General features: G+C 44.6%; 1 protein-coding gene and 1 long non-coding RNA gene across 2 annotated transcripts; one reads left to right on the top strand and one right to left on the bottom strand.

The window, feature by feature from the left end:
* Window positions 1-36,441: 36,441 nt before the first annotated feature.
* On the bottom strand, window positions 36,442-60,359 carry LOC142906391 (anoctamin-5-like). The gene is made up of 15 exons (XM_076054048.1): window positions 60,336-60,359; window positions 55,128-55,243; window positions 54,550-54,684; window positions 49,727-49,832; window positions 48,909-48,969; window positions 47,734-47,879; window positions 46,993-47,067; window positions 45,471-45,696; window positions 44,088-44,254; window positions 42,620-42,717; window positions 41,628-41,758; window positions 40,449-40,654; window positions 39,541-39,746; window positions 38,187-38,292; window positions 36,442-36,935 (listed from the first exon to the last, which is right to left on the bottom strand). The coding sequence occupies exons 1-15, from the start codon at window positions 60,357-60,359 to the stop codon at window positions 36,555-36,557; spliced, it is 2,184 nt and encodes a 727-aa protein (XP_075910163.1). The 3' UTR covers window positions 36,442-36,554.
* A 7,188-nt stretch (window positions 60,360-67,547) lies between these two features.
* Window positions 67,548-69,535, top strand: LOC142906361 (uncharacterized). The gene is made up of 2 exons (XR_012930207.1): window positions 67,548-67,796; window positions 68,405-69,535. It is a non-coding gene; the product is annotated as an uncharacterized LOC142906361 (long non-coding RNA).
* Window positions 69,536-72,089: the final 2,554 nt, after the last annotated feature.

Raw genomic sequence — 72,089 nt, 5'->3', positions numbered from 1 at the left:
GTGATTCATATTATTGGTTCTTTCAGTAAAGTCACGTAGAAGGGAAACAATAAAATAAAATAAATATTTTTTAAAATATTTAAATTTTTACTTTTCTTTTATTATTTATATTTTCTATCTACGTCACTTTACCCAAATAACTAAGAATGTAGCGTGTAGATTCTACCAATTTAAAAATACAAAAAAATAAATGGAAAATAATAAAAGCTTTTATTATTTTCAATGTATTATTTTAAAATCAAAATTTTGTTTCATTTTTTTTTTCTCTGTGACTTTACCGAAAGAACCAAGAATATGAATGTGGGTTTTTTGCTTTTATTATTTTCCATTTCACACTTTTAATTTGATTTGATTTGATTATTTTTTTATTTTCTATCGACGTGACTTTACCGATAGAACCAGGAATATGGCGTGTAGATGCTGCCAATTTAAAAATTAAAATAGATTGAAAATAATAATCAAAATCCAGATTCATATTCTTGGTTCTTTCGGTAAAGCCATGTAGGTTGAAAATAAAAACAATAAAATTAAATAAAAAATACAAAAGATAAATGGAAAATAATGAAAGCTTTTATTATTTAAATTTATTATTTTAATTTGTAATTTTTTTTTAATTGGCAGAATCTACACGCCATATTCTTGGTTCTTTCGGTAGAGTAACGTAGATTTGAAAATGAAAATAATAGAATTAAATGAAAAAATACTAAATCATGAATTATTATTTTTTTACTTTTCTTTATTATTTATATTTTACCCAAAGAACCAAGAATCTGGCGTGTAGATGCTGCCACCTGCCAACGTTGTTGGCCACCAGATGGCAGCATCTACACGCCATATTATTGCTTCCTTCGGTAAAGTCACGTAGATAGAAAATAATAATAAAATTAAAAAATGAAAATTATGAAAGCTTTTGATTTAAAGCTTTCGTGACTGCAGTAATTCATATTCTTAGTTTTTTCGGTAAAGTCACGTTGAAGAGAAACAACAAAATAACAAAATATATATAAAACAATAAAAAATTCTCACGACGTTTCGACCATAACTCAAACGGTCATCATCAGGTGTGTCGGTTTGCATAAATTTATTTTGAAAACGGCATATTTATTTATATATATAAAAATAACGTTTGCGTCACGCGCAACGATGGCAGTTTGCCAGGACTAGTCCATCTATTTTTTGAAAAGAGGAGGGGGGAGACGAAATTTGTTTTTATGTATGCTGTCTGAAAGGCACTGTAAGCGTGAACAATCAATCAAGAACTGAAATGATTTATCAAATCTTTCCAATGATTGCTAAGATAGAATCCATCTTCTCGGTTGAAATTGTCTCTGTGTTTGTATATGTGGATAGCCTCATGAACGAATCTCTCATGGAAGCCAGATGGCTTACAAAGAACCTCCGTCTTGGAAAAGTCAATGGCATGTGAGCCTACTGAATTAGAACAATGATCTGCTACGGCCGAGGTGTTGGTCCTACCGTGTTTAAGGTCTGCTTTATGTTCACGAATGCGGTCCGAGATATGGCGTTTGGTTTCTCCAATGTAACTACTACCACAGAGGCAACTTAGTTTGTAGACACCAGGGTATTGTATGTCCGGAATCACATCTTTTACAGACGGAACCAGATCACGGATTTTATGTAATGTGTTGAAACGGACCTGGATCTTGTGTTTATTCAAGATTTTGGAGATCTTTTTTGTGATCCCAGCAATGTAGGGTAAAGTGATGGTTTTGAAAGGCTCCTCAAGAGGGTTCTTCTTCATGGTTTGAGTGATAGCTTTGCGGATTGTATAGTCGGAGTAACCATTAGCCCTAAGAGCTTGGTGTACGTGCTTGAGTTCACTGCTTATGTGTTCCTGGTCGGATATGCATTGGGCTCTATGATACAGAGTCTTGATGAGAGAATTCTTCTGTGATGGATGGTGGTGGGAATCCGGTTTCAGATAAGCATCCGTATGGGTAGCTTTCCTGTAGACAGAGTGGCTCATTGAACCAAAAGAGACCTGATGGTTCAATGAGCCACTCTGTCTACAGGAAAGCTACCCATACGGATGCTTATCTGAAACCGGATTCCCACCACCATCCATCACAGAAGAATTCTCTCATCAAGACTCTGTATCATAGAGCCCAATGCATATCCGACCAGGAACACATAAGCAGTGAACTCAAGCACGTACACCAAGCTCTTAGGGCTAATGGTTACTCCGACTATACAATCCGCAAAGCTATCACTCAAACCATGAAGAAGAACCCTCTTGAGGAGCCTTTCAAAACCATCACTTTACCCTACATTGCTGGGATCACAAAAAAGATCTCCAAAATCTTGAATAAACACAAGATCCAGGTCCGTTTCAACACATTACATAAAATCCGTGATCTGGTTCCGTCTGTAAAAGATGTGATTCCGGACATACAATACCCTGGTGTCTACAAACTAAGTTGCCTCTGTGGTAGTAGTTACATTGGAGAAACCAAACGCCATATCTCGGACCGCATTCGTGAACATAAAGCAGACCTTAAACACGGTAGGACCAACACCTCGGCCGTAGCAGATCATTGTTCTAATTCAGTAGGCTCACATGCCATTGACTTTTCCAAGACGGAGGTTCTTTGTAAGCCATCTGGCTTCCATGAGAGATTCGTTCATGAGGCTATCCACATATACAAACACAGAGACAATTTCAACCGAGAAGATGGATTCTATCTTAGCAATCATTGGAAAGATTTGATAAATCATTTCAGTTCTTGATTGATTGTTCACGCTTACAGTGCCTTTCAGACAGCATACATAAAAACAAATTTCGTCTCCCCCCTCCTCTTTTCAAAAAATAGATGGACTAGTCCTGGCAAACTGCCATCGTTGCGCGTGACGCAAACGTTATTTTTATATATATAAATAAATATGCCGTTTTCAAAATAAATTTATGCAAACCGACACACCTGATGATGACCGTTTGAGTTATGGTCGAAACGTCGTGAGAATTTTTTATTGTTTTATATATATTTTGTTATTTTGTTGTTTCTCTTCAACGTGACTTTACCGAAAAAACTAAGAATATGAATTACTGCAGTCACGAAAGCTTTAAATCAAAATTTAATCGCCTCTACGGGGAGGGTTTTCACATAACTTTAAGATCTTTCAACAAACTCCGGGATAAGAAAGCTCAGCTGATCGAGTCTCTCACCTTCCTGAAGAGATGCCGCGACTCTGGGGTAATACCAATCGCATTTACACTCACCTCTGCTACTGTAACTTCTTCTAATGCGAAACGAATTCTTTTCAAAACTAGCTTAGCTCTTATCTCAGAAAAAATCAGACTTATACGCACAGAACTAGATCAGTTAGACAAGACACTCTACAAATCACACTTATCATTGACGGCAATAATGTCCACATCGGATTGGGAACATGTAGACAATATGACTGCCTCTTCAGCTGCTACTATGTCGACCAAATGTAAGGAAAACCTGATTTCCAAATTTAACCTCCTCTTAAACAAAAGACCGGACCCACACACCAAAAAGTTAGACGTTAATAAAGTCGTAATTAATCGCAGTAACAGTTCTATTTCCGATGGTCTGAAATCCGTTTTAGCTAAAGGTCTAAACTTTGCAGTCACACCTAAACACATACCAGTTAATGATATAATTGCCCAAGTAGACGTTGCTCTCAGGGGCCTGGGTCACATCGCTGCAGACGTAGCAAGATCTGAAATCGCTGCAACCCTCAAAAACGCTAAGATGCCAGCTAGCAACCTCAGCAAAGATGAGCGTTTTGAATTATATAAATTAAAAAAGAGGAATGATATTGTAGTTCTCTCAGCTGACAAAGGCAATGCTACTGTTATCATGGATAAAATAGAATACAACAACAAAATTAAAGAATTACTCGACGATGGTAGTTATACAAAAATAAAAAGAGATCCCACCAACAGCCTCGTCACACAAACCAACAAAATAATTTCTGATTCAACCGCATTAATTGATCAATCTAAACAGTTTTCGTTGAAACCTTCTGCTGCCAGGCCACCAAGATTATACGGCTTACCAAAAATACATAAAGTTGATACACCTCTTCGTCCCATAGTCTCTACTATCAGCTCCCCCACCTACAAACTAGCTCGTTTTTTGTCTGAAATCCTGCGTCCTTTCACTGGAAAGACCACCTCTGCGGTACAAAATTCTACTCACCTGGTATCAACAATCAAGGGTATTTCCCTGTCCCCAGACGACCTGCTTGTCAGTTTTGATGTAGTTTCCTTATTCACCAAGGTTCCTGTACCTGACACCATTGCAATCATTGAAGACTTGGTTCATCAAGGACTAAACACTGAGGTACCCCCCCTGGTGAGACACTGTTTAACCAATACATACTTCACTTGGAATGGAACTTTCTACAAACAAACTGAGGGCACCCCAATGGGCTCCCCCCTTTCTCCAGTTATAGCTAACATTTTCATGGAGAAATTTGAGACTGACGCCATCCAGACTGCCACTCTGCGCCCAACCTTATGGAAGAGGTACGTGGATGACACTTTTGTCATCTGGCCACATGGCCGGCCTGCTCTAGACAAATTCTTCGACCACATCAATTCCATACACCCAGCCATCAGATTTACCATGGAAGTCGAAATAGATGGCAAGATACCTTTTTTGGATGTCCTAATTAAAAAGAGACCTGATGGTTCAATGAGCCACTCTGTCTACAGGAAAGCTACCCATACGGATGCTTATCTGAAACCGGATTCCCACCACCATCCATCACAGAAGAATTCTCTCATCAAGACTCTGTATCATAGAGCCCAATGCATATCCGACCAGGAACACATAAGCAGTGAACTCAAGCACGTACACCAAGCTCTTAGGGCTAATGGTTACTCCGACTATACAATCCGCAAAGCTATCACTCAAACCATGAAGAAGAACCCTCTTGAGGAGCCTTTCAAAACCATCACTTTACCCTACATTGCTGGGATCACAAAAAAGATCTCCAAAATCTTGAATAAACACAAGATCCAGGTCCGTTTCAACACATTACATAAAATCCGTGATCTGGTTCCGTCTGTAAAAGATGTGATTCCGGACATACAATACCCTGGTGTCTACAAACTAAGTTGCCTCTGTGGTAGTAGTTACATTGGAGAAACCAAACGCCATATCTCGGACCGCATTCGTGAACATAAAGCAGACCTTAAACACGGTAGGACCAACACCTCGGCCGTAGCAGATCATTGTTCTAATTCAGTAGGCTCACATGCCATTGACTTTTCCAAGACGGAGGTTCTTTGTAAGCCATCTGGCTTCCATGAGAGATTCGTTCATGAGGCTATCCACATATACAAACACAGAGACAATTTCAACCGAAAAGATGGATTCTATCTTAGCAATCATTGGAAAGATTTGATAAATCATTTCAGTTCTTGATTGATTGTTCACGCTTACAGTGCCTTTCAGACAGCATACATAAAAACAAATTTCGTCTCCCCCCTCCTCTTTTCAAAAAATAGATGGACTAGTCCTGGCAAACTGCCATCGTTGCGCGTGACGCAAACGTTATTTTTATATATATAAATAAATATGCCGTTTTCAAAATAAATTTATGCAAACCGACACACCTGATGATGACCGTTTGAGTTATGGTCGAAACGTCGTGAGAATTTTTTATTGTTTTATATATATTTTGTTATTTTGTTGTTTCTCTTCAACGTGACTTTACCGAAAAAACTAAGAATATTATGAAAGCTTTTATTATTTTCAATTTATTATTTGTGTTTTTAAATTAAATTATATTATTTTTATTTTAAAATCTACGTGACTTTAACGAAAAAAACAAGAATTCGGCGTGTAGATGTTGCCACCTGCCGGCCACCAACGTGGCGTGTAGATTCTGCCAATTTAAAAATTAAAATAATAAATTGAATATAACAAAAGCTTAAATAATATTAAAAGCTTTTATTCAATTGATTATTTTAAAATTGTATTTTTTTTTATCTCCGTGACTTTACCGAAAGAACCAAGAATATGAATGTGGGTTTTTTGCTTTTATTATTTAAAATTTCACATTTTTATTTGATTTGATATTTTTTTTATTTTCTATGGACGTGACTACCGAAAGAACCAAGAATATGAATTCCTGAAGTCACGAAAGTTTCAAGTCACAATCTACACCCAACAATGGTGGCCAGCAGATGGCAGCATCTACACGCCAGATTATTGCTTCCTTCGGTAAAGTCATAATACTGGTAGGAACGAAGTTGTAAACTGAGTGTACCAGCCTGCAATATATTAATGTGTCCGTCCGTCCCCTTTCAATACTTTAACGAAGTGAAATCTCGTGCTGTTGGGTGTAAAATCAGCAATAGGCAGCGCAGAGACTTGCCCTACCAGCCCACCCTGCAGGGACCTGTTGATAAAATTAAAATAATAAATTGAAAATAATAAAAGCTTTTATTTTAAATTTATTATAAAATAATAAAACCTTTATTATTTTCAATTTATTATTTGTATTTTATTTTTTTGTATTTTAAAATTTAAAATAATAACTTGAAAATAATAAAGCTTTTATTAGTTTAAATATTATAATTTATATTTTTAAATTAAATTTAATTATTTTTATTTTCAAATCTGCGTGACTTTACCTGAAGAACCAAGAATATGGCGTGTAGATTCTGCCAATTTAAAAATTAAATAATACATTTTTAATAATAAAAGCCTTCATTATTTCAAAATGTTTTGTATTTTTAATTTAAAAGCTTTTAGTATAGCTTTTATTATAATATCATAATATTATAATCAAAGCTTTTATTATAATCAAAGCTTTTATTATTTTAGGATTCTCCTCCACGGCGGCCTTTGTCTCCCCCAGTAGCGATGTTTACGACACACCGCACCAGGTACTCATCTGAGGCTGAGTCGACCTCACACTCTCTTACTGTCTCAAAACAACAACCGCCATGCGCCACTAAGTGGCGGTGACGTCACCACGACGCTTATGCCAGGCTATGTGCACCTTGAGGCTACGTGAAGTGTCGATCGCCGGCTGGCAGGAGGTCACGGGGCAGACCCAGGTGCCACTGGTCGACTGACTGAGATGACTGAGATTACTGGCTGATGCACCACCTGTGCCCCCTACTGTGCCAACTTGCTGAGCTTTAGCCACCCGACGCTCCGCTCGTTTTTCTGAGCGTCGCTCCTCCGCCCTCCGTTGTTGTTGGAGGGCGACTGCCTCCAACTGCCCAGTAGAGACACCGCTGGTACCAGTCATTGGCAAGTCCACTCAGCTCCACATCCTCCTGTACCACATCACTCATCTCTTCTCTAGTCCGTGCCACGCCCGTTTAGCTCCCTCGATCTGTTTGGGCATGCGGTGATTGGGCATGCGGGCTACATGGCCCAGCCAACGCAGCCTTGCCTGCTGGAGGAGCTCACCGATGGGACTTTGTCCAGATCTTTCGAGGATTTGTGAGCTCCTCACACAATCCAGCCTGGTTAAACCCAGGATTGATCGTAGGCAGGCCAGCCTAAATGTTTCTAACCGGTGAAGATGCTGCATTAGGGGGGGTCCACGTTTTGCAAGCGTAGAGAAGGGAGGGAATGACTGTGGCCGAGAAGAACCGAAGCTTCATGCGGAGCGACAGACCAGGTAGCTTTCACACAACGTTACACAACCGATGAAAAGATAATGCCGCTCGACTAATTCGGAGTGAGACCTCTGCTGTTAATCCGGAGCCGATCATGAGCACACTGCCCAGGTATGGAAAACTCTCCACTCTCTCCCCAACTGCCCCATCACCGATTGGGAGTTGTGGGGGTAGAGTGCCCGATGGCACAAAATACCCAGGCAGGTGCTTCGTTTTGGTGGGGCTGATGGTAAGGCCCCACCTCTTAGTGGCACACTCCAGTTTCAGCAGCAGCGCCTCCAACTCCTCCTCTGAATGAGCAGCAATTACCAGGTCGTCGCATACATAATGTGGTTGACCAATAGGGAGACATCCCTTGACCGCACCTGGGCATCGATCAGCCTCCCATTGTATCTGTACCAGACGTAAATTCCTCTGGTACAGCTACTGAAGGCTTCACGAACTATGTGGTCGAAATAGATGTTAAATAATGTTGGAGCCAGAGGACATCCCTGTCGCAGGGAATGGCTCTGACTCCCGGCTATGTAGTTTTACTCGGGTCTGCTCACCATCATGAAGGTCCTTAATGAGTGTGAGCAGAGGGTCAGGGACTCTGAAAGCACGAAGAACAACCCAGAGCCCAGGCCTACTGATGGTATCATAGGCCTTAACCAGGTCAATAAAGCAGAGATGTAGGTCTAGTTGGAATTCCCTCCACCTCTGCTGTAGCAGACGGACAGAAAATATGACATTTTTGCAGGACCGCCCTTTCTTGAAACCGCATTGGGGCTCCGCAAGCCTCTCCTTAGCGTACCTAGCAAGGCGATGTTGAATAATCCTTGCCAGGACCTTTCCCGGCACACTGAGGAGTTAGATGCCCCTGTAGTTGTTACAGTCTGTGCGGTCCCCCTTCTTAAAGTGGGGGACCGCCAGGGCATCCTTCCAATCCTGCGGAACCCGTCCAGTGGCCCAGACTGTTGTTATGATGTCATGTAGGGCAGTCTACGCACAAACGCCACCCTCCCTCAGCATTTCGCTTTGGAGATCATCTCTGCTCGGTGCCTTTCCTGTTCTCGGACTCTGGATCGCCCTCAGTACTTCCTCAATGGATGGTACCTCAGCCAGCCACTCACAGGGGGTGACTTCCTCCTCTAATATTTGAGGTACCGCATCCTCAGCAGGGTCATCCCCACTTTGTCCCATGATGTTTTCCAGGCTGAGGGATTCCCCCTCCCCCAGGACCTCACAGAAATGCTCAGCAAATCTGCAAACCTGTCCCTGGGGGTCGGAGCTTGGATCACCCTTCGTTCCCCTAATGGTGGTGTAGTGGGTATAAATTGACGAATAAAGTTCTGATGAGGTAACACGATATTTATTGTCTTCCTTACAAGTCTCTAACACAAAGGGTATATCGGTCCCTTTACCCGATACCTGGGGAGGTATGGCCTCCGGATTATGCGGGCCCTATCACTGGGTACCCCGTTACCCTTCCTCCGGCTGGGACCCTAGGAGAGGCTATTTGACCTGACCGTACCCGGTCCGTGGGTCCTGACCACTGGCCTCACTGAGCTCCGGCCCTTAGAAGGACAATGGTACTTGGGGTCCAGAGTCCTATCTTCAGCCCAGGTCTTCGTTCTTCAGCTTGCAGATGACTGAGCCAGACCTCTGAGAGGTCCGGCTTATCGTTCGTGGCTTGCTCCGCCCTAGCCACGCTTCCCTTCTAGAACGTTCTGGAAGGTGACATCATCCCCCGGTTCCCCCCTCCCGGGGCCCCGGGGAATGTGTCCCAGGATCCGTTTGCTAGGGTTTGTCGTTGGCCCCTTTTTGGGCCATGGACATTAGCCCTGGCGTGATAGCGCTTCCGCCCCCTATTGACGATAAGGGGAAGCTACCAGCCCACAGAGTGGTGAGTGACGATTACCCCTACAATGGTAATAGGTGTGGCGCTGTAGGTTACTTTTTTGATGGAGTTAAATAGGGATTTGTGATCGCGGGCCATTGAGGCAGACTCCATCTCCTCAGCAACCCGCGATCACCACCCATCCTTGCAGCGCCTCACGGCTCTCCGAACCTCCGAGCGAAGGCTGCGGTAAGCCTCCTCATTCTCTGACGTGGGATGCTGTAGACGATTAGAGTGAGCCTGTCGCTTTTTCTCAACAATCCTGAACACCTCCTCTGTCAGCCAGGGTCTCTGGGGAGGTCTGGACCGCGTACACAAAGCAGTCATTGCAGCTGCATGAGTCACAGGCTTAAACCTCGCCCATTTACCCTCGACATCAGGAGGAGTGGGGGACGATGCTGTCTCACTCACACTCACAGCGCGAGGCCGACTCATTACATCTCGCGGAGGATCGCGCTGCTGAACAAAAAAAGTTCCGCGTTTCAGTTTGCAAGCGCGAGTTCGCGTTTTAAGGCGATGGGGGCCGTCCATAAATGACGTCACACACCTAGGGAGGGGGGGTCAGACATTTGTGACGAGGAGGGGGGGTTTGAGAAATGTGACGTCACGTCAAAATGCGCAACTTTAAATAAATATAGACGACACGTTCTATTTAGTTAAATAGACTTTTTAATAAATGTTTTCTCCTACAACATCAGAGTGCAGCGCCACATTAAATACAATGACAATAGTTTAAAGCGATTTGAAGCATGTTTTATTTTCAAAATGAAAATATGGTTTGGGGGGGGGGCAGAGCTTTGTGACGTCATACGTGAGGGGGGGGTCTGACTTTTTGTGACGCCGTGTGACGAGGGGGGGGGTCAAAAATCGTCCAAAATCGCGTGACGTCATTTATGGTCGTGATATATTATTTTTTATTTTATTTTTCCTACCTACGTGACTTTACTGAAAGAACCAAAGAGTACTTAGTTGGGTGGATAAGGAGTAAAATATTAGATGATAGGATCTGCACTATTGAGGAGTTCTGTTATAATGAATCTGTTGTAATGAATCTTATGTCACCTTAAGTATGCCTTTGTGAGTACACTCGTGACACGGGTGTCATGCGCGTGACCTTTGTCTTTTGTATCAGATGTGCGAGAGCAACTCCGCTGCGAGTCATGGTGGTGCTGGGAGAATTGCCTTTACCATCGATGGCACTTCACCAGCACCCGTCTCGACCCCACCTCAATCCGGTAGAGTTACAAGAGCGAAAAAACTCATCTCTTGTGACGTCTGTGGGAAAAAATTCCAACTGGCATGGTGCCTAGAATCCCACGTAAGAACGCACAAGGAGACCCGTGATCAATGGTGCGGCATATGCGGACGAAGTTTTGATCAGCCAGGGAAATTCAAAAGGCATATGAAGACCCACGAAAAGTATTACATGATAAAGGGTGCACCAGGCTTGGTGAATAACGGCAGTTTTGCCAATGCGGTGTTGAATCTGATAGAGCCACTGGAATCCGATAGAGTCACTAGAGTGAGAAAACGAATCTCTTGCGACGTCTGCAGGAAAACATTCCAACTGGCATGGTGCCTAGAGTCCCACATGAGAATGCACAAGACCGGTGGTCAAAGCTGCCACATCTGCGATCAAAGCTTTGATCAGCCCTACAAACTCAGAAGGCATATGGAGACCCACGGAAAGAACTCAAGGGGCGCACGTGGCATGGTGAATGACGGCAATTTTGCCAATGCGGTGTTAAAGGTGTGTCAGAGCTACTCGGCTGCGAGTCATGGTGCTGAAAGAATTGCCTTTGCCATGGATGGCACCAGCAGCTCCAGCAGCAGCAGCAGCTTGTCGAGTCCTGGTGGTGAGGAGGCAGAGTTGCAGACAATGCCACCTTCTGCAAAGGGCGCACCTGCATGCAACGAAGTTATTGCTATCACAGCAACCGCGCATGGAACGAAGGCGCCTGCTGGGAAACGCCACGCTGACCAGCGCCCGTCTCGTCTCCACCTCACTCCCATAGTCACTAGAGTGAGAAAACAAATGTCTTGCCAAGTCTGTGGGAAAGCATTCCAACTGCCATCATGCCTAGAGTCCCACATGAGAACGGACAAAGAGACCCCTGACCAATGGCATCTGCGGTCGAAACTTTGATCAGCCAGGCAAATTCAGAAGGCATATGGAAACCTACGAAAAGGACTATTGGATATTTCTTTGCTGTTCTATTACTGAAGCTATCAACAGAAGGTGTGTACCGGATTAATTGCACTTGTGGAATGCTATGTTGGGCAAACAGGATGAATGATCAGCACAAGACTATAAGAACACCACAGAAATATGAAATGCTCACAAATACAACTGTCAGCAGTAGCAGAACACACGTGCCCACAAGGACACTCAATTGATTTTGATAATGTTGAAGTTCTGTGCAAAACTTGTTACTACTGGCCAAGACTAATTCCAGAATCTATCGAAATTTAAAGAAATAAAAATAATTATAATCGTTTGGATAGCTACCGACTTAGTGCTGCATGGAAGAGAATCATCAAATTACCATTTGTACGGCTATTTTAATACACACAATGGACACTAAGTACAAGATCAATGGGCTAGCATAATGCGCATGTATAATGTATGTTGATTCATTAATCCCCCCCCAGTTTGCGATCAAAGAGTGCACAAGTGTTGTCACCACATCTACGCCTCTATATAAGGAATTAAACAGGTGGACTTCTCCCAAACCTTGCTGTTGCCTGATGAAGCTAGTTGTAATTACTGAAACGCCGTACTCCGATGGTAAATGTTGTGGCTTGGCTCTCCAACACACCACACACCGGTGTGCTGTACTAGTGATGAATTGGCATGTTCTGTTTACGTGACAACCCTTACTAGTGGGCTGTCGGGTGGTGGCGGGTTTAACGACACATTTAAATTGTAATAAGTTTTTACCCTTTTATCTGGCACCAAAACTGACACCTTTATGCAAACATGATCCCTTGTATAAAGGTGTCAGTTTTGGTGCCAGATAAAAGGGTAAAAACCTATTACTATATCTTGCTACTGGCAAAGGAGGTCTCATAATGTAAATTCTTACCCCGAGCTCTCAATACTCTGATAGTGCGCTGTTTTTGAGTTGTATGCCTTTTGGCGTCATCTGGTCCAACACCAGTGGAGACTAGGCTCTAAGAAAAGCCGTCTCGGGTGTGCACCAATCAGCTTCAAGGACAGTGTATATCATTATCAGAGTTGTCTCTTTTTGTTTGCATTTTGACTGCTTGTGTTGTGGTTATTGCAAACATGATCCCTTGTATAAAGGTGTCAGTTTTGGTGCCAGATAAAAGGGTAAAAACCTATTACTATATCTTGCTACTGGCAAAGGTCTCATAATGGCACATATATTTACGCGATCCAACCCATAAAACCTGTATTATGGATATTTGTCGCGAAAGCCTACGTGTTAAACTGCCATGTATTTTTACGTCTATTGCTGTATTTTCTTACGTGCAATATATTTAATAAACGATCTTAATTTATTCATATTTTTGTTCGTAGTTATATCATTGTTGCGCGTGCGGTGTGGTCAGTGGATATTGTTCAGTGGATCAAACCGAGACAAATATTTTTGCAGCAGCTGTGGCTGCACATTGCAACAGCGCATTCCGAATGGTGTAGAACGCATCGCCCAGAATCTGTATCTGTGTGCAAACACCAGGTATGGTTGGTAAGAAACACGTTTGGTTTTAAATGAATAGAACTCGAGCTTCAGCCATATTGTTCATTATAGACCCCACTTTGTAAGCATTAATCACGCAAACCTTGCGCCTGATTCATTTGAGTCGGTGTGCTCATGAGCAACAGGGCATTTGTGGCAAGGTGTTAATGTACCACAGATTAGCACGGTTGGCTACGTACACTGCGAAAGAAGTTCAACACATATTCTTTGGGTTTTTCCGTAAAGTCACGTAGATAGAACAATAAAATAATGAAAATAAATTGAATAAAAAAGTAAAATATATCACGACGTTTCGATCGCAACACAAGCAATCGTCATCAGGAGAAAAATGATAACGATTGCTTGTGTTGTGATCAAAACGTCGTGATATTTGTATTATTATTTTGTATTCACTTTATTTTTATTATTTTATTGTTCTATCTGCGTGACTTTACCGAAAGACCCAAAGAATATGAATTCCTGCAGTCACGAAAGCTTTAAGTCAAGATTCAAGTTCAACATACATTCATACATTTTGTAAAGCGAGCATCCTTGCACGTACAATGCACTGGACCGCATGTTCGTGTTAAGTGATTCAGGGGCTTTGTCACTGCCTACCCCATGATATAAATAATCTCAGGGAATTCAATTGCAAGTGTGCAATCTCCCTTCCGGTGGGCATCGAGGATGAGTCATACCCTGGCTTGCCAGGAGGCAGTGGAACACAACTGTGGAATCCTTTCCATCTGCACGGGATAGAACGTTGCCTCCTTGCTCACATTCTTTCGTTTTCTGCGAGTGTACTGGTTTCCCCCCACATGTAAACACTCAGTAAGTGGCTGCAAATATCGGAATGTAAAGAGAACCGCAGAGCTTGGGCGATTGTTGGGAGTGCCGGCTCACCGCCTGGCTGCTGTCTCCCCGCTCGTCTGTGGGAGACATATAGAGGTACTGAATTAGATTTATATTCTCTACATAACATGATTCCTATCTACACAAAGCACTCACCGCGTGGAGTACAGCAAGTGATATTCCACGAAATAAAAAATAAACGTACATGACCATAACAGAAGCCAATGGGTACAGCTGTGCATACACATACACACATATACACGATTCCTACTGATGGTTGGAACGATTCACCACTGCCGGAGAGTCAAAGAATTGTCATGATTCAGGATCATGAATGCAAACTGTCCCCGTTCTCAAACCTGAGTACGATTTAAAAGGTCATAGAACGCCTTTGTCGGAAGCAATTACTTCCCCATGTCACTGCGATGGGCAGATTCATGCAATTGCAGTCGGCTTACACATTGTCAGTAGACCCCCCCATACGCAAGCGTACGCATTTGGGTTAACCCCTCCTCCCCCCTCCATGCATACATACTAAATGGATGCCCCCTTAACAGCCACACCACCACTCCTCACACGAGACAAGCACGTGACTCTCGGTGTAAATGGAGCCGGAGCGCGAATAAACGTGCCGATGCCCCAAGTACAGTTGCCACCATTTCTACGACAGAGCAAACCCAGGCACATTTCTCAGCGAGCCCAGGTTTATTGTTAAAACTGTGCAGTTCACGGTGATAAAATTCAACCATAGCCATACCCGGGGTACCAGATCTCGGCACAAATCAATTCCTGCTGCCACCCGAACACTGTCCGGGGGTCAAACGCGGACAGGTAGCAGCCCCAGTCGCGAGGCCACATCTGCGCCGACTCACGGTAAGTGTGTGCAGGGCCAGCAGGAAGAGCCCCGGGATCTTGGAGCGCAGCCACTGGTTCCACGCGCTGTCTTGGTCAACGTCCTCTTGTGACGACGACGACACTTCAAAATCACCTGACCGGAAGGAGGGGGGTGGGAGGGAGAGTAAGAAGGTACGAAGGGGAACCTTCTAACTCTTTCACAGGGACGCGTTCTTCGCATGCGTCACCCTGCAGCCAACCTCTCTGCTCTCGTGTGTGAACGTGGGTCAGTTTTGTTTAATCGTTCAGAATGAATGGGGCATGACCCTGGCCCTTGTGCAACTTATTATTTTCCATGAGATAATACCAAACACATCATTCATGTTTGTGAGTGTGTGTGGCCTGCAAGCAAAACCTACATGCTCTCGAGTCATATATCGGGAGCAGTCACAGGTGGGAAAGCATTGCCGAATTCCTAGAAAGGCTCAGCTCTCTCCAACTTATGTTGAAAGCGTTTATGAATTAGTTCTGCCCGTACCTCTTTGTGCCTGTGTAGTGGGCAGGCAAGTGTGGTGGAGCAGCAGGTCCAGCACACGGGGTGTCCAGCAGAGGAGAGGAACTCCTCGGGGCCGTGGCCGGGGAAGCAGAGGTCGGCGGCGCTGGGAGCGGCGTCAGTTGCGCGGCGTCTGTGGGAGAAGGCACAGGCCTCTGCTGAAGATTATCATCCGCAGACACATCACACGGCTTGCCGGACACGTCACGCACTCGGCCCTGTGATTGTGGAGGTGAGACAGGTTCACGCGTGGCAACGAATGGCTTGTCGCTGGACAAACATCGACGGCAACATCGGGAGAACGCGGCACGAACTCGTGCAGAGTTTCTGGCACCGTATGAATTTACACTCCTTGTAGGTATGTGCGTTGAACCTCTTTCGCGCCATACGTCAGCCAGCCGTGCTAATCGGAGGTGGAGATGGATGCAATTGAAGGAAGTCGAGCAGAGATTTCAAAATGAAACAAAAAAAATTGATACAGAAATGACACAAGTCCAGTGGACTTCACCAAGGCCGTGTTATCCCAGACTCTGACAGAGCACAAAGGAAGATTGGCAATGACAAAAAATGGCTTCATAACTTTCATTTTCAGATGGCACACTTGCATCTTCAGTCTTCAGTCGGCGTCAGTAATTTAAGAATGCACGCATGATGCGTGACACCAACTAAAATGGCATCGATGCTGACTAATCACATCCTCTCCAAGATGTGGAACTCAAGAGACAAGGATGCCTTATCCAAACAGGACTACCCTTGACAATTGAGTTGCCGCCTGGGTAAAAATAAAATGAACTAGGAGATTTCAACTTGAAAATCCAAACCATCGCACCAACAGTAATGGATGGAATCCTATGAGGTGCACACTGCAGAAGCTTCAGGTGGACTCTGGTACCTGCTTTAACGTCTGTGTGAGAAGCATCTTCTCCCACTGAAATTCAAACAAAGTTGACAGTTAGACAGGACATGTTTTAAAACATCCGCAGTAAAATTCAAGTATGTATACCATTAAAGTGAAATATTTTTTATTTACCAGGTAAGGCCCATTGAGAGCTATATAGCTCTTTTTCAGAAGCGACCTGGCCACAAATTATAGCTTAACGAAGTGGCTTATCACGTGGAAATTTATAGTAGCCAAATACTCTAAACGCATTACTTACAAATAGCTCACAAAGCGGTTATCCTCCCACTACCCTTGGGTTACCTCCTGTCCCGGTCCAGCCGAGACAGTCTGTGAATTGGCATCTGTGTTTGGGTGGCATGAATTAATTTGTACCGAGATCTGGTACCGGTACTGTGCTGAACTTTACTACTGCATGGTTGTTGACAGACCTAGACAGACTGAAACATAGGTCTGGGTTTGATCTCCATAGTGGAAAAGGTGGTAACCCGAAAACTAACCCAAACCCTTCCACATTCAACGATAAACACTTCTAAAACCGAGTTCGCTCGGAAATGACCCCACTAAACCGCACGTATGTAAACGTTTGACTTCAGTGGTTCCTCCGCCGCGTGCGAACGATGAAGTGCACGGCCTCTCGTGATGATGACCTCACACCCGCATGGCTGCACGAAAGGCGGTGCTGACGAGCATGAGGCAGGTGGAAGAGGCAAAACGAGGAGGCAAGATTAGAGTGCTGTAGTCGGTGGGGTATAGTGGGGCCTATTTCCAAATGATTGATTTATGTGGAAATGAAATTGGTCAAGAGCCCGTTACTTTGTAAACATTAGCATGTATCTACTTTAATACCAAGTCTGCAGGGGTGGGAAAGATGAGGTCTATTCATTCTGGTGGGCAAAGGGAATTTAGACACTCCAAGTTAAGTCTGGTGGCATACGGATAAAATGCACCTTACAAATGTAAATAATGATTAGAAATCCATCTTCTTCTTCACTCCCACGGTGTTTCCAACCAGGGTTAGGCCATGTAATGATCTGACGTGCTGTACACTTGTACAGTGTTACTGAATTATTGTATCATTATGAATTCAGTGCCCCTTCTGCGACCTTTCCCTAGATCCCCCTCTTGTGTATAACTTGGCCTGCTGACGTCAGGGCCGTAAGCCTCAGATCCCTTTCCCTGCCAGCAGCAGGCGCTATGCTGTTACATTACGATTCTATGCCACTACACAGGGACTCCTCTACTTACGAACATTCGACTTACGAACTTTCAGAGATATGATCAAACCTGTCCGTATGTCCAGTTTCCTGTTCGGACCGAGAGTCGCAAGTTCAACCACCGCACAATAGGTGGTGATGGTGGCATCTACATCTGCAGAACGTGAAGAACCAGAGGCAACTGTTAAAGCCATTCCCCGTGTTTAGTGTACAAGTCGTAAAACGTGTTTGAAATCGACGCGAGTAAAGTTGGACTCACGAACAAATCGACTTACGAACAGACCTATGGAACCGAACTCGTTTGTACGTACAGGAGTCTGTATATGGTGGTCACTCTGAACAACACAGACCCAGCCTCCTTTTTACTATTTTTGGTCCATTAGGACATTACCAGACACATCTTTCTGTGCTAACGACCACACAATACACATTAGACGTGTCACAACAGGTCACGTTTAATAGTCTAACCTTGTCTGGAGTAAGTCGCATACGGTAGACATTTCTGCACATTTGCAGAATTACATGCCTATGACAAAGGAACCATGTCTATTGCATTAGACAGGGGTGCTTGATCATGTGTGGATGCAGATTCCCGCAGCAATAGAGGGAATAGGTTGTTCGCAGCGCCACTGATTAATCAGAATCAGAATCTATTTTATATCCTGGAGGAATACGATGAGCTATGAAGATCTTTTTCACATATGTCCAGTAGGGGAGGGTCAGCGAGCTATTTCCAAAACCGATGAGAGGCAAGATGGAGAAAATGTAAGCAAATTGCTATAAATACAAAGTACATACATTCCTGCCAATTTGTCAACAAATGCAAGCTTGGGCAAGGTAGCAACACAACAACCACAGCTCCAGACCACGACAAGACTCTACAAAGTCCCTCAATTGCATTGCATTAAAATTGAACGTTTAATGAGCGATATTTGAAATAGCGTTACCAAATGACAATATTCCCTTCGAATACCTGACTAATGAATGAGGCTAAGACGCTTGCAGTAATATTCAAATATGCATCACAAGCCATTCAGAAGTGGTAGGCCTCACGTGACCACAGGGCACCACAGTGGCAATATGTTAACTACCTCGCCTGGTACGCAGGAGGCCGTGGATTCAATCCCGACCCCGTCGCCTGCTGTATATTTTGAGGTTGCATGTCTCTCTCACTACATTTAGAATAAACATCACGCGTTTAGAGTATTTGGCCTCTATAAATTTCCACGGGATAAGCCACTTCGTTGAAGATAACATTTGTGATAGCCAGGTTGCTTCTGAAAAATAGCTCCATAGCTCAGTGGGGCCTCCAACTGGTAAAATAAAAAATATAGTTTATATTCTTGGTTCTTTCGATAAAGTCACGTAGAAGGGAAACAATAAAATAATAAAAATATAAAACAATAAAATTCTCACGAGGTTTCGACTGCAACATCACCTGATGATCATCATCACCTGATGATTGCTTGTGTTGCAGTCGAAACGTCGGGATAATTTTATTGTCTTATATTTTTATTATTTTATTGTTTCCCTTCTACGTGACTTTACCGAAAGAACCAAGGATATGAATCCCTGCAGTAACGAAAGCTTTAAATCAAAATATAGTTTAGTTTAAAAGTTATAGTTTGAGAATGGCGGTCCGATGGGAGGGAGTGAAGGGGTATTGTGAGGAGGCGTCATCGGGAGTGGAAGCTGCTGGTGGGAGCATGGGAGGTATGGGGAGTGTGAGGTGCATCGGCATTGTGGAGAGGGAAGGGGTGAGAGTGTTGTAAGCGATGGGGCTGGGGGAGGAGTGGTGGATATGACGATGTGGAAGCTGTGTCGGTGATGAGGTGTGTGCTTGAAGTGAGGATTACATGGGGAGCGGTGCCGAAGTGGTTAGCGCACCGTGCGACGGGATCCGGCGACCCGAGTTCTATTCCCACTCACGGCCAACATCGGTGACGAGTATCTGAACCAATCTCGGTCCCATCCCAGGTCTATTCTGCCTGATATCTGCAATGATATCTCCTTCCACGAGCTGTTCTCTTACATGAGGTGGTTCACTGCTGTGTGAGAGTTGCACAGGGATCCTTCATCTCATGACATGGAGCCAATAGCACCATTGGAAGGAAACTGAGCAAAATGTATTGCTTGACAAATTCCAAAGAGTATCTATTTCTTAACCGGGGTAAATTTTACTTAAACAAGTGGGTAAATTTAGGGAACATTTTTGAATGTATAGATCGAGTCATTTCCACAATGGGAATTTCCTCTTCATTGTACTAACACCTAACTTCCATGTGTATTTACTCGTTCTATTGCAGGTAATTATTGTGTAATTAATGAGCTGTAATAGAATAATCTGGCTCAACCACCTCAATGTTAATTATAGTTGTTGCTCTGCATCAACATCAACCACACGAAGAAGTGCAAAATGTTGGGGCTTCAAAATAAGCCTCAAAAATGTATTATGATATTTTTCAGGAAATCAGTATCTTGCTTTTCTACTATTTGTACGTATGTTGAACTTCTTTCGTACCATACGTAGCCAACCGTGCTAATCGGAGGTATTTGTTGCTGGCCATTTGGCATTTTGGGCCTTTGGGCCTGTGGTCAGCAACCGTGATTGATAAAACGTCCCATATACATAGTAATGCTATGGCATCCACTGCATGGTGATAAATAAATTATGTATTAGCGCGTGCGTGTGCTCAACGGTGGATGTCTTGTGTTCCAGAGGAAAAGCCCTTCCCGTGCAGTGACTGCTCGTACGGAGCGACGCAGAAGTCGAAGCTCAAGAGACACGTCCTGAGCGTTCACCACGTGCCCTTCGATAGCGCGCTGGACTCCGACTGCCCCAAGAATAGAAGGCGGCTGGCTGGGTGCCGAGACCACGGCTCAACTCTAGATTTGGAGCGCGCACGATGCTCACGGAGAACTCCCTGATGATTTATTTCATCCTGAGGCTGAGGTACCACGTGTGGGGCGATGAACTCAAGCTTTTGTGCAGCGGACATTTCCATGATTAAATTTCGTCACGTTCACTGCTGCGAGGTTACATCTATTGCCGTATATTTTTAGTCAATTGCTGTATTTTCTGGTATACAATATATTTCATAAATTGTCCTAATTTCATAACAAAGGTTTTTGGGTTAGATCGTGTAAGTATAAATGTGTCATAACCCTACACCACCTGACACAGCCAATTAGTAAGGAATTTGTCACGTAAACAAAACTCCACTTTTAGTTACTACTTCAGCCCACCGGTGTTTTGGAGAGTAAATCCACAAGATGAGTACGACGTTTCACTGGTAATTACATCCAGCATCATCGGGCGATTTGCCAGAATAGTGAAGCCATCCACCTGCTTCCGGTCTTAAATAGAGAAAGGCGATGTCATCACTGAACCCATCAGGTGCAGAAATCAGAGGCGGGGAGGGGGATTATTGAAATTATATAATTGATTAGTAATCATTTAATTAGTATGTTTCCTCTATAAGTAATGATAAATGTGAGATGTCTTCTTCCTCCACGCGTTTGTTCCACTCACGTGGGGTTCGCCGTCCTTGCCACCTTCTCCACACCGCCCCGTCCCGTGCCATCTCTCCCTCCGTTCCTCGGGCCACCACGTTCGACCGCATCACCACATCGCCCCACGTCTTCTTCTTCTGCCTTCATCTCCTCATCTTACAATCACAATTACTTAATAATACGCTTCCAGGCCGCACTAAGCCTGTAGCTGTCAGAGCGGTTAAAATAATTACATTTTTCTCAGTTTCAATGGATTCTCAAATTAGTCTTGGCCAGTAATAATTATAATCTTAGTTCTTTCAGTAAAGTCACGTTGAAGGGAAACAACGAAATAATAAAATATATATAAACAATAAAAATTCTCACGACGTTTCGACCATAACACAAACGGTCGTCTTCAGGTGTGTCGGTTTGCATAAATGTATTTATTTTTAAACGGGGTATTTATTTATTTAAAAATTTTGACTCCCTCCTCTTTTCAGAACATAGATGGACTAGTCCGTCTAAATAAATTGTCAAATCGCTGCGCGTGGCGCTAGCGTTTTTAAAAAATAAATAAATAAGTAGATACACCGCTTTAAAATAAATAAATAAATGTATGCAAACCGACACACCTGAAGACGACCGTTTGTGTTATGGTCGAAACGTCGTGAGAATTTTTATTGTGTTTTATATATTTTATTATTTTGTTGATTCCCTTCAACGTGACTTTACCGAAAGAACTAAGAATATGAATTACTGCAGTCACGAAAGCTTTAAATCAACAGTAATAATTAGTTTTACACAACACTTCATCGTTATCAAAATCAATTAAGTGTCCTTGTTGGCAAGCATGTACTGCAACTTCCAACAGTTATGTTTGAGAGTGTTTAATATTTATTTGGTGTTCTTTTAGTCTTGCTCTAATGTTACATCCCGTCTGGCCAATATAACATCTGCCACGTAAGCAATTAATCCGATACATACCATCTGTTGATGACTTAAGCAATCAATCTTTAGTACGAGTTACAATTTTTTGAATTTTGTGTACCGTGCCAAATCGTACTTAGATTTTTAGCTTTTTGCTTTTCCAAAACTCGCGCTAATTTGTCAGCCACTCCCATAATATGTGGTATTTTAATTGTTTAATAACCTGTTCACTTTCAGCAGTATTACTGCTCAATCTTGGTTTGGCATTCACTGCTCTGTTAATTTGAGCATTATTGTAGACATTCAATCGTCGCATTTCTTTGACATGTTTAATCTCTCCTCAGACTTTCACAAATCTGACACTGTTTTAGCCAGATGTATGAGCATCTTGATGAGAGGTATTCTGTACGGGGTGATGATGCGAATATGCATTCAGATAGGCATCAGTATGCGTTCCCTTTTGGTAAACGCTGTGTGTGTTATTTTACAATTTAGGCCTCGTCCGATAAATCACCTCTCCTAAGGAAATAAGTATTTAGAGGCCACACGGGACCGGGGGGGGGGGGGGGAGTTTATTGTTGTGTCTGTTGCTGAGAGCAGATAGCGCAATGGAGAGCTTGCTCAGAGCGGAGCTGGGCACGGACTCGGTGAGGACGCTGGGCGCTTCGGCCGGTGGAGGCTGCATCAGCACCGGGCAGAGCTACGAGACGGGGCGCGGACACGTGTTCACCAAGATCAACGCCAAGAGCGGGGCACCCTCCTCTACGCCTCCTCTACACCTCCTCTACGCCTCCTCACTACGCAACCTCAACACCTCACCTCCTGTACCCTCCACTTTGCCTCCTCTACACCATCTTGCATCCTCGCCTCAACCTTCATTCATTCAGCCCTGTATCACTTTTTTTTCGCTGCGACTACTAGCACCACCGTGGTGAATGTTGCAGTGAACTTCCCCTCGTTGAATCCCCCCTCCACCCACGTTAAGGGACTCGGTCTACCAGACACTTTGACCGCTTCATCTCATCCACTCCGCGTTCAACCACCGCGCCTCACTGCAGGTCACAAGAACGCACTCAACTAAACAACTCGGTCACCCACTCATCCAGTCACTAACTCATCCAGTCACTAACTCAATCACCCTATCACACACTCATCCAGTCACCCACGCATCCAGTCGCCCACTCATCCAGTCACCCACGCATCCAGTCACCCACGCATCCAGTCACCCACGCAATCACCCTATCATCCAGTCACCCACTAACTCAATCACCCTATCACACACTCATCTCGTCACTAATTCAATCACACACTCAGCTAGTCACTCAGTCAATCATCCTATTACACACTCATCCAATCACCCACTCATCCAGTCACCCATTCATCCAGTCACCCACTCATCCAGTCACCCACTCATCCAGTCACCCATTCAATCACGCACTCATCCACTCACCCACTCATTCAGTCACCCACTCATTCAGTCACCCACGCAATCATCCTATCACCTACGCATCCAGTCACCCACGCATCCAGTCACTCACGCATCCGGTCACTGACTCAATCACCCTATCACTCACTCCTCCACTCGTTTACTCAAACACTCACCCATTTACTCACCCACCCGCTCACCACCATGCAGGTCACCTCACTCTTCTTTTCAGATTTATCAGTTTGCACTGCTCCACTCTGGAATCCACACCCGGTCTTCCTGTTTTCCCAAACTCTTGCAACAATAAACTTGATCAATTTAAGGAACACGTTTCTTTGATCTTAATGATCTAATTACTCATTGGACAGTTATGTATTATAATTTTTTGTTGTTGCTGGCCGCTTGCCGTTTTGTATTGTGTGGGGTTTGCATCGCTGTCAACCCCTTATCAGTGCCTTCCTTATTACAGACCAATTCAGACCTTGTTGGTCACCCCGTGCCCCTTATAAATCTCAACGTCCATCCTACAAAGTCCCATCACAAGGGATAAACACACTCACTTTCCCCCAACAGAATACGGGTAAACCGTGTGGGTTGGCGGCTATGGGTTTTGTTGTGTTTAGGAGTCCAAGTTATAGGACTGCACCATGGGTTGTGCGTGGTTCTCATTGGTGGGAGATTCCCTTCGCTGTGTTGCACGCCAGTGGCTGGGGGCTGCCTGGGGCCAGCGACGTGTGAGCCGGTCCCAATGTGCACCGGCAAACATTTACCGCCAGGTGGCCCCAGTATTTATTGCCCGTCCACACGTGGATACCTGAAGCCCATGTCAATCCACTGCTGGATGAGTCCCGCAATGAAGATACAATCAGTACATCCACTTAGCTTTTGGACTCCACCTGTTCCATTGGCGGCTGAATGCGAATCTAAATGTGCATACGTTAGAGACTGGTTAATGCGCATAGGAATCAAACCAATTGACCTACGACCTTTGCCCCATCAACTTTTGTAGAATTTTAGATGTGCATTACAGCTACTTTAGCCGGGTGGTTGTGGTGGCTATGTATGCCTGTAATCCACGACTGCGTAGAGGTGAGGGTTGGTGGATTACAAAAATATTGCGACAACTCCCACCCCTTGGTCGTCAAGGAGGTAGAGAAGGCGGTGTCGAATAATGTGGACTCCGCCTGTTCCATCTGTAGATTTGTGATAGAGCGTTAGCCCCCCCCCATTTGCTTGGATTTCTCCAGGTGCTCCGATTTCCTCCCACATGTAAACACTCATTAATCTTGATTTGAAGCTTTCGTGACTGCAGGAATCCTTACTCTTTGGTTCTTTCGGTAAAGTCACGTAGGTAGAAAAAATAATAATGGATCACGACGTTTCGATCGCCACACAAGCAATCTCACTGAGTCTCAAGACTCTTGTTCAGGAGGGGCCTGCCAACTTTTCGCAGGAGTAATTTGGATGTTTGGCTAGTACCAGTTACATTGTATGTTGTTGTTGTTTTGCCATGGGAGTAAACCCATACAGAGAAAGGGACCATAATTAGAAAAGCGAAGCCAGGCAGTCCTTCAGAAGATGTCATGCACGGGCGTGACCACTGCACCACCCTGCCGCCCAAACAAATGTAATTTAAATAATGTACAATACTGGCAAATAAACCCTATTAGTATCAACTGAATTTCTGGACAATCTGGCATGTGTATAGCTGCATCGGTGTTTCTAAAAGTCGTGTTCACATTGCCTGAAATTAATAATATTAAGAACAGGTTTCCCACCTCTGGTTTCGTTTGACTTACCGGTTGTCCTCATTATGTGTGTCACAGATAATATGGCAAGGAAAATATTACGCAGCACGAGTTTCAGGATTAGGGCAATTATGGTGACACACGTGACCCCCTCTACACAAGTAACAGCTGAGAGTCAATGCTGTGGTGCTGTGCGATTGGTGCAAGCGACCCATCATCGTGTTTTGATGTTGAGCTGTTAAAATTGCACTGTTGTGGGGTGAGGTCAAGGCCGATGACTGCTTCCAGCGGTGTCAAGATCAGCATTTTGAAGAGGCTCGCGGAGGAGGATACTGGGCACTAGGGTGCAGTCTCTCTCCATGAACAACAGAGGGCAGAGGAGCGACACTCACAACAATTATTGGCGGAGCACAAGGCGTATAAAACACAAATTTGGAAGAAAGTTTACCTCGGGGAGTTAACCCACAACACCTGGGTCTGTCCCAAGTGTTCACACGATAACGCGTTTTCACTACAACGCGTTTTCTTTAATTTAGGGAACGCTTTTCGCACAACGCGGAACGCGCTCCGTCACAACGCGCTTTCTGAGCCACACTGTGTCTCTTAGTTCTTGCAAGCTAAGCTGGAGTCAGTCTCTCATTAAGGCCACATGGCCACACTGTGTCTCTTAGTTCTTGCAAGCTAAGCTGGAGTAAGTCTCTCTCATTAAGGCCACATGGCCACACTGTGTCTCTTAGTTCTTGCAAGCTAAGCTGGAGTCAGTCTCTCATTAAGGCCACATGGCCACACTGTGTCTCTTAGTTCTTGCAAGCTAAGCTGGAGTAAGTCTCTCTCATTAAGGCCACATGGCCACACTGTGTCTCTTAGTTCTTGCAAGCTAAGCTGGAGTCAGTCTCTCTCATTAAGGCCACATGGCCACACTGTGTCTCTTAGTTCTTGCAAGCTAAGCTGGAGTCAGTCTCTCTCATTAAGGCCACATGGCCACACTGTGTCTCTTAGTTCTTGCAAGCTAAGCTGGAGTCAGTCTCTCTCATTAAGGCCACATGGCCACACTGTGTCTCTTAGTTCTTGCAAGCTAAGCTGGAGTCAGTCTCTCTCATTAAGGCCACATGGCCACACTGTGTCTCTTAGTTCTTGCAAGCTAAGCTGGAGTCAGTCTCTCTCATTAAGGCCACATGGCCACACTGTGTCTCTTAGTTCTTGCAAGCTAAGCTGGAGTGAGTCTCTCTCATTAAGGCCACATGGCCACACTGTGTCTCTTAGTTCTTGTAAGCTAAGCTGGAGTCAGTCTCTCTCATTAAGGCCACATGGCCATACTGTCTCTTAGTTCTTGCAAGCTAAGCTGGAGTGAGTCTCTCTCATTAAGGCCACATGGCCACACTGTGTCTCTTAGTTCTTGCAAGCTAAGCTGGAGTGAGTCTCTCATTAAGGCCACATGGCCACACTGTGTCTCTTATTTCTTGCAAGCTAAGCTGGAGTCAGTCTCTCTCATTAAGGCCACATGGCCACACTGTGTCTCTTAGTTATTGCAAGCTAAGCTGGAGTCAGTCTCTCTCATTAAGGCCACATGGCCACACTGTCTCTTAGTTCTTGCAAGCTAAGCTGGAATGAGTCTCTCATTAAGGCCACATGGCCACACTGTGTCTCTAAGTTCTTGCAAGCTAAGCTGGAGTCAGTCTCTCTCATTAAGGCCACATGGCCACACTGTGTCTCTTAGTTCTTGCAAGCTAAGCTCGAGTCAGTCTCTCTCATTAAGGCCACGTGGCCACACTGTGTCTCTTGGTTCTTGCAAGCTAAGCTGGAGTGAGTCTCTCATTAAGGCCACACGGCCACACAGTGTCACTTAGTTCTTGCAAGCTAAGCTGGAGTCAGTCTCTCTCATTAAGGCCACATGGCCACGCTGTGTCTCTTAGTTCTTGCAAGCTAAGCTGGAGTCAGTCTCTCTCATTAAGGCCACATGGCCACACTGTGTCTCTTAGTTCTTGCAAGCTAAGCTGGAGTCATTCTCTTTTCGACATGTCTCACCAAATTCTGTAATAATAATGTTCCAGTTTCTCTATATGTTTTTTTAATTTAGATTTAAATAAATCTACATTTTAAAATCCACAATTCTGGCTGCCTCCTGATGATGCTGGTTGTAATTACTGGCGAAACGACGTACTCAGATTGTTAATGTTGTGGCTTTGCTCTCTAACACACAACCGGTGTGCTGTACTAGTAACGAATTGGCATGTTCTGTTTAAGTGACAAACCTTACTAATTGGCTGTGTCGGGTGGTGGTGGGTTTACCGACATATTTTTATATTTATGCAATCTTACCCAAAAAACCTGTATTATGTAAAAATACATTTATTTTCCTCCTTTCTTTTTGGACAGTTTCAAATCTCTAACGTCTTTCAAATTGTTCTGATGTACAGTGCTACATTTCAAATTACTGTCATGTTTGCAACGGGTTGTTTAAAATATATTTAAATGGTGTAGATTCACGTTTAAACTCACTTCGAATCTGCATTCATCATTTTCTTCTTTAGCAGTCCGTAACCACAATTGGTACATCGATGCATGACCCATTTGATTATGGTTTGTTGGTCTTAATTTATCAATTAAAATGTTATTGAGTGTGCCAAATCCTAAAGAGTGGCGTTTGAGTCGACGTTATTTATTTTATATTCACATGTGAAACGCCTGTGCACATGAATGTAATCCAGTTACACACTCTCCTACTTGTTCATCAACTCTCTTCGTGGTGTAGATTTGATGGCTTGTATAGCAACCATAAACAAACACAACAAGTCCGGGTGACTCATGATCCATGATTCACGATGCCAGTGGGCCAGGTTTCACTCTCAACTCTCTACCTGTGTGGCATGAATAAAACGCACCTGTAAATTTGACCTGAAATGATTGCACAACAATTGCCCCGCCTTCATGCGATGTTTATCCTCCACTGTTTATCTGGCTTTGACCTGAATTATATAAAAGTGCGGCTCTGCAACTGCTGTAGAGTCACATTTGTAAAAACGCATTTTACAATATGAACAGCGCATTGAAAACGCGTACTATTTTATGTATTGTTTAACAAGTGTGTTTACAAATCCACACTGAGAAACACGATGATTGACGAGGGGAGTAAATTATTTTTTAGATAGTGTATGTAAATAGAGCTACTGTAGGTAAGTAGTTTTCAGTTTTAAAGGCATAGTTTAACAAGACAACACTTGCCACCATCCTTCAAACCCATTGGTGAAAAAAAGCAAAGTTTATGTTTACATTATAACACAATGTTTACATTATATAGAATATAATGTTTACATTATATATAATATATAATATAATGTTTATGCAAGAGCCGGGGACTTATGAGACCCCGGGGTCCCGCCATAAGGTTCATATGAATGGTTACCTAATAACTTTTGAAACACGGTAATCGCTGTGAAGTGCAGTTTCCAATTCTTATTGTTCACTCAATCTCTCTGGCCTTTCTATGCAATATGAAGAAGGGTCATTGCCCGAAACGTCGCTTATCGGATTTTTTTTCCCTTTTTCAAGGCCCCAGTGCTACTGATGCATGAATTTGTTTGGTATTTGAAATGATACGAAGGCTCAGCAAGTGATTCCTTGCAGACATAAACAGAAGCGATACGCGCCACCCCAGCCACCCATGTCGCGAATCAATCGATTATCGCGATTGAGGGCTCGTGAATAAATTCTAGATTCAACGCCTTGTTTTAAAACGTGAACACAGCCGGCTCTAGTGACTGGAGTGGGTGGGTGTTGGACAATGTGAAACAATGACACGCAACGTATACAAATCTAAAACATAAATTCTTACGCACGCGATCCGGTGTGCATATCGCGATCTTCAGGATGAATGATCACGTCCGAATCAATGCGTCGTCGTTGCTCCCCTAGCATGCGCTCTGCGTAACCCGCTCGTGTTGTTGTTGTTGTTTGCGGCAGAGTTTAGGACCTTCGTGGCCAAGAGCCGCAGCTCCCGAGGCAAAGGAGTGATGGCACGCTTCAAGGTGCCGGACTTGCTGAAGCATCTCATGGAACGATACGGGGCTCCGGATATTCACGATCTGGGCATCCGTATCACCAGCATACCTCTGGGCATTTCCCTACGTGCCGTGCCTGCGTGTACGAGCGTGTGTGTGTGTGTACGTGTGTATGCATTGCGTCGCTTGTTGACTGCGAATTGTATTATTATTGGATGCCTCAAGTTATACTCTTTGGTTCTTTCGGTAAAGTCACGTAGGTATAAAATAAAATAAATCACGACGTTTCGGGTGCGACACAAGCGTCCGTCATCAGGTGATAAAGCCTTGGTGTGCTACTGAGGCAGACTGTTTTAAATGGTTTGAAATGTGTGTAGCCCATGGGTCATAAAGAAGTGTCCAGGGCTAGTGATGTTAACGTGAGAAATTAGCGTGTAACTGTCAGGTAGGAAAGCGGCCTCCTCCTCGATTTTACGTGACTTTACCGAAAGAACCAAAGAGTGTGGATTCCTGCAGTCGAGAAAGCTTCAAATCAAGATTGCCTCAAGTATGTATTGTTGTTGCCCTTGAGGGGGTTTACTTTCTGAATTAAATGCGTTCTGGAATTGCTGACACACAGCCACAACGTACGTGTCGCTGTGTTCACACCTGAGAGTGACACTGCATCAGCCTTTTACCAATATTCCCCCGCCCCTGCGTTTGCCTTACACGGCCACAATGCTGAGCTATCCTCAGTTGCTCAGGCACACAAGTTTCACACCTGTCTCCCTGTCAAGTGAATGTGGTGTATCCTTTTGTCATGCAGTCTGAGACAGACTTCCAACACGACTTCAGTTTTGGGAGTGCAGTGCTGCGACAAGAGCACTGAAGTAACTGCTCGTGTAAGTACATCATGTTAATATATATCGTATTGAAGGCTGAGGCCTATTTCACTGTACCGTTCCTTACAGAAATATTCTTTCCCGAGTCTTTGTGCATTTGTCGCTTGTTTCAGAGGTTCGCGATTCGATCCCAGGAGTCGCCCTAGTTAATATTGCGGGTGTATTATCCAAAACTGCATTTCTATATGCTTCACAAATAATGTAAAAAAAAATCCCGTGTTGTTATTAATGAATGAGGAGGACATGTGTGCCGGCGTCAGAATCAAAATTTGCAAATCTAAACAAGTACTCAGAAATTACTGGATTGGGTAAAACCACAAGTATATATGTTGAACTTCTTTCGCACTGTACGTAGCCAACTGTGCTAATCGGAGGTGTGGAGGGCAACAAACTGAACACAAAAAGCAGTTCTAAAGAAATTGTTTTCAATCTAGATTTAAAAGTGCATAGCTCCAATGGCTTCCTAATATCGGAAGGAAGAGCATTCCAGTTGGCCGCAGAAGCCCATCTGAAAGCGAGTGATGGGGTAACTGTCTTTGTTCGATGGCTTGCCAAAAGCCACTGCTGCTAGGATGATCCACCAATCCCATCTCTCGATTGCAATCGTGCATTAGCAGCACACCTTGCATTCGCTGTTGAACCACTCGTCCATCACGTGTTCCATCATCGCAACTACAGCACTGCCCTGCACCTGTGGCCGCCACAGTTGCTAACATTGTGTTGTTTGCTTAGGTGATCGGCAAGGCCCAGAAAGGCGAGCGGGAGGCGATGGACCGTGGGCTGGCTCGCATTGAGTGTGACATCAAGCAGGAGGTGGAGGGCCGGCCACACAAGATCAAGAAATACCTGTTGGAGTCGTTCCCCTTGCCAGGGACGAGCGCCGATCTTCGCCGACAGTTCACGACACAGCCGGCGACCGAGATGGTGCTGCAGGTCTTCCAGAACGCCGATGACATCTTTGTGAATAAGCTGAAGAAGGTGGGGGCCATGGCGTCTGGACTTAATGCAACAAAATTACCGTGCGAGAAAGTTCATGCATTTGCGTACATTTGTCAAAGATTTTCCATAATACATTTGTCCTCGGAATTATTTAATGAGTGATAATCGCCATACGTTTCAAGTCTGTGGATACTTCCACCATTATCAAAAAACTTTCTCTACCACTGAATTAACTCTCCTCTATAATATTTAGGGCCATCGCTTTCACAAAATTCAGTCACACGTTGAGACAAAAGTAAGGGGGGGCATTGAAATTGGTCGGACATCTATGCATGTGTCACCCTCTATTTGTCCCAACAGTGTGATATGGCTGCAAGTGGTTTGGGTCCTTTATTGTTTCCACCAACAGTGTGTGCAGGACTTCCTGGGGCAGGTGAAAGGGGACACGCTGGCCGGGAAGCTGTTTCAGTTGGCTCTGTGCTGTGGCTCCCTCGAGACTCCTCGCGACCTCGTGGTCAAGGAGAAACCGGCCGCGTTTCTCGGCAACATCAGCACTCCCGACACCAGACCGCCGCTTCTTCCGGGGAGTAAGGAGACAAATTTTCACATACAGTAGACTCTCGATTATCCGCGCTAATTACGGGGAAGATGGCTGCGGATGATAAAAAATCTCGGATGATCCAAAGATATCTATTTTCTGTGGATCTCTATGCCACAAACTAACGATCAACCGATCGATGCACGTGGTCGGTGATAAAACTTTCCTGCTCCCGAGCAGAAGACTCGGCCCTCTAAGTGGATAGCAGAGCCACGCCAATCACCATCAATCAAACTCCACCCACTGTTGTAAAGATATGCAACTACTGTACTGTCGAAGTGATCACGTAGATTTCGGATTCATGGGCGCACATATTTGCTCGATATAAGCACGTGACTTGTAACAAACATTTCCAAGAATTACAATGTATAACTATTTTTAGATTATTAATTTGGGCCTAAGGGAAAATCCATGAGTTATTAATAAGTAAAAATCTCATGTGCGTGGTTAATCCGCAAATCAGATAAACCGCACACGGATAATCAAGAGTCTACTGGATTGCACGCGCGCTGAATTGTCGTAGCTTCTCTAAACACCTTATTTCACATCTCGTCTCGATTATTACTAATGCATTAGTAAGAGTTTGGCATATCACGACGCATCAGTTTGTCAAATTTACGTCGAGATGACCCGGGTGGCTGAGAGAGATTATTAGCATTGAACTGGAAACGCTGAGATCCTGGGTTCGAATCTGGGTAACCACCTGTGATTAAACTTGCTTTTGTCAAGTGCAGCCAGTTGATGGTCTCAGCTCGGTCATTAATGACTGTCAAAAAAACCCAAAACATACTCAATAAATGGCTATGCACTTAATTTGACCAAGTCCAATATCGGCTCAACAGAGTGGGTGGGAATGTGCTTCCCTTTACTCTGTGGACCAGAGGTCACTAGAAGCAATGTCAGAGGTAGCTTTGTGATGTTCTCTTCTGCGGGCCATTCTCCAATAGGACGGGTTCCGCTGCTCCGTGAGAGATCCGAGTGGATACTCCGTCTCATTACACGATATCGAAAGCACAATCTGAATAAAATGTAGTTTCTTGTATTGTACATAGGGGGTCAGACCACGGAGGACATTCAGAATGCTGAGTGTGATCTTGAAATTAATCCTGGACTGGTTCGGGGGATAGTTGAACAATTCGAATATTGGGGCGATATCGTCTTGCATACGGGTGCGAGAAGTCTGCCAGTGGTTTTTTTAGTCCATCTAGATTTTTGGGTTAGATCATGTAAACATGCACTCAATAATACGCTTTAATATGCACTATTTATGTGACCTAACCCAAAAATCTCTATTATGGGTAATATTGGTCGCGAAGGCCTTCGTGTTAAACTTGTTTTTTGAGTCATCTGGAGAGTGATGATGAAACTTATCGGGAGGCCGTAGATGAGACGTGGGGGGTGGGAGGGCAGAGAGAGAGTTGCAGTTGTTGAGCCTATTGGAGCGAGTTACAGCATCGTTGTCCTCTCCTGCAATGGCATTGCTTGTCTCCTTCGCAGAGGCGGTAGCCAAGCATCTGGTCCGTCTGCTGAGCCACGCAAGTAAGATGGCAGAGCCCCTGTGCCTACCCGCGCTGTCACGCGTGGAGAAGCAGCTTGCCGAGCTTTTGACTCGCGCAACCTCCCCAGCCTGGGCCTCGGCTCCTTCTTGGACATCCTCCATCGCAACGCACAGGTGCGTACGTGGCGTGCGTGAGCCCACCCGCCTCCAGCTGGTAAGAGGCAGTACAGCAAGTAGGTGTACGACACTGCCCGTGCAAAGTTTGAGTGTACTTATCGCCTCCGAGTGGCGCTCAATGTTAAGTTTGTTTCCAAAATTGTGCGCGGTAATATTAGTTTATTATTACCAACTTAAAACTCATTTGTCGATAACTCAAATACGTTTAAGTGTTATTCAATCACTGCCAATGCAGAGCACAACAAAGTGTCACGTAAGATGCATGGGTTTTCTCTTGTCACTCTTAAAAAATATCTGTGAATTTGGCAAACATCCCAAAGGTAGATATTGAAAATCACCGTTAAAATTGAGTGTACAGCGGTGACATTCAGATAAAATATATGATAACACTATATATGCAAAGTGGACGGGTGGCTCAGAGATCAAAGCGGTGATTTGGCAATAATGAGATTCTGGGCTTGAATCTGGATTTTGACCGCTTGGGTTGAAACCGAGGTCTCAGGTCTTATCAAGTCGATCGTCCGAGCCCTGTCACCAGCGACTGCACAAAATTACAGTCTCATTAAACTTGGGTTTTGCACTTCATTTTCCTAATTCCATCTCTGAGAATAACAATTTCAGCTTGACTCTCGTGCGCCACACAATCTCATAACACAGCTAATGTGAAAGTGTTGGCTCCTATTGTGTACAAGATAAAAGGCCACCCACCGCATTTTATGACACAGGGCCTGCACGGCTATGCGAGATTTACGAATGGATGATTTATTTGTCTCTTGACATTACGCCGATAGCGCATTTGGAAAACTAAAATTGAGAACGAATTTTGTGTTAATTTGCAAACTTAAATCTGTATTATTTAATCAGTTTTCGTGCACTGCATTGTGAGATGCAGCTCCATGCGTATCGTTTAGCTTTAAGCCGGTGTTTGCCTTGCGGTCGCCTCGGTGTCAACCAACTGATGTTGACGGATTTGTTGTGTCTGTGGTAGCTGTTGGAGGAGACTGGGGTTGTGATCTCCATCCTGGGTGGATCTGGAGCCAGAGAGAGGAGCCGGAGAGCGGCAGCCCTCTCCCCGCGAGCGAGGAGTCGAGTAGCGGCTACTCTCACTCGAGCGAGGAGTCCGGAGCCCGCAGCCCTCTCGAGATCAGCCCTCCCCCGGGTGGGGAGCCGGGGGCCCGCGTCCCCCACAACTGACAACCTGTGTACCAACTGGCTGAGCGAGAGTTTGTGTGTATTTGAGCGTAATCGTGCCAGTGTTTAGCTGTACCAGGGAGTTTGATGCAGCAGAGTGTTTCGGTGTAGCAGGGTGTCCGGATTGTGCCGGCACACTATCCTTCTATCCGTAATGTCGTAGGGTGAGGTCCATTAAAAGTTTACTCGGATCCCAACCTGTCAAAGCGCCTAATCATGGAACGTGGTTCTCAACATCGTCCCTCACCCATGCTACGTACCTTTGAGACGTCCTGCTTTTACAAATGTTGATGAACTGGAGGGCAGAGGTCTGGAGGACCCCACATGGAGTCTGGTTTCTCACACCCGAGCCTCCTGTGACATTTCTGGAGGCTTCTCTGGGATCTTTGTCCCATTTATTGAGTGCGTATTTGGCTTACTTCTGGCTTCGTCCCAAGACGTCATCCAGTTGGGAAATACCCGAAGGTTGTGGGAGTCGCCCCGTGCTTCAGTTTATTTCCAACCCTCGCAATGGCCGGATGCTCACCAGCCGGAAGTCTTTTGCTGCATACACCACGACCGAGGTGTAGAGAGCAGCCATCTCGTGGCTGGTCGGCAATGGAGATGGTATTATCGATTAGGGGAGCGTGAGTCTGTGGCGTTGGTGGTGCTGCTGTCACGGAGGCGACACGAGTTTAGGAAATTCAGTTTTGTGGGTTTCCTGTAGCGAGCACTGAAAGATCCTCCCTTCCTCTTTCTCCACCCTTGTCTCTACTGTCTCCATGTCCCCGTTCAACTCTTTCTACGCCGCTTTCCTTGAATGTGCAGCCACCTTTACGGCCTCCCCTCTCCCCTTCTCTCCACCTCCAACCCATCTCCGTCGTAATCTCCTCCCCTTTGTTCAGGCTCTTCCCTTTCTTCCTCAGTCTATGGATGGGGTTATTGTTTATCCGGCTCTTATACAAAAAATGGAGCTTATTTTAGCCTTTGAATAGGATTTCGGTAGCGTGTTGCGCACCTAGGGAAGATCGAGCCACGCCACCGGTTCCCATTATCAAAATCTTTGTCAACTTGTCTCCCTCGGTAGGAATGCCTTTCCTTCTCCAGGAGGCAATTGTTTCTCTCTCTCACCTCCATTATTTCTTCCGATGCGCTTTCTTAATCTCGCTTGCTGTGTGTCTCGACTCTATCATTCAACAAGGGCAAATTTAAAAATTTGCTTTTTTTTCCTCCACTGCTTTACCACTATACCTCCTGAGTGGGTACTCGGAGTTTCATCTAATGTACTATTTGATGGGTCGCTTCCACACAGCACAAAGGCGGTAGCTATCCGAACGGTAAATTTTTCTTTCAATTTCGATAGATTCTCGAATTAATCTTGGCCAGCAGTAGCTAGTTTTGCACAGAACTTCAACATTAAAATCAACTGAGTGTCCTTGTTGGCACGTGTGCTCTGCTACTGCTGAACACGGGTGCCAACAAATAATACATTATTTAAATGCATGCCTATAAAGGGCACCATACTTCAATAGGGATTACCATTGGTACGGCTATTTTAATACACAATAGACAGGAAGGACAAGATCAAAATGCTCTCATTATGCACATGCATAATGTACGTTGACTCGGTAATCTCCCCCCCCCCACTTTGCGCGAGAGTGTCACAAATCTGGCTGTCGCCTGATGAAGCTAGTTGTAATTACTGGCAAAACGTCGTACTCCGATTATAAATGTTGTGGCTTGGCTCTCCAAAGTACCAGTGACGAATTGGCTTGTTCTGTTTCCATGACAACCCTTACTAGTTGGCTGTATCGAGTGGTGGTGGGTTTTAACGACACGTTTATATATGTACGCGATCTAACCCAAAACACACCTCTATGGATGATATTGGGCCCGAAAGCCTACGTGTTAAACCAAAATAAAAAATATTTACAAAATAACAATAATTTCTAGTTTTCCTCATTCACATCGTGATTCGTATGAAAAGACATGAGATGATTGAGACATGTTAAATCATAAACTATTTATTAATATATATATACAGATAGTCCTCGACTGCAATGTCCTTGTCCACGTGCAAACAGCGTTAGGATAGCAGCCTCCTTTAAAAGTCTGAGTAGTTTATATGCTGTAGAAGACAGTTGACGAATCCTCGCTGCTTGATTCCTCCTCGGATCCCTTCAGCAGTGAGTCGTCACCAGTCTTCTCTGCCTGCTCATTCTCCATGTGGCACCGCTGGGGTGGGTGCAATATGCCAGGAGACTCCTTATGCAGTGAGCAGCGAAGCAGGCCCATCTCTGCCTGCTCATCCTCAACGTGGAATTGAGGCGATGGCGGTGAGCTGGGGGCATCGGTGAGGAGGGTGTTACGGAGACGGCCCAGCTCTGCCTGCTGCAGAATCGTCTGTACGACGAAGCGCTCGCGGCGCATGCAGGCGCGCACATGGGATGGCGTGTCCGGGATGATGTATGCAATGCAGGCCTTCGTGAGTAACACCACGTGCTGCACACGTCCACACACAGGTAAAGGATTTTCAGTTTCAGGATTTGCATGTAAAGGGTGCTTACTAAATATAATATGGCAGCATCTCAAAGTGCTTTACATCTCAGGTCAACTATTCCGGGGACCTGCAGCCTAGGGATATTATATTGTTACGTCGTTTTTCCCAAAATTAAATTAAGTCATTTGAGTAATTTTTGAACATTTGGCAAATTATACCGAGGCACTTTTTTTGAATTACTTAATGGGTTTTTTACGTTCACTATGCAGCAGGCAACATTTATGATGTGCAGTTAATGCACCCACAGTATTCACCTGGGCAGCCGCAAATTACCGCAACAATCAACAAACACTTACACTCGGCCATGTCACCACTACAAAGATTCCCTGTGTAGCCTTTCACAGACTGAGACAAGTGCATCTATGAAGGTTCGCACAGTGCCTGTGGGGGTGGTGTGCACCTTTATCTCGCCAGTGATGATTTTCACACACTTCATCAAGTACTCATTTTAAGACAGAATCAACTTAAGGGAAGCTCAACACTGGTTCTAATATTTTCCACTGTTGTTGGCTGTGGCCAGAAATAGTACTCCGGTCACACAGGATTGGTAGCGCAGTTCACAAACAACAACGCAGCCGCTCCCCTTCCCACAAGCACACATGCTTACGTGTGACAAATTGCATCAACAACATGAATCGTCTGCTGCATGATGAAAGTATTGTATTACCACTATTATTTGTGATCTCAGAAATACTGTGCAATTGTGAGGTGTAATAGCATTACTGGCATTATCTGTAATGACCCATTGACAATGATCACGGTTTGCTCTGCTGACCTTAACAACTGCTCACAGATGAGTCTATACGATGGTGCAGTAGTGTAAGGCTTTGCACACTAGACTTGCAATCCAGAGGTCACGGGTGTGAATTGATCTTTGGTCGTGGGAGTGTAAACAATGGTGAACGTTTTTTTTTACATTCCACTGCCTCTATCCACCTAGCAGTGTAAATGGAATACATCCAGTCAATTGGTCGGCTGAGTTTGGTTCTGTCCAGTGTGGGAACTCCCACATCTTCCCAAGACGTCTGACCAGTGTGGAAGAGCAGTAAAAATACATCTTAAGGGTCTCTCTTGAGCTCCCTATAGCAGGAGCGCTTTTGCCATCAGTGACATGAGCAAGTAATTGGAGGGCTGTACCTTTATCTTTCAATGGGTTTATGAATGTGTGTGTGTGTGTGCATGTTGATGTGTACCTGCATGGCAATGACGAAGGCCAGCTTTGCCGTCAGTACTTGCCAGTACTGCTTGGTGACGGAGTAGGCTTGGGGATGATCCGGCGGGTAGCGATAACCTGGATACCTACACACGTACAACCACAAACACGCATGGACTATATTGAGCAAAGTGCCTCGAAAGTAGAGTTGGCGCTAAATTGAACAAGTATGGTTGTGCACAAACGGTATATGCGTTCACAGCCCTTAAAAAAATCCGCTTCTGAAAGAGGGCCTTCCCACAACGTGCAGCTTGTGGGGGCTCTTTTGACAATGGTTCACGCTGGTCCATGCCAGGTTGGCGAAGGCAGGGAGTACAGATAATGGGAGAGCAATATAGCACAACTGTTAATTTTGCTGAACTACCCACTGCTGACAACCTAGCTCCACAGTCGCCTACTGCACCTGCATTGTGCATGGTGATCATCAATCTAAGCACGAACAAGGCTCAAGCCGGCTTGACTTCCGGAATCTAAGATCAGCTGCATTCGTGGTGATTTGATCATAGTCTAAGATCAGCTGCATTCGTGGTGATTTGATCATAGTCAAGTAAGGTTATATTAAATATCGATCAATATGGTTATATTGATTATAGTTGTGTATGCCAGCAATTCAAAAACGTTAGAGAAAAGGGTTAGTAGATCGCATCAATTTCTTAACTATCTGTGCTGAGGTGACCAGAAGATGGCTGTAGACCAAGTGGTTTCATGTCTGTGTAAACCTTTAAGCTTCATTTCAATATCATGGGTTCTCCAGGACCTCTTATTGCATCCCACATGCATAAGACCACCTTAAACTGGAATCCCAATGCACGGTCTTCCTGCAAAGGGATCTTGAGACTCAATTAAGCAGTCGTGGATCGATAGATAAATAAATAACATTACTCTTTAGCAAGGTAACAATGAGCTAGAATTTATATCAATCTATTATTATATTTCTCTAAGTGGGACTTTGGTTGTGAAGCCATCCCACCCGTACCCACTGCTCCCCCCCTCCAATTCCCCCCCCCACCCCCTTTACTGTCCCCACCCACCATGCACACTCTTCCCCCAACCCTACCACAACCCCTTACTACCCAACTAAGCCAAACCCTGTGTCCACGGTAAGGGGCAGGGCATAAACAGAGGTGGGGCCTAGGGGAAGTGTGGGTCTTAAAAGGAAAGTCACGGAGTGAAAAGAGGAAGAAAACGAGCCTAATCAGGAAGGGGCGGAGCCAGGAGGACGCCACACCCAGAAGGATGTCGCATCTACCTGGACAACACACCCAGACATCAGTGCATCACATTCGCAGGGACGGCACCCCCGATAGCTGGGCATGACACTGAATGGCACAAACCTGCAGGTTGTGTGGATTGCCGGATCAAACCAGGCTGGCAGGATGTTGGGATAATTTTGCTCCTTGAAGTCGCTGATCTTGAAAATTGAAAAGCTGTCCTCCGTGTACCCATGCATTGTAGGCGAACCTGTGCCATACTCTGCTGAGTATCCATAATAATACACCAGGCGTGGGATGATGTCCGTTGTGAACGCCAAGATGCATGACTGTGGAATTAGCATACGGAGGCACAGCGATAGCGGTCACTTAGCATGCAATGATTTGACCAAGGCTTCTGAACATCTTACCTTGGCAATTACATTAATTTTCACAAATACAATTTGGGGGGTTGCTGCCAGAGTTAAATGGTTACCATATAAGGACTTGCAATCTGGCAGTCGTCAGTTCAGTCTCCTGACACAACAGTTGAAGCAATGGATCATTTTCTTAAATCTCCCCCACCTCTGTCCAATTAGCAATATAAATGGGTTCATCACTGTTTTAGCGCAGGTAATTCCACATCTTACAACATGTCTGGTCATCATGGAAGAGTAGGCCAAATACCGTGTAGAGGGGTTCTCTAGAGCTACCTTTAGTTGAGGCCCTTCTGCCAGCAGTGACATGAGCAAGCAATTGCAAGGCTTTACCTTTTGCGATTTTGGGAGAGAGTGGATAGGAGCGGTGGTGCAGTGATTCGTGCACTGCACTTTGAATTCAGCACACATGCAATTGACTTCCAGCTACGACTAACATCAGTGACGAGTGATACCCGAACCGCTCCTGGTCCCCCACTACACCTCTTCTCAAACCTGCCATGACCAGAATGGTGAAGTATGGTAAAAAGAACCCACACGGCTAACATGACATGTTATGTCACTCATAAGATGGGATACTGAGCGAGAAAGCGAGCGGACAATCTGGCGACTTACATTGGTGATTACAGAGAGGGTGGCAATGAAACTCAGAATGTCGGCCCAGGCTCCAATTCCTCTTGCTCGCGAAACCACAGGCCTCCTCATCTTCGTTACGAGCTTCCACGCGTCGACCCGCACTTCGATGATGTTGTTCAGCAGTGCGAGCAATGGCGCAAGTGGAAATGATGCCACGAAGAGAGTGACAAACCCGAATTGGATAACTGGGGTATATTTTGAGAATGGGTAGGGGGGCAAGGATAGGATAATGAGTGAAACAGGATATAGACACACACTCTTAATGCTGTTATGTTGTGATTACTTTAAGCAAACAAAACATGTTTTCAATACATTGAATGTGTTTTAGTCAAAGGAGACCCCAAAATATGATCACATTTTCGTATCATTTGTTCATAAAATTATCGTGTCCATTACATTGGCCACTGAGATGCGACCAGCCACTACCATCTTTAATGCTCAGCTCTGGTTCACCTGGGTTTCTTTCGCACCATTTTCCACCACTAGGTGGCTATAATAACTAGATCACATCCTGTATTGAGGACTCCATTAACCGTACCACACATTTTTAGGCATATGCACTGTGGCTGAAATGCCAACAAATCACAGCAGTTAACCACAGTGGACATGATGCACAAGAGTTTTAAATAAATAGTAAGGGGGAGAAACGTCAACCCAAGCTGACCAATGTAGCTGCATTGGTTAGCAGACAAGAGGAGCAAATATGTGCTCCTATTGTTTCTAAAACTTAACTCCGTACATATGCACATACGCGCATGCTCAAAGACAATTGTGTTATAGTATATCCATAGATTGGTGCCTATGGCCAAATCACCCAGTACGCGTCAGATTTAATCAGATCCCAGAAGTTAAGGAGAGCTGAGCCTGAAAATTGGTTGCATGGGTGACCATGCAATAGTTATTGTGGGGTTGTGAGCAGCAGAGGACAGTGCAGCAAATTACATTGTTGTATTGTACATCTAAGCTCTTACATCTGTGCTCCCTGCCTTCAACAACCCGAAGTGTGGGTAATTTCCCTCCCACAACAATGTCCGACAGATACCCAGGGGCCGTACACACGTGCCTATATAGTCAAATGATACCCAATTGTGTGTGTTTTTTTTAATAATAAAGTAAAACGCGTTGACTCCGTAGTGTGATCCTCTGAGCTCATTGTACCCATCTCGAGGTATTCATCAAAGAGTCCAAGTGGGCTCTGGGGCTGTAGGTCCATGTCTTGCTCCCAGCGCGTGTAGACAGCCTCAGGCCTTATCTTGGCCCGACGCTGGGCCCACCAATTGCTGAACCATCTGGGGAATTGAGGGGGGAGGTACGCATGTGCAGACACAGAGACACCCTTACACACGTGCATATCCATTTGTTCATCAACTCTAGGTTTGCTATTTCATAGCTTTCCACTGCGTTTTCAGGTTGTATCATGTGAATATCCCAAGCACGTGGAGCGAAACGTCAAGACATGCCAAACAATATGCGGTATGACACAAAACATGTCAGAGAGCTGTACAAAACAACTGCTAAAACCTAAGTAGTAGCTGTTTTTCATTTAGCCCGTTGTCAATCCACTACACTCTTTCAGTCATGGGAGTTGCTTGTCTAATATTATGAAACTATGTACGAAGCGTCTGATCGGAATATCACATGATACTAACGAGGTGAACTTTGTCCAGTTGACTGGTGTTCACTGCTTAACCAGTGCACACTGCTAACAAGCTGTCGACATGACTTTTCGCTGAATGCGTTTTCACACAACACATTTTCATTGTAACATGGTTCCTATATTTGGGAAAACTTTTCACACAACGTGGAACGTGTCCATTATAATGTGGAATGCACACTGTTAAAACGCTGAACGCGGCCATTATAATGCTTTCCTGAGCAGTCGACGATGAACGACTGTCTTGAGTTGCGCGGCTGAGCAGTTTGATAAAGCATGCCGAATGATACAGTAACACGGCAGCCTAGCCTGAGTTATTTATCCCACCATGGGATGACTGCAGGTTGATTTTACTGTGCAAATGTGATTAACTCAGTAATTCCTTCCTTGCGCGTTTTTACTTCATGCGGAAATTTTCAGGAACGCATCTACCGCGTTACACGAGGAAACGCCGTAATCAGACTTCACAGCTATCATGTGTTCATGCGATACTTACGGGATGATGACCTCCTGAAAATTGCCAACCATCTGCTTCACTACCATGATGACAGTGAGTTGAGAAGTCAGTTCAAAGAGACAGCCGTTTGGGGGACACTGGAGGGGGGATGAGATGGAGAATAGATTCAGGTTAAACACTGAAGATATGAAATATTGGGTAATACATATATGGATACCACACATCATTTCTAATGATCCTCTCACATTCTTCTCTTCAGTCAATTGCACACTGCAAAACTGACGGCTCCATATGTTAGAGGGGACAGTGATTAAGAATATCAATATTCTCCAGATTATGAGAAACACTTTCCCCCTCCCCCTCATGTATTTTAAATAAAGAAAATGGTGGCGCATCTGATAATGTTTTGTTTGTTGTCCTTCCCCCACACATCCGATGCAGGCTGTGTACGGTGCAAAATAAGTTCAACACACAACATGCATACTGCAGTTGGTGTTTAGTATCAGGTGAGTTTAATTGCAGAGCATCGTCTAGTAAATATAATAATCGTAAAACATGAAATTAAGTTGGTAGAAAACACAGAGGCACTTAAATAATAAGCTGTATTCTTTATCCTTTATGTGTATTGTTTTTGAGAGGATATCAATCAATGAATCGCCCTCGTGACGATTTCCTACAAATCTGCAGCAGGAGAAGTAGGCACCTTAATATAACACCAAATGTACTCATTATAATCATCTCATGTGTCAACAAGTCTGCCTTCAAACAGAAACATGAGCAACAGGTGCACATTTTGGGCAATGGACTTTCTTCCAAGCATAGAGTGACTGCAAATACTCAGGGTGACTCTGAATGGCAATTATGTAAATGTTAAACTACGTGTCATTAACACTGTCTTAATGACATTTATTTAACGTGTGCACAACGCAATGCTGCTTAATTCCTTACTCCAGAATTCGTTCTTGATATCATATTACGGGGCCGTTCTCTAACACAACGTGCTCCACTGCGCCACAGTGAGTCATAGGTAGTGGCTAAACATATCCTTGAGGGGGGCTGAAATACTGTACATTTTTAAGGATGATCAAATATATAATTTTAAATAAATGGCGTTTGATAAATACGGTATATAATTGAAAATGTCCAATGAGAGACCACAAGGGTACTACTTGCAAAATATGTGATAAACTAACACCCTCAAGTTAACTGGGTTACCAATTGCATCAGTCTAACACGTGTTCTGCTCGTGGTGACCTCGTGCTCTCTCAAGTCTGGTTTCGAAAACTGTTTTACTCCGGAGACTGTGTTAATGCTAGAGCTGGTGACCAGGTGTGAAGACAATGAGGCCTTTTAGAGTTCCAAAAGAAAGAGTCCTTATTTCGACATTTCACCAACAGCACGGTGTGAAGACAATTGTTGGGAAAAATATCAACTACAAAAGTAAAACATAAAAATGTTGTACAAACAGCATAGAAAACAGAGGGGCCAACCCCTCAGATCTACACACCTCCTCGATTCTCCATTTTCCAAAGTAAGTGTAGCTTCCGGGGAAGCCGATGAATTTCCCCTTGAAAAATGCAATGTAGAAAGACGCCGAGTAGAAGTTGACGAACTGAAATAAGAATTTCTTGAACGTCAGCCGATACTCATATTCTCCTTGCGTCTTGGGCATCTCTGTGGGTGTGATACAAAGGCACACATGGACACAAACATCAAACAGGGCAATCAGTTTTGATGTTACTTTCATAGTTTCTGGCACACAGGCTACGAGAAGCCACTGATAATTATGCCGCATTGAGGAATAGCAACATTTCACAATGTAACGTGCTTTGATATCCATTAAAATGAATTTGAAGATCAAAAGTTAATTTCAAAGATGTTGCTGGGGAATGAGTGACAGTGCACAAGTTGTTTACCAGGTGTTGTTCACCACATTCGCCCTGTGGAGTGTCCTTCAGTCTCCATTTGCAATTAAGCCATTTACACTGTCCGTATGATGTCTGAAAGCCAGTGCACTTGATTCTCAAATATCTATAAGGTGTATCTTAGTAATTATCATGGGTCACCTTTCAGAGGGGGTGCAGGCTTCAGCAGGATAAATTACTAATAAAGGGCTCAGTAGCTGGCAACATGAGCAACACAAGCAGATAGCTGACAGCTGACTAGAAGGTAGCAATGCAGCAGTGAGGGTCAGCCCACAATTACATTCAGTGATTCAATGGATCGAGAGGTGAAATCAGAGTGCTAAGTTGGCACCATTGAGATCCTGGGTTTAAATCCAGGCAGCGGCCTCTGGTAACATGTGTTCTCAAGTGCAGTGAATTGATGGCTTCAGGACGGTTACTAATGATGGCATATACATTTGTAACATACACCATTTGGTTCATCACTAAATTTGGTGAAATTCTAGTTGTGAGAATGAGCAATTTGACTGTTACGAGATTAACATTATATTCCGTAGTAGTGTGGATTGAAAAGTGCTTCCCCCTAATGTGTGAACCAGAGTTCACTTGAATGAAGGGTCTCAGAGGTAGCTCAGTGATATTCACTTCTAGGGCCATTTCATGACATTAAGGGTTGCACTGGTCTACAAGAGATCCCATTGGATACTTCATCTCAAGACACGATTCTGATAGCCCAATCGGAATGAAACTGGAGGAAAAATTTAAGAAAGTTCTGACAAAAACAGGCAGTAGTTGAACAAGTGACTGGATGATGCACTGATGCTGCTATTCATGGCCCCATGGTGCAAGGTTAAAATCATGATGACATTTTTACAGCGACATTATTTACCATGCACAACATTTATCCAAGCTTCAAATTTACATGTGTTCTCTTGTGGCGTATAATAAAATAAACATATGCAAACCGTGATGGTGATGACACCTACCCAGATCAGTGAGGACGAGGGCCAGCTTGTCGTAACCTTTGTTGAGTAGTAATATGATTACGATGTTGAGGATGGAGGCCGTGATGGTGGTAACCATATCAGGTGTGAGTAGGGCACCGATCACCTTGATCTTGGTCACATGATTGGGGATACTCGAGGAGAGTATGCCAAAGATGGTCAGGCGGTAAACAACCACACCCAAAATTGCAGAAAGAATCAGGAGGATCTGCCAGTAACACAAGAAACACAGAGGTGGGTGAGATTTACAGTCTTGTAGCTCTTTTCCACTATATAACCAAGCCGTGAGTTAGCTGTGCCGAGCTAGCCTGGTGTGGCTCAGGAGGTGCCAGTTCGTTTGTCTACAGCAGAACCAAATGACTGGCAAAACGTCGTACTCAGATTGTAGATATTGTGAATTTGCTATACTAGTAATGAATTGGCATGTTCTGTTTACGTGAACAACTTTACTAATTGGCTTTGTCGGGTGGTGGTGGGTTTAATGACACATATTTACGCAATCTAATCCAAAAAAAATATTATGGATGATATTGGTCGCGAAAAGCCTACATGTTAAACAAAACCTGAGCTGTTTCGCTAACATCACACACAATGAACGTGTAATGGTAACGTCACGTGGTCAATTGTAGAAAATGATGCAAGGTTATGAAAGGAATTACTATCCCTGGCCCTGCTTGACCTCGAGCCACGTTCAGATGTGAAGTTGAGACCAAAAGCCACAGGGCCAAGGTGAGGCCAAGGCGGCAGCTTTTTAGGGCACAATCAGTGTCAAGGTCACTCAAGGTTGGGTGCGCTAGTATGAGGCCAGTGTCAAGGTCGGTACCTCTAGTAAAACTCCTCGGACTGAGGCCACACACTCAAGGCCAAGGAGCTGAGGAAATCTTTTCCATCTGGCCTTAAGGCCGAGGACTAGTCTCGAGAAACCCAAATCGAGGTTGACAGGAGCAGGTGGATAACATGATACGGCTCATGATGTATTCATTGCCTTGGGCCACCTGTAGATATTTCAGGTGATTGGATTGACAAAGGGCTGTAAGTTATATAATTATGCATGTATCTATACCCCCACTTGTAATCACTCAATGGATCACACAGGAGGAACAACATAGTTTGAGAGCGATTCTGACTGGTGGAGCAGAGTGTGGAGGTTAGGATTGGGTCAAGTAAAAATATATATATGTGTATAACCCGTATATGAATCCACTGCTGGATGATGGCCTTCCCAACCCTGCGCAGATTGTCAGGGTTATTTTCCCATACTTCACCATGCACACCAGTACAGGTTGGTAAAGGATGGAAGCAAAAGAATGCAGTTCTCTGTTGGCCACAAGGTAGCTCTGCAGCAGCCTACAGTCCATTTTGTGCATGATGGTTACCCATTCGTGCAGTACCCAGGCTCAAAACCTGCTTCGCCTCCAAGATGAGGCACATAGCAGGTGACTTGGCCATAGCTCACTGGATCAGGAGAAGGGGTTCAATGTTGCTGTTGAGTTGGCGGACTCACCCAGAACAACACCATGATCCCGGAGAGGCAGTATCGGAACCTCAGTATCCTCTTAGGCATATGAGGCTCCTCCTTCTGCACTCACAATGCACGGACACAGACGGAAAAGCATTTGTATATAGATTAGTCTGTCGGAGTGACCAATGTTAGTGTGAGCCGTTAAGGTTGACTGATGAACTATTATTTGTTTTCCCCACTACTAGTTAAGCATGCGATGATATAAAGGAATGGATTTGATGGTCCTGATGTCTGAGAGTTGAGCTGGCAGCGCTGATATTTCTTGGTTTTAACCCAGGCAGCTGCCTCCAATAAAACCAAGTAGTAAGCCGATCAGCCTGGTCACCAATATTACATTTGTTTCTTTTCTTAATTTGGACAAATTTCACCTTTCAGAATTAAAAAAGATGAGTTTGACCATCATGAACATTTCTTTGTAGCAGGGCTGATGCGAAAGGGCCACCCTCTAGTGTGTGTTCACTTGAAGGGATCTTATAAGTAATTATGTAACATCTGCTTCAGCAAACCTTTCCATAACATAGAGTTCCAAATGGACATTGTTTCATAACGATGCCGATAGGACAATCGGGATAATATTGGGAGGAAAACACAATTGACCAAAGGCCAACAAATATGTTAGAAGAAAAACTAGGAAAACAGTGAACAGTTACACATGCAACATTACAAAACAGAGGTGTGTGTGTGCAATGAGGTAGTCGCCGTGGTGACAGCAAAAAGCATTACCATGGTGATGATGTTACATTTCGTGGTCGTGCAGCGAGCCAGGTACTCGGGCCGGATGGGGTCTCCTTCCTCCGCCGCTGCCGTCAGGTCCCAGCGGTATGCGAGCGATGCCTGGCGACGCTTCCAAAATTCCAGGAACACCGTGGCTGTTGCGACACACCACACGGGGAGGATTTACTTAGAAAAGTAATTTCACTATCGATTGCTCAAGGGTTCAAAGGTTACCTAATGTAGTCTGTTAAATGTAATGTTCAAAGTAACTTCATTAGTACTTTTTTTTTCTTTCATAAATACCTTTATTGGCTTTTTTTGGTACATTGCCACAATTTTATCCCACTTGCACTGAGTGGCATGGCATGAGATTGAGTTTTCCTTTGGATCTATAACAGAGCAGTGCTGCTCTTCGTGTTACAAAACGTTACACAAAAGTGAATATCACAGAGCTACCTCTGTGATCTCTGGTCCACACAGTAGGGGTAGCTCTTTCCCAAATGCTTTGCCACGGAGAGGAGCGTTTGTTACGTGATAGTCAAGCTAACATTTTTATTCTCAGAGCTGGAATGTAGCCTAATTAAGTACAGAACCAACTTTAACATTATGGATTTTTTGTATTTGTTGTGCAGATATCGGTGACTGAGTTGAGACCATCATTTTGCTATAATTGAGAAACTGGTTTAATCGCAGGTGGCCACTTTCATTTCAACACAGAATCTCAGCGGCGGCAACGCAGCACTCTGAACTCTGAGCCACCTGGCCACTTTGCATTTTTCATGGAATCGCCTTGGGGTACCGCATTCGTTGCTTGTTGCAGAGGTTCGTGGTTCAAATTATGTGGCTGCCCTGATTAATATTGCCCGTGTATTAATTACACAAAAATACACACCATCTGCTTCACAGTGGACATTAAAGATTATCGGTTATCATTCGTAAGAGTAGGACAATGTGTGCAAGTCATGGTCCAAATTTGCCCTCATTGAGCAGTGGGTTCATAATAGGACTGTCAGGATCACTGCATACGAACATTGCAAGACATGATGGTACTGTATATGGTTGTACGTATGTATGTTGAACTTCTTTAACACTGTATGTGGCCAAATGTGCTCATCATCATTGCAAACATGTTGATACTTGTCACTGTGTCTGGACAATGTGTGCCAATGCTTAGCATCACTTACCCCAAAGTCCCATGAAAACTGCGAAGAATATGGTGACCGGATTTTCATACATGTGTGAAGTCTGCAACGGCACAATCAGAGGTGTTAGTCACAATTAAACCTTAAATCTTAGCATCCACGTCTTTTCAATATCAACAGCAGGAAATAATGATGCATCGATTGATTTTTAAGTTAAAATAGATTAATCACTCATGAAACATCCATTAAATTGTGGAGATGACAATGCTCTACAATGTCTGATATTATAGCGCTATTCATGTATCAAACAAATCTGTATAAATGTGACAGAAAGAGCAAAATAAGCAATGGGCAGTTCCATGATTGTGGACATACATTTCTGACACTTTAAAGTGAATAATCATTATTTCGGCATGACATGTCAACTAATTAGCACTGAAATTCAGATTTCAAAATACTTTGTCCACTTGTATTGATCGTGGAGAAATACTCATGAAATACATCGTGTCGGATTTACTCAGACAAAGTAACTTTTGCACTCCCGCTGGGATGTAACGATGCATTCATTTTCATGTATTTGTCTAACCATCGACTTAGTCCATTAAAATGCCCTATTTGCTAAAACTATAACTAACTACCTTAAAAATGATCACACGTGTATTATTAGTATAACATTTTTTAACACCCACACGAATGGCAGCATAGTGTTTAGCATGATGTGCTGCAATCTAGTGATCATGGTTAATGTTAATGATACAATCTCAGCAACGTGAGTTGGCTTTGTGATAATGATGCACAGCACCAAAAACCAATAAGTATCCTTATTTAGAGGGAACATCGATGGTGTATTTGTGTGATACCTTCGCAGTCTCGCAGGTATCATTTAGCCTCCAAAAGGTGCATTTTTGGTCACACTGGGGACACATGACCAGGGATCCTCCGATGGTGTTGTTGCATATTTCTCCACTGCACACATAGACACGCACGAACATAAACACACTAATGGGCATAGTACACTTGGATGAGAAATATAATTTGCCTAAAGGTCATGCCACCTTTGAATGTGTCATACCCTCCCTTTAAACAAAGTCAGACTAAATTATGGGTTCCAACATCAAGCATTTTCCAAAGTAAAATGTATTTGCTGATTTCGATTTAAAGCTTTCGTGACTGCAATGATTCATCTTCTTTGGTTCTTTCGGTAAAGTCACGTAGAATGAGAATAAAATAATAAATTGATAAAATGAAATAACACAATAATATTCTCACGACGTTTCGGCCACAACACAAGCGGCCTTCATCAGGTGAAGGGACGAGACTGTCTGGTAGGACAGCGCTGGAGTGAAAGAGCCACGTTCAGATCACGGCCTTTAAGCTGTGTGAGAGGAACAAAGCGCCTTGACAAAGGAATTAGCATATAATTTAGCATTGAAATGGCTGAATGATTAGCTTGTGACTGGTCACAGAAATAGCTATGTTAAAAGTTAAAGCATACACATCCGCAGAGGCACCCCTTGATAAAGGAATTAGCATAGAATTTAGCATTGAAATAGCTAAGTTAAAGCATACACATCCGCAGAGGCACCCCTTGACAATGGAATTAGCATAGAATTTAGCATTGAAATAGCTGAGTGATTAGCTTGTAACTGCTCACAGAAATAGCTACGTTAAAGTCAGAGCATACACATTCACCGAGGCACTTAGTACAAATCAAACAGGAGAATTTAGCATTGAAATAACTAGGTGAATTTAGCATTGAAATAACTGAGTGATTAGCTAGTGACTGGTCACAGAAATGACTATGTTGAAGTCAAGGCCTACACATCTGAGCTATTCACAGTACTATATAGTGAACCAATAAAAAACTAAAATATAAATTACCTTAATGTTATCAATAAACTCTATATTCTCCAATCAGCTAAGCTACCAACAATAAGTCGTTATATATCACAATGCTATATGGTGAAAAAATGGGTGGATTCTTACCCTCAACTTTAGCACCACGGATAGCTACGGGCCCCGTTCAGACGGACGAGTTCGTCCATGGTCGGAACAGAGGAGGGGGAGAGAGACAGCTGCGAGGTGCTATTATACTCCATGTTGTAAAACCATACCATTAACCGTGGTGTGAGAGGTATTAAGAGTCAATGCTGGCGAAAGAGCTGCGGTCTGAAGGTCATCGTAAAAATACAATTAATTAAGAACAGAAATGGTTTAAAACATCTTTCCAGTGGTTACTAAGCCAGAATCCATCTTCTCGGTTGAAATTGTCTCTGTGCTTGTATATGTGAATGGCCTCATGAACGAATCTCTCATGGTAGCCGGTTGGTTTGCAAAGAACCTCCGTCTTGGAGAAGTCAATGTCATGTGAGCCCACTGAATTATAACAGTGATCTGCCAAGGCAGAGGAGTTCGTCCTACCGTGTTTCAAGTCTGCTTTATGTTCGCGGATGCGGTCCGAGATATGTCTTTTGGTTTCTCCAATGTAGCTACTACCACAGAGGCACTTTAGTTTGTAAACGCCCGGGTATTGTATGTCTGGAACAGCATCTTTTACAGATGGAACTAAATCACGGATTTTATGTACTGTGTTGAATCGGACCTGGATCTTGTGTTTATTCAGGATTTTGGAGATCTTTTTAGTGACCCCTGCAATGTAGGGTAAGGTGATGGTTTTGAGTGGCTCCACAAGAGGATCCTTCTTCATGACTGGAGTGATGGCTTTGCGGATTGTGTAGTCGGAGTAGCCATTAGCCCTGAGAGCCTGGTGTACGTGCTTGAGTTCACTGGTAATGTGTTCCTGGTCGGAAATGCATTGGGCTCTATGGTATAGAGTCTTGATGAGGGAGTTCTTCTGGAATGGATGGTGGTGGGAATCCGGTTTCAAGTAAGCATCTGTATGGGTAGCTTTCCTGTAGACAGAGTGGCTCATTGAACCATCATGTCTCCTTTTAATTAAGACATCCAAAAAGGGTAGTTTGCCATCTTTTTCGACCTCCATGGTAAATCTGATTGCTGGGTGTATGGAATTGATGTGGTCGCGGAATTGGTCTAGAGCAGGCTGGCCATGTGGCCAGATGACAAAGGTGTCATCAACGTACCTCTTCCATAAGGTCGGGCGTAGAGTGGCAGTCTGGATGGCGTCAGTTTCAAATTTTTCCATGAATACGTTGGCTACAACCGGAGATAGGGGGGAGCCCATTGGGGTGCCCTCAGTTTGTTTGTAGAAAGTTCCATTCCAGGTGAAGTATGTGTTGGTTAAGCAATGTCTCACCAGGGGGGGTACATCAGCATGCAGTCCTTGATGAACCAGGTCTTCAATGATAGCGATGGTGTCAGGTACCGGGACTTTGGTGAACAAGGACACCACATCAAAACTGACAAGCAGGTCGTTTGGGGACAGGGAAATGCCTTTGATTGTCGATACCAGGTGAGTAGAATTTAGTACCGCAGAGGTGGTTTTTCCAGTGAAAGGTCGCAGTATATCAGCAAGAAAACGTGCCAGTTTGTAGGTGGGGGAGTTGATAGTAGAGACGATGGGACGAAGGGGTGTATCTTCTTTGTGTATCTTTGGAAGGCCATATAATCTTGGTGGTCTGGCAGCAGAGGGTTTCAACGAGAACTGTTTGATCTCATCAATTAATGCTGTTGAATCAGAGATGATTTTGTTCGTTTTGGTGACCAGGCTGTTGGTGGGATCTCTTTTTATTTTTGTATAGCTGCCATCGTTGAGTAGTTCTCAACGATGGCAGCTACTATCAACTCCCCCACCTACAAACTGGCACGTTTTCTTATTGGTTCACTATATAGTACTGTGAATAGCTCAGATGTGTAGGCCTTGACTTCAACATAGTAATTTCTGTGATCAGTCACTAGCTAATCACTCAGTTATTTCAATGCTAAATTCGCCTAGTTATTTCAATGCTAAATTCTCCTGTTTGATTTGTACTAAGTGCCTCGGTGAATGTGTATGCTCTGACTTTAACGTAGCTATTTCTGTGAGCAGTTACAAGCTAATCACTCAGCTATTTCAATGCTAAATTCTATGCTAATTCCATTGTCAAGGGGTGCCTCTGCGGATGTGTATGCTTTAACTTAGCTATTTCAATGCTAAATTCTATGCTAATTCCTTTATCAAGGGGTGCCTCTGCAGATGTGTATGCTTTAACTTTTAACATAGCTATTTCTGTGACCAGTCACAAGCTAATCATTCAGCCATTTCAATGCTAAATTATATGCTAATTCCTTTGTCAAGGTGCTTTGTTCCTCTCACACAGCTTAAAGGCCGTGATCTGAACGTGGCTCTTTCACTCCAGCGCTGTCCTACCAGACAGTCTCGTCCCTTCACCTGATGAAGGCCGCTTGTGTTGTGGCCGAAACGTCGTGAGAATATTATTGTGTTATTTTATTTTATCAATTTATTATTTTATTCTCATTCTACATGACTTTACCGAAAGAACCAAAGAAGGTATTTGCTGATGTTTAATTATAATTTTCGTTGATATCAGTGGTGTAACATCTCTATGTATTGATTTTCAGGGGTGTTTACAGCCCTTTTATCAATCGACTTCTGGCTGAGGGCCTCCCCACACCTCGTGGGTCATGAGGGCTATTTAATTCTAGTCATCCCACACTGGTCAGTACGGGTTGAATATGGGAAGCGAAGACTCCAGACACAGAGTACAGCAATGTATTTCCTGCACTTGCTCCCCGCTGTCCGTCATGCAGCTCCAAAGAGTCTATGTGTGTAAGTCGTATTATAAGGATACGTTTCACATTTAAACATTTTGGATTTGAATATTTTTTGCTTTTGATTTTCGGATTATTTACAATTCGTAAGAATGTACAATATATTCATGTGAACAAGAGTGACGAAACCCGATGCCACGTGATACGTGTCGTCGTGAGTGACGTCACAATGGGCGATGTCATGTTTTCTGAGCAATCCAAAACAATGTTTAATTTTCCCTGGATTGTCCGAAATATTGTAGCTAGGCTTGATTTTTTGGATTTACTTTTAGAAACAGAGACATTTGGAACATATATACATATACAATATATTGAATGTACTATATTTGTACTGTATATGTATATAAACTGTATGAGATTGTATATATGTGCATATGTACTTTAATAGTGGAATGTTAAAGATGTGGCCCTGAAATTGCTTGCTCATGCCACTGCTGGTGGAAGGTCCTCCACTAAAGAATGCTCTAGATTGCCCCTCGAGATGATATTTGGCCTACTCGTCCATGATGGCCAGACGTCTTGGACACGGTGGGAGTACCCACATTTTACCCCATCACATCTGAACTGCCAATCATCTAACTGCGGTGTCTCCGTTTATACTGCTGAGCATATGTGGGATAACTGAAGAAACCTAGCCATTATTTCAGCTGCCATGCCAGGCGATCGCACTGGAAATCTATAAACTGCAATTCTAGAAATGTAACTATTACGCCATGGCAGCATCCCATGGGATTGTATATAAGTGTATATGTATGTCTATATGTACTTTACGTGTATATGTACTTGTGTATAGCCTTAGTAGGTGCTTGCTGATACTCATTGTTCAGTCTGTATTGCTATGCAGGAGATCTGTGTGAGTTCTACATCTGACACATGAGTGTATGTGTGTGTGTGTTTGTATGCATTTGTCTGTATGCATGTGTCGGGCCAGTACCTAGTGATGTCACGGTCATTGCTGAATACTCCAAAGAAAAAGGAGATCAGGCCGACGATTGCAGCGAAGATCAGCATCTTTGTGTAGAAGCCGAGCCATGCAAAATAGAGCCCCACTTGCTCCCCGAAGTATGACCTGTGCCGACAACATCACTCGCACACACAGCGCAAACATCACCAACCGCACATGGCACCAGTGGTGTAGCTATCGAATATGTAAGCAAGGACCATGGGCTGGAGGGAAATGTGAAGAGCAGGGAAGGCATGGGCAAATGCTATTCTGGAACTCCATTTCCCCAGCCGTCTGTGCTATCAACTCCCAGCTAGCATTCAAGTCCAGCCTTAGGACCTTTCTGGACAGGGCACGTCCCTAAGAGGTACGATGGCCTGTGGTCGAGACTAAGAATGATGTGGCAGTCAAGAGAAGGAATGCGTCTGAGAGGATGTGCACCACAGAGATTTAAGTAATGAAATCAGCATGTGTGCAGGAGCCACATGGATCGTTGCATCAGGAGACTGGGAGAGATGGCGAAGGCTTGGGGAAGTCTTCATCCAGCAGTGGATAGGGCATGAACTTACCGCACAAGGTCAAGAGGCTGCTCCTTGAAAGAGCGCCCGGCTCTCGCCCACTCCCGTCGCAGCGTGTTGCGGTCGCCCAGCGTGTTCGGGTTTTTGGTGGGATGAACAGACTCACTCTGACATGGGGAAAGCAATTGTTAGTCACAAACACTGCATGGACATTCACAAATTACCAGCTCCACCCCCCCAAAACTCTGCCGTGGCGCTGCTGTGGTGTAATGGTGTTGCACACTGCACTGGACTTGCAAAGTTAGAGGTCGCCCATTTGATTTAATGGGAACGACAGTTAAAACAATGACCACGTTTCTTAATCACGCTGCTTCTTCCCAGCAAGCAGTGTAAATGGGTGCACCCACAGTTAATCTATTGGTTGTTCACGTGTTGTGGGATGAAGTGTGGGTACTTCTAATTCTTCCAAAGACTTCTGTCCCACGTGAAATAGTCGGCCAAATACCCTTGAGAATGGCTCTCTAGAGTGCTCGTGGAGTCCTTTCCAATGCATGGATATTGAACTTCTTTTGCACCGTATGTAGCCAACCATGCAAATCAGAGGTGTGTTTAGTGAGCTGGGGAACCTGGACACCTATGCGGCGCATCTCTGTGGGACACTAATGTTAAGTATGTGGTAAGCTTTAGACTATGCTATAGCGTCCTATACAGGTGTGCAATTCAGGTGTCGTACCTGGGCCTCCCGTAGGGTGTCAGTGTGCCCTCCACCCCCTACCCCCCCAACAACTTACGTCATGCAGTGGATAGGCTGCAGTATAGCAGCCATTTTCAATCATTTGGTTGATATTTAATATGTTCGTGCTGTCTTGTGGCATGGGGTTTTGCAGCATGTAGTGAACCTGTGTGAGCACACATGACACACATGACAAACATAACATGCATGAAACATACGGCTGGGTGGGTAAGCTATTATTGACTCACTCCACTCTGAAATGTTTCCCCCTCTCCAACCACCACCAGCCTACACAGTTATAATGGGCCCACAACTCTTATTGAGTCCCGACTCGGAAAGGTCCATAGAACACCCCAAAAACTGAAGCAGATATGTACCGATTTCAGCAAGTACAATATCCAGATTTCAAGGAGACATTTTATGCATGCTTTCCATGCACAAAGGCAATTTATTCAGAATACAATACTATCAAAACCCCAAATGCCCACAATATTGGCTCGACAGGATACCTGCTCACCAAGAACCATATCAACAGTAGTCTTTCATTCTTTTGTTGTGCAGGGGAGAGTGATTGAGGGGACGTGGTTATATAATGTGGGCAGGACTTACAAAGGGTGGGGCTGCTAGCTCACCATGTCTCCTGGTTAAGCATCCCAAAAATTTGGTAGCTTTCTCTACAGGGACACATATTACCACAACCCATAAATCATAAATCCAGGCATTCTTAATAAACCATAATGATTTACACTTCTAACCACATGTCACTCAGAGATCGCAAGTTGCGATACAGAGCTGAAAACTTTAATTAAAATGATAAAAACACGACAAAACCCTTTTAAATTAACATGTTTTTGCAAAAAAACCACCCCATTCTGGCATTATTTATACAGCATTGATACAAACGTACGATTTGGCTGCGTACGGCCGGTGGGATGAGGACGTCATGATCCTTTATAGGATAGATGTCCTGCTGCGAACGCCGGTAGGGTGCCGTGAAATAGTCCGGTTGTTTGGGCACGGCTCCCGGCTTCAGGTGGTGAATATTTCCCAGGTAGTGAAGAGGCCCACTGTCTGAGCCTGACACCTGGGGGAGGTCGCTCTCCTTGAGTGGCACCTGTTTGATTTTAAATGTATTAAACCCTTTGCCTTGAGCACATGGAATCATCATCAGCCAAAATCAGTCCACGAATGGATGAAGGTCTCCCCAAGTTGTTGCAATCTATACAAGTCCTATAATACAACAAGTCCAATAATACAACAAGTCCTTTAATACAACAAGTCCTATAATACAACAAATCCTATAATACAACAAGTCCTATAATACAACGTTCTATACAAGTCCTATAATACAACAAGTCCTATAATACAACAAGTCCTCTAATACAAGTCCTATAATACAACAATTCCTATAATACAACAAGTCCTATAATACAACAAGTCCTATAATACAAGTCCAACAATACAACAAGTCCTATAATAATACAAGTCCTATAATACAACAAGTCCTATAATACAACAAGTCCTATAATACAACAAGTCCTATAATACAACAAGTCCTATAATACAACAAGTCCTATAATACAACATTCTATACAAATCCTATAATACAAGTCCTATAATACAACAAGTCCTATAATACAACAAGTCCTATAATGCAACAATTAATATGCCAAAAGCCTCCACTGCATATCCCACCCACTCTTCAAGTTGTCCCACCAATATCCCCAGTCATGAGCACACGCACATGAGCCAATCTTATCTCGCCATCTCTATGATATACATCATCTTGGGCACGTTCTCTCCTTCTGCTGCCACTCCAATGTCATTTTCGGCCAGCAGACATCATCCCTTCAAGCAACGTGCCCTTCCCGAGCCCATTCACTTTTCTAAAAAGAGTCAATATGTTGCTAATATGCAAATTTTTCCAAATGTACGTTTTTCTAATCCGTTTGTATATTTACGTCTCTCGATATCTCGTAATGTCAGTGCTACGATTATTATCGTTGAACGTCATAAATTATAATCATCACAATCATCACCGTCACCATCATACTCTGTATCACATGCATGATCATCGCAATTATCATCACAACCATGATGAATCTTCACAAACATTATTGTCATCACATTCATTATCACCATCATAATCACAATCATCACCACAATCATCATCACAATCATCGGCATCATCATGATCATCATTACAATGACCATCAGAATCTTGCCTGGATGTGTAGAATCTCGGCATAGGTGGTGAGTGGGTTCCATGGCGCGTGTACTTTCACAAAGGTGGTGCGTCCGCTCACCGACTCCTAGTGGATGGCACGAAGTTCATCGTCAGACTCTAGATGAGTGCATTTAGTTGTATTTATTAGACTTTGTTTGACCAGGTGAGAGTTCAAGGGAACAGGATGGTCTCATTTGGAAGAGTGTCCACGGCCGCGTGGATTTTCGTGCTTGTGTCACGTGTTGTTAGCACCTCGTGCCGATCAACGTGTGGCACAACCCAAAAGCAAATTGCATAACGTACGTGCAGTTATCGAACACTTATTACTACAGTATAAATAGCTGGCATGCCACATTAAGGTGGAGACTGTTATACCCTCCAGTATAAATGGCTAAGCCACAATTAATCCATCTTAAGATTGTGCATGGTGGGGTAAAGTATGGGTATTCGCTATCTCTTTCAAGACGTCTGGCAAGCAGAGAAGAGTAGGCCATATACCCTCCAGCGGGGATCTTTAGCGCTCCTACTCAAGGAATGTATGCCAGCAGTGAAATTTTGAAGCAATCACAGTCTAACACCTTTTTATTTGTATACAGTGTCTGTCATCTATAGCAGAGAGACACGCAGGAAACTTACCTCCTTGGGTTCAATCTCGAGATCTAGCCCCATCTTCATCAGGCTTGCCTGATATTCGGTCCTCTTCTTCTGTCAAACAAAATTGACCATCTGTGTTATACATTGTTCTCAGTTGTGTCACTGTGGGAGTCAAGTCAAGAGGTGAGGAAACTTCTTGAACTCTTACAGTGAGTAGAGCCTCACATGGGAATCAATCAGAGAACGGCTCTGCAAAGTAGCATCACTGAAATGCTTCAGTCGGTGTCACTTCAGCAGACCTTAATAAAATAAAAATTTGCACAGCTCTTTGTCAATCAACTCTTTGAGTTTACCTTATTTGTTACAGGGATGGTCTCACTTAGCTAGTTGCTTTGCTATTTTACAAGGGAGATAGATCCATTGTGCGTGGGTACAATAGCAACAAAATAAACAAAAACATCAATATTGCAGAGAATGCATACTGGGTACTTCAGCACTGTTATAATAGTTTTCCATTTGGCAGTTAGAATGTGGATATTACATATATCCTGTAAGTTATGTCTGGGTGTCGGTGTGTGCAATATGAAAGTGGTGTATTTATTGAGGAGTTGTGGATGGAGTGTGATACGTAACGATAATTGATTGTTGTTCGCCAAAGCAGTGAGGCGTATGGTTCAGGGTATGGATGTGCGAGTTGAGTGATGGGAGTCTAGCGTTCATTGACTAGCGTGGTCTGCAGTTGACGATACAGTTTGATAAAGGATGTATACTGTGGATTTAAAGACTCGTATGGAGGTGGCAGGGTGACTCAGCAGTCAGAGAGCTGAGCTGGCACCACTGCGTCAAACCTAGGTTTAGAGGCGTGTGGTGTTGCACGTGGGGAGGGGTGATAATGCTGGGTGCAGGAAGGTGGAGCATTATTTGTAGGTTCCTCGTTCTCACCTGATTGTTGATGGCGTCCTGAGAATGGACCTCATCATCGAACGCGAGGATGAAATCGATCCGACGGACTCCATCGCAAAAGTAGATAGTGTCCTACACGCAAAGGCAAGCACACACACGAATATGAGAGATGTAATAGCTTATGCATGAAATGTATATTTATTCATAAGCTCATGATACATGTATCAGGACATAAGTTAATCTGCTATTTGTATGCAAGTTGTTTATTGCTATGATGATGTACTTGTTTACCCAGGAAAACCTCAATGAGTTTACATTTTTATTTTCAAGGAGGGTCCTACCAAGTTCTGTTTTTTTGCAGTCGAGAACGAAGTTGCTTAGTTTAATTCCAATTGAATAATTTGCATGTATTTTTTCAGCATTGGTACGTTTGGCCAATACCAGTTACACTGTGTCATTTAGCTATGGGAGGAAACCAGAGACCTGGAGAAATGTGTACACAAAGCATCTAGCCCCTGTGCATTATACAAAAAACATCAGTATTTTCTAAAGTGCATTGTGGTAATGCTATCTTAAACCACCATCAAAATAAAGTTGAGCAAATGTGACAGACTAACAGCAGCAGTTATGCAGTGATATGCAACTGTGGACCGGTGTAATCGTCATTCGGACTCATCAGCACAGTATAGTCACCAAAACGCACTGCTGCAAAGGCTGCAAATCTATAAATGAGGAGCAGCCATGTCTACACTTTGGGGCCCATTAGTTGGTGAATGCAAACAACAACTAAATCTGTAAATACCAGGAATTTCCCATCTTTTGACATTAGCCAAGTTAATTTATAGGCTGTGCAAATCCACGTTGTGCCGCATCGTACCTGGGCCAGGGTAGATTGAAATGATGACGTCGAAAAGTCTTGCGGCACCGTTGAAGGCTGAGCCTCATGCCCCTCCGCTCCCTCCTCCTCATTCATTCTCTCCACGAGCTCTGCATAGGTAATGTGGGGGTAGAGGGTTCATTGCATTAGGGACAGGGGAGGCAGGTGCAGGGATGGGAATGTCGGTAAAGAACCGCACATGGTACTCATGTGTAAAGCTTTCTCATAAATGTCGACGCTGCTCCAGTGTGAGTACACCTGTGGTATAAAGTTGTATTACCATTAGGGGACTTTTACCCCATTGAATATCGTACACGTTAACAAAGCCGTGCCCAGCATGGTCAGACACAAACCAGGGCAAAAAATATTAGTTGGAATATGCAAAGTCATTTTTGCCCTGACAGCTTGTCAGCTATACTCTTTGGTTCTTTCGGTAAAGTCACGTAGGTGAAAAAAAATAGAAATAGAAATAAATCACGACGTTTCGAATGCAACACAAGCACTCATCATCAGGTGTGACAACCACAGCAAGGAAACTGTTTTACTGAAGTGGGAGAGAAACCAGGGTTAGGGCAGTTAAATAAGTCAGAGAGGGGGAGGGTGGGGGTGAATGGGGCGAGGAGTGCGAGCGCGGCAAGCGCTGCAGAGACGCTGAGAGTAAAAAAGAGGCAACATGATTACTGCCAAGATGGAAGCTTGTTAGCTTCTGCGAGAGCTTCCCCGTGACCACACGGATCATGGTGGTTACTTGACCACATTTCAATTGAAGTGCTGTCGTCCCGACAGTTCTGTTCCTTCACCTGAAGAAGGCCACTTGTGTTGTGGCCAAAACGTCGTGATTTTTGTTGGTTTATTTTTTACCTACGTGACTTTACCCAATAGAACCAAAGAGTATGGATCCTTGCAGTCACGACAGCTTCAAATCCACATTTCACCACTCTGGTTAATGTGGGTTGGTGAAGACGTATAGTATGTATAGTACAACCAATTTTGATGGACTGCCCTTTGCTGCCCACCATGTAGCCCGACACCACACTTTTAGACCTGTTATGCACTATCCTGGCTCAAACCCTGCTGGGTTATCACGTTTTTTTTTTATCACCGTGCCTCGATTCTTCCTCTTAACCTGCATTTTGTATCCACGGGATAACATGTGCAGTTTTATATGGACGTGCCAACAGTGCCTCCCACATTTCTATTGCCTGGTTCTCCACTGGCCGTTTTCCATGTTGCGCTAGAACCAAAAACCGGGATACGCTAACCTCACGCGGTGTCTGAATATGGCTTGGGGCCAAGCAGGGCCAGGGGCGGGGATAATGACGCGTACATTGTGCGTGACATTCGGTGAGTGCACGGTAAGGACACCAGCGCACATCACACCAGTGGTTCTCAACCGTTGTTGGCTACCGGTGCCCCCCCTCGTTGTTGAATTTAGTTTAAACCGAGTAGCCCCCCCCACTCCCCCCTTGACCCAACGTGGTTCTGAGAAATCAACGTGTGAATAATGAACGTCAATATTTTAACCAATTGTCCACTTTGTGAGAGGTATATCCTAACCAGCTGCTAGTAACTGCAAGCGAATAAAAACAAATTAAACGGACGCTCTGCACGCGAGACGTCATTAGTTCCCTGGCTGCTCTTGTAAACCCGCATTGTGTACGATCAGTGAGTTTAGAAAGTGCTTTCATATCGTTCCAGGTTACCACGTGGATACAAATTGTATCATAGTTACTTTACATTGTCCGATTCATACATGACTATTCACCAATGACTCATGTCCGATATGATTTCACATATTTATACATTATCTCACGTACACCCTGGGGCATTGCCACATAGCCCCCAGGGGTCCGCGTACCCCCGAGTAAAAGAAAAAAGAAAATTACTGCACTACACCACCCACATGCGTCTCGACGCGCTCGTCACACGTGACGTCCGTGGCACGGCTCGGGTTCCGCAGTGGAAACATAACTTGGTGCCTTGAGAGCCACACGGGGCTGGCTCGGCACTGCCCTGGCGCGGCTTGGTAGCGAGGTGGAAAATAATTCGCATCACGTGGAAATTTATAGCAGCCAAATAACTCTGAAAGCACGTTGATTCTAAATGTTAAAGGAACAACCGGAAGACCCAGGGAATAATCCACGCGGCCACGAGAAGACAGAGAGAGAGACACGCAAACTCCAAATATTACAGGCGTCACAATTTGGATCGAACTCACGGACTTCCTGCATACGAGGCGAGGGAGATAACATCTTGCGAGGGAGATAATATCTTGTCATGGAGATAACATCGTGTCAGGGAGATAACATCTTGTGAGGGAGATAATATCTTGTCAGGGAGATAACATCTTGCGCGGGAGATAACATCTTGCGAGGGAGATACCATATTGTGCGGGAGATAACATATGTACTCTTTGGTTCTATTCGGTAAAGTCACGTAGGGACAAATAAATAAATAAAATGAACAACAATCACGACGTTTCGGCCACAAAACAAGTGGCCTTCATCAGGTGAAGGGACCAAAGAGTATGGATCCTTGCAGTCACGAAAGCTTCAAATCCACATTTCACCACTCTGGTTAATGTGGGTTGGTGAAGACGTATAGTATGTATAGTACAACCAATTTTGATGGACTGCCCTTTGCTGCCCACCATGTAGCCCGACACCACACTTTTAGACCTGTTATGCACTATCCTGGCTCAAACCCTGCTGAGCGTCCGATTAAAACACTGACGAGATCTCAATATTTAAAACTGGCCCAAAGCCCCGTCATAGCACGAACATTACACTTTACCTATCTCAACAAATGTGGACATCATGAATCTTTGGTCTAATCTCAGATCTTGTGAGTTATAACTCGGGAGCTCCTCATGCACAGCCAGCCAAGGATAACTCCCTGCTATAGTGACGTCACAGGAAAGGGCGTGACGTCACCTAAATATGGGCGTGGTCAAAAGCGGCCCCATCCCCCGCTCTTCCCGACCTTGCTTCCCCCCTCGCCGAGGTTACCCACATGAACAATAATAATAAATCATAGATGTACATTATGAAAGAATCAATGATTTTTCACAAAACTGCTCCTGTACGGCCTTTTGCCAATCCCCTGCTGGAGAGCCTCTTGACGATCGCACGAATCGTGTTGGTTATTTGCACATACTTCACCATGCCGGTGAGTATGGGTTGGTAAAGGAAAAGGAGGAGCATTAACGTACAAACAAAAACCTATTTTACTAGAATGCCTTCTGCTTCCCATCATGTAGCCTGTAACACCTGGTATGCACTATCCAGGCTCCAACCTCCTTAACAGGCTCAACATTTAACACAAACACACATCTTTAACACTAACGTTAAACTTTACCTATCTCGACGAAGGTAGACATCGTGAATCTTTGATTTTTTCTCGAATTCAGAGTCAGAAATCAGGAGCTCCTCGCGTGCACAGCCAGCCCACGATAAAGTCCGACCCAGAATGATGTCACCGTGACGTCGGTTCAATATAGGCGTGGCCAGAATGTGGGTGTGGCCAACGGCGGCGGCTTCCCCGCCCCCCGCTGCCCCTCCCCGCAGGTTTCTCTCAACCCTCAGTGCGCATGCGCAGGCCGCGCGTCTCGGACATCGCCTTCAGCGGCCGTTGGCGACGCGGCGGTTGTGGCGGGAAAATTAATAAAAAAAACTTCTCCGAATAACCGCGACCTTTAACTACCCTCACGGATAATCCACACGGATCTCTGGACGGCAAGGCGAAGACGATCAATGGAATAATCTCCGGTGAGAGACGGAGAGAGATGGGCAGGCGTGAGGGCGAGCCAGGTTCAACTTTGTTGAACGCTGAGCGCAGAGTGAATGGGGTTTGCTTCACTCAGCACGCGGCTTGGACACTTCGGTGTGCAAAGTGTTGTCTGGTTGTGCCGTGTAAAGGAGGAGGACATTCAGTAAATGTCGTTGGTTTGTTAATGGGAGTGTGTGGCACGGTAATGGACTGGGTACGACTTACAACACAAGTTCTGCTCACATTGCACGCTAAGGGTTAGCACGGCGATTACTACGTGTGCATTTATTAGTTATTGTTCATGTTAAAAGTAGTATTGATTGTTAAGACAATGATGTTTAGTATTTGTAGGAGAATCATTTCAATATTGTACAGTATAGCATTGTCCTGCTGTGTGGCTCTCACGTGGCGAGCATCAGTGCAGCAATATTCAGTACGTGGTTGTAATGTACTTCTATAGCCCCCTGCCACCAGTGCAGCAATATTCAGTACGTGGTTGTAATGTACTTCTATAGCCCCCTGCCACCAGTGCAGCAATATTCAGTACGTGGTTGTAATGTACTTCTATAGCCCCCTGCCACCAGTGCAGCAATATTCAGTACGTGGTTGTAATGTACTTCTATAGCCCCCTGCCATCAGTGCAGCAATATTCAGTACGTGGTTGTAATGTACTTCTATAGCCCCCTGCCATCAATGCAGCAATATTCAGTACGTGGTTGTAATGTACTTCTATAGCCCCCTGCCACCAGTGCAGCAATATTCAGCACGTGGTTGTAATGTACTTCTATAGCCCCCTGCCATCAGTGCAGCAATATTCAGTACGTGGTTGTAATGTACTTCTATAGCCCCCTGCCACAAGTGCAGCAATTTTCAGTACGTGGTTGTAATGTACTTCTATAGCCCCCTGCCATCAGTGCAGCAATATTCAGTACGTGGTTGTAATGCACTTCTATAGCCCCCTGCCACCAGTTCAGCAATATTCAGTACGTGGTTGTAATGAACTTCTATAGCCCCCTGCCACCAGTGCAGCAATATTCAGTACGTGGTTGTAATGTACTTCTATAGCCCCCTGCCATCCATGCAGCAATATTCAGTACGTGGTTGTAATGAACTTCTATAGCCCCCTGCCACCAATGCAGCTATGTTCAGTACGTGGTTGTAATGCACTTCTATAGCCCCCTGCCATCAGTGCAGCAATATTCAGTACATGGTTGTAATGCACTTCTATAGCCCCCTGCCATCACCAAACTCACACTGACCAGCGTGGTGAAGTATGGTAAATAACCCCTCCCCCTGGGAGCTGCATAGCATGGGACAGCTGTCAGCCAGCAATGGATTTAAAAAGGAGCTGTACTCCGCACACATTCTTATTCAGGGTAGGGTAAGGAACTTGGAGGTTCGGTACGCATAATGTGCTCAGAAAGTATTGTATTCTGTATGTGTGTTGAACCTCTTTCGCATCGTACAAAGCCAACCGTGCTCTTCGGAGGTGCGATAATATATAAATATAAGTAGTCATACTACTGTAATACCACTTAATATTTAGCATTCATTGTATTAGTAGTACGGTAATTTTTTTATATGCAGGTGTGCATGCCAAACGTTAACCAATGTTAAATGTTAAGCCTTCTCTTTTGAATACAGTGTGTTTTAAACATGGAGTTGTCTCCAGCTAATTCTTAAATGTATATCATTCATAATGTAGTAGTAGGCAGGTAGTGCATTTATGACACTTCAATTGTACATAGAGCTTGCAGGTGTGATGAAGGAAACCATGGGAAAGGCTGGATTTTTTGTTGAAAAAAGGACAACAGCCACAGTAGCTTAAGAGACCTAACGCGAAGTGGTCGACACTGGCCCATGCGATCGCGTTGCGACAGCGGACCCACTTTCCGCACACAGCAGCTCCTCATGGTGCCCCCCATACCAGGACCAGTGGTGACCTTGTAGCCACAGCCATTCCTCTCCCTGGCCCCATCCGGTCCAGGCATCCCAAATCGTACACAATGTACTGCAACGGTGGTGAGACAAACAGCCCTTCGGGCGACAGCACGGTGACGGACACAAGCCCTCGCGGCAGCCTGGGCAGCACGCTGCTCCGGACCGGAAGCGGGGGCTAGCGCAGCCCTGTGGTGTGCGGAGAGCAGTGCTGCTCGTAGGCGAGCGGTGCGCTGGACGCCTACATCGAGGACTTTGAGCAGAGCGGAATCTGTGCGTCACCGCCACCCAGGATACGTGCAGAGCACAGCGCCGCGCAGCATGGCGGAGCGGAGACGCGCGGAGGAGAGGAGGATGCACAGTGTGGATGAAGGTGGGTTGCGCCTCTCGCCACGCGAGGAATCGCTCCGTGGTGCTTGCACTCGAGTGGCTATCGAGTGTGCACGCGGTGCAATGGTATTGAAGCTATAGTAATAGGTTTTTACCCTTTTATCTGGCACAAAAACTGACACCTTTATACAAGGGATCATGTTTGCAGTAACCACAACACAAGTAGTCAAAATGCAAACAAAAAAGACAACTCTGATAATATGCACTGTCCTTGAATTTGATTGGTCCATACCCGAGATGGCTTTTCTGAGATCCCAGTCTCCACTGGTGTTGGACCAGAAGACGCAAAAAGGCGTCTTCTTATTCTTAGCGTCTTCTTGTTTGCATTTTGACTACTTGCGTTGTGGTTATCGCAAACATGATCCCTTGTATAAAGGTGTCAGTTTTTGTGCCAGATAAAAGGGTAAAAACCTATTACTATATCTTGTTACTGGCAAAGGAGGTCTCATAAGGTATCGAAGCTAGTTGACTGGAGGGGGGATAATTGGAGAGGAGAACCCCATTTATTTGCTTGTACTGGGTGCTTGTCAATTATGCTATGCTATCATGAATGTAATGTAATTCCCCTAGAAAAAAACCCTTAATAAGGTCTAAAGATACATTTTCGTGAGAGTCCCACACTGGGATGCTTGGCAAATTCCATTAATGAGTTCATTTTATGTCAGAGAAAACTATCCACAGTAAGCACACGCATATGAGAGGATAGCATAGGTCTGAACAGATAGGTCGGAGCATGCATTTCTTTCTCCTGTCATCTTCCAGCAACTTCACTGATTATCGAGTTTGTAAAGTTTGTGAAATCTAAGTGATCCTCCAACCTTTGTGTCAAAATTTGCAGATCCTAGACTGGACACATCTGAAGTTTAAACAATAACAGCTCATGCACTGATTTATCCCATATTCTCACAAACTCCACAAACGGATAACATCATTAGTTACTGATGGTGCAAAGTAAGGCAACATTGCAGGATTGCCGTTCAGGGGTCAAGGAATCTAGGGGAGAGCAAATTCATTGTGTACCAGTAAAATGTCTGGGTCTTACATTGCAGGTGGCATGCTGCCTGTGGAGGACCTCATCTCGGGCACGTGCAGCCTCACTGCTGCGCTGCAGCGGTCATGGCTTATAGCCCGACGGTCAGTCTAACCACGGACCAGTTCCTAGAGGCGCCAGTTGACGGTTCCTCCAAGTCCTTGTTCCGCTCGCCTGGCACCCACCGAGACCTCGCAGTGTCGCACAGAGGCAAGCGGTCATCTCTCGGGGTCACCGCGCACAGCCTCGGCGCATCATTGGTGAGGGGCAATAAGCCAACTGAACGGTTGAGCTCAACAGCGAGAAGCAAAAAGGCCCTGATGCCATTAAATGAGTCGGCAAAGCCCAAAAATTATTTCTTTTCTAACCAGAAGAATGTTTTGTTGTGCTTACGGAGCAGTGAAGCAACTAGGCGTGAGCACTTGCCGAACGGCGGCTGTGCGACAAGTACCTATCCCAGGTGGTTGACAAGCCAAAAGGATGAGCTGGATGTGTCGGGGATCACGAGCATTCCTGAGCTCAGGTACCCGGCCTGGCTGCGTGACTGCGATGTGGACTCCCAGACCAGCAGCCACGAGACGGATACCAGCACGAAGAGAGCAGGTGCCGCTCAGAGCCCGCAAAGCAGACCAAAGTACCCAGAGTGGCTCAAAGATTTGGACATCTCCGGCCTTACGAATGTAGCCAACGAGGAGCCCGTGTCAGAGGACCTTAGATCCCTAGGTGTGTGTGTGTGTATATATATAGTCTGTATATAGCAGATGACATTTCATATGTTTTCAGGTACATATTCAGTCTTTTCTCACAGAGACGACTGAGCGGCCACCCATGTGGTTGTGACGTGCGATGCGTGATTCTTGATGCACAGCCTCATTGGAGGAGCTGCTGAGCAGGGCGCGCATGGAGTTGGAATCCCCCGGCTTGGAGGCCCCCTCCCCGGGCAGCTTCAACACGGACGTCTTCCTAGGGGCTGATCGTCCCTGGGAAAACCCCTCCACGCCATTGTGAATTTATCTTTATATTCACACTCACGCACAGCATAGAGGCTGCACCGCCTCTAAGTATAATGTCAGATTATGAATGTTATAAGCTAAGCAGGTAAGCCTTGTTATTACTTGGATGGGAGACTATTTGGTAATAGCATATATTATAGATTTTGGCTGCTAGGTAACCAGGAGTTAGTAATACAGCAATGGAATCTTGAATCTATATCCGGAGTTTTGCATTTTACTCCCTCTGTTTTCACCGGGTTCTCCGATTTCCTCTCACATACCACTCGCTGATGAAATTTGCAAAATATCACTGCCAAACCCGCCTGAGACTTGGTGAGATTTTTCTGGCTTCCACCATGATAATAAGTCAACCAAGTAATTTTCTCTCAATCGTGTCTCTTCTCAGGGCCGTGTACCACCTGTCGCGTCTGAAAGAGCTGGTTGACACCATCAAGGAGAACAAGGATGGCTGCATTTTAAGGCGGTGGTCGAGGTTTGTACTCAGAAGGATACGTTCGCTTGGTCCTGCTAATTCATGGTTGTTAAACATCAATGGTACTTCAGGTGCTGTGGTGTGAATCGCAATTACTTGTGAACTTGTGGGGCCCATGGGGCACAGTAATTGCCCTGTTAATGGAAGTGCCACAACAAAGTATTGGAAAAATGTGATGAAGTTCGTTCAGGGTTGGAGTTAGTGAATGGTTGCAGCAGTATTTTGCACAGCAAATCCATGCAGACTCAAATGTCACTTGAAAGAGAACGGATATGTGAAAAATATTGTGAGCACAACTAAACTTATTTTGGTTTTATCCATTTTGGAAGGAGACTACTTTATTGGGAACATACATGCTAGTATTTGTGTAGTTATAAACATTTGGGAAATCACTGTAAAAGTACATTTGCTTATTTAGATTGCACTATACCTGTATTGTAAAATTTCAGAACCTTTTATGTAACTTGTAATCAATAAACCAAAGTTGCATATTGTATGCAACCCATGACTTGGATTGTTTTTATCATGTCTTGTTTAGCATGGTTGGTTATGTACAGTGTGAAAGAAATTCAACATACATTAAATATTTTCTGATATTTGAATGTTTATATTGTACATGTATATTTATTTTACAATAAATCTGAGACAAAGGCTTATACACATGGAATTGAAAATATTCAGCTATGATTTGTATTTCTCAAGTATTTTAAGAAAAGTCAGCGAGTCTCGTGACATGTCTTCACATTTGGGGGTGATGATTGTGATGGATATACAAGCATTAACCTGCTTACATTCCTAGAGTATGTAAGGTGAATTTGGGCATTCTGGGTGATTGGGTTTTAGGCCAAACACAGGCAGATGGTTGGGGATAGATGTTTTCAAGCATCTATTAATTATTCATCGGCATGTACTATCTTACTATGATGTAAAGTTCAAAGACATGGTTCATGAAGGGAATGGAATAAAAACTCAACTGTGCACAAGTATGGAGGAATTAATACTTGGAATTCAATGCAAAGATCTGGCCATATGGCGTTTACTGGGCACCAGGGTTGCCAAACAACACATGAAAGATGTGTATCAGGCACAGCCTCTGCATTATGAAAAAAATATCACTTCCTGAAGAAGTGCATTTTGCTTCTCCTGTCTTAGGTCACCAAAATAAATTAGAGCAAATTTGACTAGACTGACACAGGCAGCATTTATACTTGTGAAGTGTTCTCCTTCCGACGTGTGGTGTGTGTCGCACACACTGTCGAAGACGAGGTAGTTGCAGGAGACACCGTCTCTTTATTATCTTGTTCACACCAACTCCGGCCTCACTCGACCACGTTGCCATAGAGCCCGGCCTAGACACGACCCTGTCCGTGTTGCACCGACGGCGTCGACCGAGAAGGCCAGCTACTGTCTGGCCACGCAATGATTGGGCGAATGCGGTGGCAACGACAGCGACGACGAGACGAGTCCACTCCCAGAACCGGCAGCCCGGAGCTCTCGCTCTCCGCTGCTTATATTATATTCTATATTCTACTCGGCGCGGCTTGGCTCTGCCCTATCCACGCCTCCCTTCTCGAACCGACCAGAGGGTTCCAGAGGCTTCCCTATGAGGTCTTCCATGACCCTTGCCCCAATTCCTCTCCCCGGCCGGCATACCCGTATATATGCTCAACGGCGTGTGTGCAAACTTTCCACTGCAGTTGCCGCTGCTGGACAGCAGTCAGCGCTGTGTCACTACACTTGTATGAACACAAGAATTACATAATCATGTCTACACTTATATGTAATGGGCTGAGATAGGCGCACACAACTTCTTGGGAGGCAACACTATTTATTAACACCAACACATTACACTTAACATAAATTTCGATTTAAAGCTTTCGTGACTGCGGGCTAACACCAATCCCGAATATCCGCCCCCACAGCCCTTTAAATAATCTCCAATACAGCCCCCCAATCGGCTATGCGTGTATGAGTGACGTCCCTGCCCTCTAACCCCCGACCCCCCCGTCCCGCGCGTGCGATTGGTGTGTCGCTCTAAAACTGACTCCAAATCCCCGCCCCGCAGCCCTTTAAACAATCTCCATTGCCCGGCATCGGCGGCAACGCGTGTGCGAAGGACGTCATTGCCCTCTGACCCCTGACCCCCCGTTCAGTTCGTGTGAGTGGTGCGCGGGGTTGTGTGAGCGGAGACATCGCGTTTGAGTGGCTGAGAAGCGACGGATTGATTCCAGGCAGCCACGTGCCAGCCCCGAGCTATGCCCCACAAACAGGACCCGCGGACCCGAGGGGCTGCGGCGCGAGGAGAGGAGCCGGAGAGCGGCAGCCCTCTCACCGCGAGCGAGGAGTCGAGTAGCGGCTGCTCTCACTCGAGCGAGGAGTCCGGAGCCCGCAGCCCTCCTGAGATCAGCCCTCCCCCGGGGGGGGGAGCCGGGGGCCCGCGTCCCCCACAACTGACAACCTGTGTACCAACTGGCCGAGCGAGAGTTTGTGTGTATTTGAGCGCAATCGTGCCAGTGTTTAGCTGTACCAGGGAGTTTGGTGCAGCAGAGTGTTTCGGTGTAGCAGGGTGTCCGGATTGTGCCGGCACACTACCCTTCTATCCATAATGTCGTAGGGTGAGCTCCATTAAACGTTAACTCGGACCCCAACCTGTCAAAGCGCCTAATCTCGGAACGTGGTTCTCAACCTCTTACCTCACCCATGCTACGTACCTTTGAGACGTCCTGCTTTTACAAATGTTGATGAACTGGAGGGCAAAGGTCTGGAGGACCCCACATGGAGTCTGGTTTCTCACACCCGAGCCTCCTGTGACATTTCTGGAGGCTTCTCTGGAATCTTTGTCCCATTTATTGAGTGCAGATTTGGCTTACTTCTAGCTTCATCCCAAGACGTCATCCAGTTTGGAAATACCCGAAGGTTGTGGGAGTCGCCCCGTGCTTCAGTTTCTTTCCAACCCTCGCAATGGCCGGTTGCTCACCAGCCGGAAGTCTTTTGCTGCTTACACCACGACCGAGGTGTTGAGAGCAGCCATCTCGTGGCTGGTCGGCAATGGAGATGGTATTATCGAT

This window comes from Petromyzon marinus, chromosome 64, assembly GCF_048934315.1.
Source record: "Petromyzon marinus isolate PM22_M1 ecotype Great Lakes invasive population chromosome 64, UKy_Petmar_22M1.pri1.0, whole genome shotgun sequence".
In the NCBI taxonomy this organism is placed as follows: Eukaryota; Metazoa; Chordata; class Hyperoartia; order Petromyzontiformes; family Petromyzontidae; genus Petromyzon; species Petromyzon marinus.
The sequence above is the reverse complement of the archived record's forward strand: the minus strand, read 5'-3'. Positions and strand labels throughout refer to the sequence as shown.

Coding starts and splice junctions, on each gene's coding strand:
- LOC142906391 (XM_076054048.1), bottom strand. CDS start 60,359: ATGTCAAAAGATGGGAAATTCCTG. Junction 48,970..49,726: donor ATACCTGCGAGACTGCGAAG/GTATCACACAAA, acceptor GTGCCGTTGCAG/ACTTCACACATGTATGAAAA. Junction 45,697..46,992: donor GGATCATGGTGTTGTTCTGG/GTGAGTCCGCCA, acceptor TGTTACTGGCAG/ATCCTCCTGATTCTTTCTGC.